This window comes from Pseudopodoces humilis, chromosome 19, assembly GCF_049639895.1.
Source record: "Pseudopodoces humilis isolate 2021_Gansu_Grassland_sample_001 chromosome 19, ASM4963989v1, whole genome shotgun sequence".
Lineage (NCBI taxonomy): Eukaryota > Metazoa > Chordata > Aves > Passeriformes > Paridae > Pseudopodoces > Pseudopodoces humilis.
The window spans coordinates 12,170,057-12,241,612 of record NC_142218.1 but is presented as its reverse complement, the minus strand read 5'-3'; the positions used below and the strand labels follow the sequence as shown (position 1 = coordinate 12,241,612).

Below are 71,556 nucleotides of genomic sequence, written 5' to 3'. Positions count from 1 at the left end.
TGGCTTACAATTAACATCATTGTATGGGTCTTCAGAGCAGGCTGGCAAGAGCAAGAATAGCTGCTTTCACAGAAGATATTGTATATGAATCCACATCTCCAAGCACAGGGCCAGGTCTATAAGCAGTCACCCCGCTGGCTGCCTCCTGAAAGAGCTCTGCACCCCAAGGAGAATGTTCCACTTTGTGTCAGTGATGCATTATAGCCTTGAGTAAGTGGGAGTTTGCACCTGACCTGACATCAGTGGAGGTGAGAAGGACCAAAATGAATGCTTGAAAACTCAGAACATAACCCACGGGGCTGCAGGCAGGGCAACTGTGAAAACATCTGGAGAAATGCACTAATTTGGGCCTAACTTCTAGTAGGTTTTGACATAAAATTAGTAGCAAAACTAAGTGCCAGTTGGTACCTTCTGTCTTTGAAGCCCAAAGTGCTCTTTGTTCTGAAATTGTGGAAGACGTTTTCTCTCAGTGGTGACAAGCAGCTGACACCATGGGAACCTTCAACAGACAGAAAGATTTGTCAAATCTTTCCAAACCCTTCCAGAGGCATCAATCCAACAAAGAACTTGATCAGCAGCAGTCCCACTTGCCCTCTTGGAACCACTGATGTATTTAAAAGGAAGGCTGTGAAACCAAATCCTCCCACTGCTCACAGTTCCTCCAGCCTTGAACCAGCTGAACCTTGGTACCACAGCAAAAAAACCCAAATCAAGCACAGCAGCTTTGCCAGGCTTCAGCTCACCCTGGGACATATTATAATTCTTGAAGGGGACTAAGAATGAATTCTTCTCATCAAGATCCTCTTTTTCACAGTGTCCTTCATCTTACACTGAGATTCCAGCAGTTATCTTCCAGGTAGAAGCAGCTTGCTTGTCCTTACTTTCCAGGTATCTCAGGGGTTACAATCTCTGTCTGCTCCCTGGATTGCTATGTTGCTTGGTCTAATTCCACAGAAAAACTCCAGAGATTCTTCTGGGGGCAGCAGGAGCTGAAGGATCTCCTGAATCTTGCTACCAAGAGGTCCCTTGAGTCATCTTGGTGTGGGAGGTGGAGCTATAATTTAATGTACTGCCCTAAAGGAGGGTGCAACACCTCAATCAGAGCTGCCAGAGGACATTACCACTCATGCTATTGGGACATCACAACTATTTTTTTTTTCTCTTTTAGCTCAGGAGAAGCTTCATGTTTTCTCAGTAACAAAGTGAAATCCCACTTGTTGAAGGTGGAGGTAAAAATATTGATTCCAGAGGAGCTCCTGCTCCTAGTTCAGCTCAAGGACCCAGGAGAAAGATTAAACATCATACAATCAAGCACTGCCAGACTTTACAAGCTCTGGCCATATTGATTTATCTCCTGACATCTTGACATGAAAGCAGAACAGCAGAAGAAAGCATAGCACTATTTTCCATTCTGACTAAAACAAGTAGTCCCAAATATGCATGAATTTAATTTGTCACTCCTCAAATATAATGACTCATTATGATTCATTACTCCCAAGTATTCTAGCTCATTTTCTACAGCTAATTAACCTTGTAAGCAACAATTCACCCAACAGAGGATCACTCTATTGCCATGGGGAAGGCTGCACTGCCTTCTCCTGTAGGAGAACAGAAGTGCTTGTCATGGTCTGGCCAAGGGGCACTGCTGCCCTTTCTCTCCTGAATTTGCTGAACGGGGACAGCCTGAGAAAACTCATTTAGGAGAAAATGGAGAATTCTCCAATACAGTGAGCAACATATGCTCAATCCAAACAGTCTGCTTGGGAGCAGGGAAGGGCTGGTTGGCCATTGCTGCAGGCACTGAAGGGTAACAAATACTTGTCCTTTGCACAGCTGAGCTGAGCTCAACTAGGCAGGAGAGAGGAGGGTGACAAGGAAGGTAAAGATACCAATGCTCATGCTGGAGCAGTGAGAGGAATGGTGATGGGATGATGCCCTGTCCTAGGGAAGGGAGCCAGGGGCTCACACAATTTGGTGGAGTTTGGACAAGAGCTTTCAGTCTTTCTCTTAGTCCCTTTTATACCCTGCTCATCTTTAAACATCCTCTCAAATTTTCATATATATTTAGAGCAAAGAAAAACACCATTAAAATGCCAAGGAAGCTTTCAAGACAATTGTTATATTAAACTAACTTCAGTCCTAAACTCTGCTCCCGTGAAATTACTCACTGGACAGCCCACTTTAATCCTGAATTACTAATTAAGTGCTGCTCTCACTGTCAGATGATTGCTGTTTTCACAGGTCAAACACAGCAGGAAAGGGAATTTTAACAAAACACTGCCTGACCCCAAAGATTTACAGGCAGCAACTTTTGCATTAAGCACCACGGTATAAAGTCACAAAATCTTCACTGCAAAAGTCTCTATAAAGCAGCAGTGCCAAGAGCTGAGCACTGCTGCTGGTTTTGGAGCACCAAATGCAATTCCCTGGCGTGCCCTCGCGCTGCTCCCACCGAGGCTTCACCGGAGACGGGCGGACAGCGGCGGCCCGAGCGTCACCCCGTGAAACCCAAGAGCTGTGTCCATTTTTAGAACCAGCCTGCCTGAAGATCTGCTGCATTATCTGGGCAACACGTAAGGGAACAAGATGAACTGCAGCTCCCCCAGCCACTTATTTACCTTCTGTTTAAACAGAGCCTCTGCAGCTCCCCGCCCGTGCACCCACTTGCTCAGCACCTCGCTCAGGGCTGCTGCTCTATTTTTAAAGGCATGCTGCTGGCTTTCATCTGAAGCTGCCTGTTTGTTTTTTTGCTTTTTTTTTAGCTCCCATACTCTTTAAACTAATTTAAAACTTGCTGGCAGATAAAGGCTATGAGGGGAGATACAGCTAATGCACCATGGTTGGCATTGCAAATTGAGATTATGGCAAGAGGTACAACCCAAACAACATAAAAATGAACATCTAAACTCAATGATTAGGGGCAGACAGCAGGAGTCCTTGATCAGGGGACCATCTCCCATGTTTTTGGAGTGGGATTATTTGAACCAAGACTTTAGTATTTGTTCTGGCAGCAAACACACTGGGGTGCTCCCTGTGGGAGGGACAGCAAGTGGAGCTGCGAGGGGCCCTGCGAGGGAATAATGTGGTCCCTGAAACTGAGTTTGAAGAAGTCTGGGGCTTGCCAGGGAGTTAAAGGCTCTGCCTGTTCCAGTTCTGAGCCCACATGAGCAGCACTGCCTTCAGTGGCCTTGCACAATCACACAGGTGGAGGAAGTACTGCTAAGAGTCTTCAGCACTGCTGGAAGGTGGAAGGGTGCCAGAAACACGTGGCATGAAAACCCAGTGTCCCTACCCATGTCTGTGACCCCAAACCAGGATGCACTAAACACCTTGGCGCAGGGAGGCTGTTCAAGCTTGACCCAAAACCCTCAGCAGCTCTCAGCAGAAATTAGAATAAAAGTGTTGAGACCATGAATACTGACAGGTTGTAAATAGGGAAGATGATTGACTACACTGATACATCAAAAGGAGAAACCATTTCCAAAGCTTCACATTTTGAGAGTCTGGAGATTTCCTAGCCCACTCCATTCTCAGCAATGCTCAGGTGCCAGGCTCTGTCAGCACTGCAGAGCTGCCCTGAGCACCCTGCTGATGGTCCTGGTGTTCCAGACACACACCTGGCTCTGCCACCCTGGGCAGGCTGAGCTGGGCTCCATTTCACATTCAGGACATCTCTGAGAACTGGTTGAAACGAGGACTCGCTAACGCTCCCATCAGATGCTGATGGGCCTTTTTGTGCCAGGAAAACGGATGTGTGCAACAACAGCAAAAGTGCCTGGAAGCGTCCCAAAGCCTGAGTGAAATGGGGGAATGTTGAGTGGCATCAGACAAAAGGAGCAGTGATTTAATCTCCACAGATGGGGAGGAGGGAGCGGTGTCAGGAAAAGCAGGAGGATGAGATTAGTTAGGCAATAAAATGAAAATGAGCAAGAGGTGGAGAGAACTGTGCTGAGATAAGAGGAGGTGGATTACAGGGCTGGCAGATGGAAGGGGAGCAGGCAGCCAAACAGTGAACAAAAAACAGGTAATAAATCTGGAAAAATTGTCATCAACAATGTTAAATACCATTTTCAGCCCATTTTCTCCAAGGAAGTAAGGGATTATGGCAGAGGGATGTGCTGTGCTGTCCCCCCAGGGTGCAGTGATGCTGCCTCCAGCCCCAGCCACACTGCAAGGTGCGTTTGCTTGGACTCTACACTCCTGCAAGACAGCCAGAATCCTTTCTGACACATGGATAAAGCAGCCCTTTACACAAAAGGTGAAAGGAATTGCTTCTTTCTGGAGGGCCTGACCATCCATTTGACTCAGCCTAATTCAGGAAAGCAACACCTCGTCTCCTTTGCTGCTGAAAGGAGCATTTCCTCCAGCCGTGCTGGAGCACATTAGGCCGGGTATCTCAGTTCCGGGTGATAAGGCAGCTTTTATCACGAGGCTTTCATTAATGCAGTTTAACTGGAAATAGACAACTGATAACAAGCAGACATTTGACCACAATTTAAGTCATTAAGCCCTTGACCACCATGTTTTTGGAAGGTAATCTCTAGAATATCTTAATCTGTGTCATTTTAGCAAAACCACTGCTGCAGCTTTCCAAATCTGTGAATCTCCCATCCCTCCATTACCCAAGGCAGGTCAGTGCCTGCTGACAGCACATCTGTCTCAAGAGGTCACTTAAAATCATTTATTTGTCCTTGCACTTTAAATCTGGGAGAGGAAATTAATGGACAAGGAGAAGTACTTACCTTGTGAGCCTGAGAGCTCTTCAGGGCTGCTTTTTGCTCTGCACCAATGCAGCACCTGGCCCAACAGGGTTTGTGCAAAAGAACAGCAGTGCTGGCTCATATGTCATTGCAAACATCTGTGTGGAATAATAAATACCTGCTCTGAGCTGAAAATTTCCCACCCAAATGTGGGGCAAGGTCAGGTTAAACCTGTCCCTGCTAAATTGGGTTACATGCCTGCCCCTTCTTTATTCCCAAATGGAATTACCCTCTGCCCCTTTAGCTCATTTAATGTCTCTCCAACCTCCAGCACAACCAGGAGAGGAGACAAGCACATCACAGGGCACTGTTTGGGGAGTGGGATGAGATCAAGGGGAAAGTAGAGAGAGCCTAGGTCAGTTCTTCATCCTGGAGCCTTCTGGAAAATCCCATTCCTCCCTAGCAGGGATAAGAAACATTTCTACCATGCTGAAATGAGTGCATTTAAGAGTATCTTTTTTTACCTAAGAAAGCACTGTGGCTAGGCAGTTCTTGGATAGACTGTGGGAGTTAAGTGCAGGAAATTCAATACTCTCTGTTATACACCAGAGGTCAGGCTAAGGGTCCCTTCAGATCTAAACCATAAATTTTGCAAACCATTACCAAAAAAGCCCCTCAAAAACCCCCTCCAGTCTCCCACTCAGCTTCTAGAAAACTCTTCAACAACAAGATCTGATTGCCAAATGTTAACAAGGAGGCCAAAACCAACAGGATCCACGTTTGACTCCAGTTTTTATGGCAGCCCCAGACAAACAGCATTCCCTGAAGAAGCCCACAGCTGTAGCCTGAGGGCCTGGAGGTCCCGGCTCCACAGGCACTTGCTCCTCATCTGACCCCAGGAGCTGCTGTATTCCACAGGCTGTTCCAGGCTGGGATGTGGGATAGCTCATCCTGCTGGAAACCATAACTAAAACCATTTGAACACAAACCTCTGGTGTGCCCGGAGGGGAGGGGCAGCCCCCATCCAGCAGAGAGAAAGGGGCCTCAACAAATGGTTGGGCTGAAGGGGACCCAGGAGGGCAGCACAGAAAGGGGGCTCTGGAGGGAGGTTTTACAGGAGGACATCAGCACCAGGCAAAGAAAATGCCCAGCACTGACTTGCCCAGCTGGGATGTGCCCAAATCCAAAATCCAGCCCAGGAGGCTGCAAATGCTGCGGCTGAGATCAGTCGTGTCAGGTCCTGGCAGCAGGTGTTAGGAGGAGCTGATTTCCACCCCAGGATTAGCAGCAGGATATACAGCACATACTCTCTGCAGAATGTGATCATATCAAAGCTCCATCTGTACTCAGGCTGGAGCTCAGAGCTATTAATGACTACTGGGGGTGAACTAACATTTTTATCTTAATACCAGTTAAATAAGCTTCCCACACCTTGAAAACTAATCATTCCTTTTTCTTTAAAGATATGTCCATATATACCTTTTTCTTTCATTACAGATAATCTACACATATCCAGGGAGAGGGACAGTCGCACAGATTTTAAAACCCAGAATATTTAAAATGCTGTGTTTATCTTTTTTTTTTTTTTAGAGGAGCTCAGCTGTTCTCAGCTTGGATGCAAAGACACAAACTTCCAGTCTAGGTATTTTTGTTCAGGAGGAAAAGATAAATAGATAGTGTATTTCAAACGTCACACTTTCAGCTGGCTTTATCTAACTTTGGTCAAGAATTTAAAGCTTTGCACTGAACACCAGCACATTTCAAGCTTGAGCTGTAATTCTCTTCTCCTGACAAGAATTTGCTGCTAACAGAGCCTATCTGTGACATGGGAACCAACAAGCTGAAGCTGAAACCAAGGCTGTCAAACCCACTTCACTTATTAGTTATGAAACGGGAAAAACCAGCGAGCAGTGGTGTCACATGGAAACATGAGCGCAGCGGTGACACCGCCTTTCAAACGGTGTCAGCACTAAAACCCGGCTATAGATTATTTGGAAAGTAATAAACACCCATCTCGTGATTCTATTCTGGGCTGGTCCTGTGACAAAAAGGGGAAAAAAAAAAAACCTAAACCATCAAAACAAAACCAGAAGCTGACAGCCCCGAGCAGTTGGCACCAAGTGTGAGGGCAGTGCCCGGCTGTGAGCGGGGACCCCTGGGCTGGGGACAGGGTGATTTACACGGGGACAGCTGCTGCAGTCACCCCAGCTGCAGGGAGAGGGGCTGCTCCCAGCCCCAGAGCTTCGAGCTGCCTTCTCCCTTCCTTATTTTTATTTCTTTTCAGTTTTAAGGCCAGTGCCAGGCTACCCCGCTGGTTTGCCCTCACAGCTCAGAGATGGTTTCACAAAGAGGTGAGCTGCTGTTGTCCCACCAGCCATCCCAGGAGGGCATCCATCCCCAGGATAACTCCCCTGAGCCTCCTACTCCTGAGGTCAGTTCAGATGCTCGGAATGACTTTTCCTAATCTTCAGCACGTCAAACCTTATTAGTTGATTTTATTAAATCTCTCTCCAAACATCTCTGAAGTAACACTTGGTGTTGCTGTATCCCAAAATAGCCACTCAGTCTGAGCTTTTGGCAGCCAGCACAGAGGCTGGATGAGACCCTGGAGAGTCGGATTAAGAAGGAAACTTGCACCCAACTTACTTGTGCTCTTGACTTGGGTGGCCTCTTCCCAGCCCCACACAACCCCCAAACCCCTTTTACCTTAGGAACTCTGCAAGCATCACTGCTTCTCCAGCTGCCTTGAGCTCCAAACTGGGCCCAGGACAAATCCTGCTTGCAAACAGCTCCAGGTGTAGATCTGCACTGATGGTGCAGCTGCAGGAACCTTCCACCAGCATCCAGATCATTACTCTTGCTGTTACAACAGGCTTTTATTTCTGCTGTCTGAGAGGTGAGATATCCATGAGACACAGCTACAAAGCCCCTGCCACTGTTAATTATTAAAAGCATTTATCACTGAATCTCTAGCGATGGGCAGGTGGCAAATCTTGGGTGAGCCATAAAATTTCCATGAGAGGACTTTAAAGGGGAAGGAGTTGGAGGAAATCATAGTGCATTTAAAGTGTAGTATGAAATCATATCAGTGACTGTTTTGACACAGCTTTAACCTCTGACTACAGGGGTTACAATTTAAAAGACATCTGGTAACGGAAGATTCTGCAAGGTAGACAATTTAAAAGACATCTGGTAACTGATGATTTTTCAAAGCCAGAAGTCCATTACATACATTCAAATGAGCTTGAAAAAAAGCACAGGCACATCTGGTGTCATGAACAAGAGCTCAGAAAAGTCCCCATCCTCTGTTGCAGTGTTGCTGGTTTTGCCAACAGTGAAAAGCAGCACAGACCTGACCCCAGAGGCTGGAGGGACAGGATGGGCAGGTGCCCTCCTGGGCTGAGCAGTCTGAGCTGGACTATTGATCCAGCAGGTCTATGGCTTGGTCCTCAACACATCCTTCCACTTAGAGCCAGGTCTGCAGTCTTGGCCACTTTTCCTCATCCTGAATATCACCTTTCTCCTCCCACCCATGGAATTATTTACATCTTTCCCATAGAAGAAAAATGGTCAGATTCAGCCTGAGTCAAAAGATCCTCGTTTGGCCCTGGATGTGTTGAAAGCGTGGGTCACACCAGAGCTGGAGCACAGAAAACCTGGCTGTGTAAGTACCAGGGAATTCTGCCAAAAAGACCAGGGATTTTGTCTGTAGTCAGCCCTTGGAGAATGCTTTCTTTGACCAAAAAAAATAAAAGCTATATAGAAAAACTCCATCTCTTGCAAGCTTATGAAAGCATGGCCATGTGCCACGGAGGCTAATGGGCTCCCCAGCTATGTCCCCCATCATAATTCAAATGGCAGGAGCAGACTCTAAGAAGTTTCCTCACTCTTCTCTCCCTCTTTTTTTCTTTTTTTTTCTACTTTTTTTCCTTTTATTTGTGTTTTTTTGAGTTTTCCAAACAGCTGCTGAGGTTTGCTGAGCAGCCCCCCATAGAACCAGAAGGGGGGTTTTCCACAGAGAAGTTTTCCATGTTGTCCCCCGCACAGAAGAAAACACTGAGAGAGAAAAATTCTGCCTTTGGAAAGGGAAAAAGTTCTGTTCCAGTCTCAACTGAGAAAGGTGTGAGCTCCATCTTCCTCCCCAAAGGGGATAAACTGAAGATGCCACTTCCCTCACCCCTGACCAGAGGTTTTTCACATCCCACCATGCCCATGCTGGCAGAGATGCCCCAGGACCAGCCTGGACCATTCCAGAGAGCTGCTCTGAGCACACTCAGGACTACAAAAGTAACCTCGGTCTTTCCTCCTTCACAGGGACAAACCTTTCAGGCTGAAAATCCCCTTTCCCTCTCACAGTCCATTCCACCACCTGACCAAAACATCAAGGCACTGTGAGCTGTGTCCTGAGCAGGCTTTGCCAGGAGAAGGACCCAAAGTCCCGTTCACCAGGGTCTATTTTCCTTCTGTTGCATTTAATGGGAATCCTCTGTCTCAAGCAATGGGAGGCCCTGCCCTGAGTTTCTCATCCGTCACTGTTCTCCAGGGTTCATCCCATCTGGGGATTTTCCTGAAACCAGGCTGGCCTAATTCCAAGTGGGAACGAGCTTCCTGCACTTCCACTGCCCCTCTTATCACACCCTGCCTTAAACAAGTTTGACCTTTTGATTGATTTGAACTTTGGGCAGCATTAAAACACTTGTTCTGGCAGATGAGGTCAGTCCCTCAGCTTTCTGCTGTGTGTAATGGGGCAGTTAATGCTACACTGGTTTTAAATCCTGGCATGTTCCCAGCTGTGAGGACAGGGAAAGAAACAAACCTCACCAGAGGTTGTCCTCTGACATCAGGCTGGGCCAGGCTTGTGAGCAAAGTTTCAACTTCCAGCTCCTGCCTCATGGTTACTTCTGCTTGCACACTTTGCAAAGAAAAAGAAACCTTTTAAATAGTATAGGAAAAGGTCCCATGTCTATTTTCCTCTCCTCTCCATCATCCCCTCCTCACTTCCTGAAGCTATCCATGCAAAATCCCTGAAAATGCCTCCTGCAAGGGATTGTTGTGTCACTGCTGAGCTTGGGCAGAGGTTTTTAATAACCAACAATGACAAACAAAACCTCGGGAGTAAAACGTTTCCATGGCATTTAAAATTGACTTGGAAGGGAAGATATTTTGTCCAAACACATAAATATTCCTCAAGCTGTCACAGGCCAGAATTTGTAACATCATGCTATATGTCAGATTGGAAAGGGAAAAAAACCCAACTGGAAATGGATTACAAAGAGCAAGTTGAAAGAAATGCAAAAACCAACCACATGGGGAAAACCACACTGGAGCAAGCCCAAATCTTTTCATCACTGTAGAAGCATTTTATGTTAACGTGAAGAGGAGTTTATTCTTTTATTAATGCAGGATTTTTTTTCTCTTCCATCTCTGCAGGACTTAGCATAGACAAATAAAAGCCCTGCCAGTGACTTCATTGCTCTCAGTTTTATATAAAAGGGTTGGACACACACTAATGGGCACTTCTTTGTGGCAAACAGGACTTAATAATGGGCATTTTTTTCCCTGCTTGCAGAAGAAAGCTGGTGAATTTAACAGATTTTATAATGTTTGCTTATTTACAGTTATGTTTGTAAAAATTACAAGAGGAAATCTTAGTTGTAAGAGGGAAATTTATAGAAAAACCTAAGCATTGAGAAAGTTTTTCTCCAGAGGCCTCCCCTGTGTTGTTCACTGCAGTGAGAGGCCATGGCTGTGATCTCTCAGATTATCAGGGCACACCCAGAGGGAAAGGCCTGTATATGATCACTTCTAAGGATGGTGTGGCCACCACTCAAGTAGATGGGTTGATGCCTGTTCTTAGTCTGTAGATTAATTTTTAGGTGCAATAAATTCCACTCAAAGTGCAGGGAAATCTGGAATATACTCATCATAGCATTCCACTTCGGAAGTACAACCCCAGGGCTAATTTCCTGATTACAAATTTCCCATATTGCCCCAAAACTCTGCATCTGCCATATTCCTTCACTTCCTGCCAGCTCAGGAGAAGAGTCTGGTGTTACTTACCCAAAACTAATTTCTCCAGGGGAATATGTCTGAAGCTCAGCTCTGAGGGGTCTGATGGTCAGGGGTCAGAGCAGCGTGCTGTCTGCTCAGGGCATCCCAAAGCACTTCCAGGAAGGACACAGCCCTGCCACACTGCCTGCATGGGGACACAAAGGGATGGAGGGAGGCTGGAGAGCAAGAACATCACTTTTCAGAGCTCATCATTCAACACTCACACACAGAAAATCCCCTGGAGCCCTGCAAGGGCCTGAACATCTGCCAGCAGGGAGAGGAGAAAATAAACAATACTTTTTAAATTTAATTTAAAAAAAAAAGCACACAAATATGAGTGGCCATAAATTATCCATAGCAACATTCTGTCCTTCCCAACCCACTCAAGTTTGAAAAGTTAAATAAAGCAAGTTATCTTGTAAAATATTAATTAAAGTAAGCTTTATATTGGGGCCCATGAATCACTTTGTTTTCAGTATTTGCAGTGTCACCATGGTGAGGAGCTGCACCTAACAACAGTGCTTTAGTTATAAAGAACAGTGAGCTCAGCCATTGCTACTGGATCCCCAAACCACAAACCTGTCATCTGGACTAGGACAGCTCAGAGAACATAAAATGAGACTTCAAAATCAGCATCACTGAAGTTAATCCATGGCTCATGCCCACTGTAAAAGTTAAGGTTATAAACATTGGAATATCTACAACAGGAAAGTATTGACTGCTAAACACACATGGACCGAGATAAAATCAAAGTGGAGATGGGGCCTTTCACTGAAACCTGAGCCAATGAATTAGTGGGATAGAATATGAAGTGTGAAAGCTTTAATGATCACAAGAACAAGAAAAGAAAGTAATTTGAAAGCTCACTACTGTGCCCTCTCCAGAGACTTTATCCAGCCCAGTTTCACAGCTGCAGGTCACTGGGGAAAGTCTCACACGTTATATTTCTTGGTTGGGGCTCTGCAGAATGTGCTCCTACATCCCCACAGATCCAGTGTCTGCTTACAAATATTCAGTGTCCCATGAACAGCTGTGCCTTGTGCCTAACAAAAATGTAACAATAGTTGTAATTTTAGTAAATTTAGATCCAAATACAAGGTAGGTGTAGCTTTCCAAATGTGAGTCAACATGGGGAGATGACCCATTCACACACAGCCTCTGCCACCTGTAGCCAAAGCATTTTGTACAAAGTGCCTCATTTGCCACTCAGACACTGAGTATTTCTATATTAAATCAGACAAAAAATGAACAATTTAGAATTGTTGAGGGCAACATCTGGATCACACACTGCCAAGGCTGTTGTTTTATTGGGTTGGCTCCCCAGGGCTGCCTTTGGGGGATGTTTTTGGTCCCTTCCCATGCTCTGTGAGGAGACCGAGCCGTTCCCTGGCACTCTGCGTCTGCCCAGACGAACCACACGGCAAAGAAAACCTCATCCCTCCTCCTCCCCTGCTCCCAGCCCGCTGATTATCTCAGATCATCAGTGTTTTGGATGACTGAATAAACAGGATTATGCTGTCCCAGTGCCTGTTAAGTCACAACTGTATGGCGATCCTATTAGTGGATGGCAGTGGTGTGGGTATAGCCAAGCAGGATTAGCTTTTGCTTGCTCTGTGGAGCTGAAAACAGCACCGGGAAATTTTTAATCTCCATGAAGGGGACACTAGAGCTCACAGAAAGAAAATCAAATTCATCTTTATTATTCTTCTCAATCAGCTGCCTTGTTAAAAAAAAAAAAAAAATTTAAAAAAAAAATTTAAAAAATAAAAATTCCCGATTGACGAAGTCATAACCTCCTCTCACTGACATGGCAGCAGATTTGGGATGCCAATGAGAAACATCTTACATGCACAGCCTTTTTTCATCCCAACTGATCCCAGGATGCTTTACAAGTGCTGCATGCAAATGGCACGTGGGATTAGCAGCACTTTGCAGTGGTCTGCCTCTATTCCCACTGAGGTTAGAGGGAAGAGAAGTGGGACTTGCTGCTGAGAAAAATGTGAACCAGGCTGGAAAACAGCCAGGACACTGAGATCAAGACTTGCATTCATTTGGAAGCTGCTGGCACAATGGGCCTATTTATCAGGACTTTGGGTTTAGGTCTTGTCCAAAACAATGTAGCAACCTACAGAGGGGCATGAAATGATGCTATTTTAAACCTGTTGGTAATTCATCGTTATTTGTTTTTCAAGCGCTCAAAGATAAAAATATTGAAAGAGCAAGCAACAGGGGAAATACCCATATCTAAATTAAAATCTTCTTACATAAACTATCCAGATTTTAACACATGCAAGCAAGTAAAGCCAGCCAGCTCCCAACCCTCTCATATACATGCACACAGAAAAATAAATTCCTTCAAAAGAAACTTTGAAGAGCATAATTAAGCATGAAAGGTACCATATATTAAATTATACCTCTAGTAAAAAAGAGTCATTAGCCCAACAAATGGGCTGTTAATGATTTCAGGTTTGCCTAAGGCCACGAGCTAATAAACTGGTGATTAACCAGCATTTCTGGGCTGCTGCTGCTGAAAGCTGCAGCCTGATGTCACAGCACTCAGCCAGGGCTTGGGAACGGCAGAAAAACCAAAACCAAAGGAAAAACCACACTGGATCTGGGCCACAGAACCTGCCAAAGCTTCAGGGCCTGCTCTGAGGCACCACGAGCTCCATCTCACTTCCACCATCCACCGGGATGGCAAAACTTGGGACTTCCCAAGTCCAGGTGGGGTCATCAGGGGAGCCCCTTCCAAGGGGAATTCTCCACGATGTGTCCCAGCACAGACCATGCCAGGAGAGTCTCCCCACCACTGCCAGGGAAACACCCCCCTGCTCTTGCTCACCTTCTGCACCTCTCTCCTCTGAGGCCACACTTGGGTGACCCTGGCAGACATTTATATGGAAAGCAGCCCCACAAGAGTGTGCTTGGCAGCTTCCTGCAGACATTTCTTAGCAACTGGTGATAAAATTTTTTAAAAAAGCGGTCCATTTGGAGAGCCAGCTCTCCCCAAAGCACCAGTACTTACATTCCTCCTCACAGTTCGAAGAGCTGAGGATGTGGGAATCAAAACTTGCACAAAATTGTCCTTCCCAAGGCTGGGAACAGCAGGAGCAGGGAGGATGGTGCCCACTCACTGCTGTCACAAGAGCTTACAGGGGTGTTACTTGCACAGGGCAATTGCTTTGAAATGAAGACCTCCACACAAGCAAGGAGACATTTGTCAACAAAATTTCAGACAAATAAAACACTTTTTCACCAACACACAGTGCTCCAGGAAACATTACAAATCCAAAGAACTAAATAAATGAAACACTTTTCAAGAGATGGAGTTACTCAGCAGTTTGAAGCAGAGAAAGGAAGCACTATCCATAAATTGAAGGAAGTTGTTCACCCCTCAACCATCATCCTCAGCAGGCTCAAAGCCTCTGTTTGGAGTTACTCTGGGTAAGGGAACACCTGCACGAGCTCCCAAAACTTTGCAAGTGGAAATGCCCATCCATGCACATATTACAACTCACAGAAGAATCCAGACCTGGAGATTTGGATCTCCAGGGGCTGAAGCAGCCATGGAGAGGTCAGGGATGCTCCAAGAGCCCAGCACAGCATCCCCAGTCCTGCCCAAGAGCCACCCTGGCAGGCTCAGCTGCTCCTGTCAGTGCCAGGGCATCTCCTCTCTCCTGTCTGGCTGACTGCTCCTCACCCCTCACCTCCTCTGGGGAAATGTGAAATTGTGGAAGCTGCATTTCTCCAGAGCAGCACAGCTCGAGCTGCTAATGGCTTCATTTCACAAAGTTCTCACACTTCAAACAAATGGGATAAACACAGCACCCTCCAGGAAGGTCTAAAAGCAAAATGAGAGATTTGTTTGATTTAAGGAAGCTTTTCCTCAAGAATTTTTTAATGCTTTTAACAAACTTTTATTTTGTTTCTCTTTCTCTTTGTTTATCTCTTTTTATTTTTTTAAATAAAAAGAGAAAATATTTTCCTCCTTAAGTGTTCTTGCAATTAAGGTCCAAGGTTTATACCTCCACATAAGAAATAAAGAAATAAACTGGATCCTGTTTCAATAGAGACCATGGCAAAAACTCCCACTGGCTGCAGTTACCAACAGAACAAGGCCCATGTGCAACCTTTGGATGTAAGTTTTTCTGAACCTATTTACCAAATACTGCAAGGAGTTCACAAACATCTCATTTTCTACTTTCCTTTCAGTGGCATTTGCAGCACAACCTCAGACATGTTCTTGACCTGTTTTTTGGAATCTACATTTGTTGTGTCATGTAAGTCATACACATTTTACCTGATTTTTCATATACATGCATTTTTTTCCTTAGTATTCCTACAAAAAGAATATAGATGGACTTCAGCTGCAGTTGCATTGACTTCAGTTTAAATATAGCAGTTATTGACTTCCCCTGAAATTCAGACACTTCTGAAAATAAGCTTTTTGGCACCCACTGAGGAACACACTGAACATCTCCTTTAGTTACAAGCCCTCAAAAAATACTTCTGAAGTTTTTACATTTATCTCCAAGAATTTGATCTGAGATCTTATTTAACTCTCCTTGTAAATATTCAAGGCTGGTCCAGCTCTTGCTGAAGTCAGATTTTCAGTGCAATCTGCACGAGCATCACAGTGTACAACTGGACAAGGCAGTAATTAAACTTAAGAGATTAATGATTCCTTTTTACAGCCTCACCTTTCCTTGCATGGTCGTACAACTGAGGTCATTTACAGAGCACCTCCACAAGATCTGAGCTCTAAACTCCCCCAGCACACACAGTCCTGCCCTTCAGCCACAGCCCTTAATATTTAAAATGACCTTTCCAAATTTGTTTTTTTTTAAAAATATATTAAAAAGTCTTTCCCACTGAAGTGGGCAGATTTTCCAGTGAACTCCAGCAATTAACCCTGCAGCATTTTGCTATTTCAAGATTAGAGCACGGGTTTCAAAATTTGTCCTGGACAACAAATGTCTGCATGAAGTTATGATGACGTTGTACTGAGACTCAGAGTCATCCTGGAATAGAAAACAACCCAAGCAACAATATTTGGCTCTGGATGGAAATTTTCCCAGAAGTTCAGGAGTAATTGCCTCCTTTCTGTTAAAGTTCCAAGTAATTCTGTGTGGGTTCCTGTGCATGGTTCCTGAGGCCAACATGCTGTATAATGTGTCAAAATTAAATATTCCATCATGAATCATTTATATTATACCTTTCCCAACTATTTTAGTTCTAAAGATGAAGAGGGATAATCCTGAAAGTTATGCCTTCTGTACAAACAGACTCTGTGAGGTCTCCAGCATTTACCTTCACAAGGAACCACAAGAGATTTGCATTATTTCTTATTGAAACCAGTTTGGTTTGCTTTGAAAAAAAGTCCAGCTGGAGTGTTTTATTACCACAGCTGACCACAAGATGGAAATCCTTTTCCATAAGATGTCTCCTGATTAGGAAAAGTGCTAATAAGAAAAAAAAAAAATACATCCTCTTTCCAGGAAAATGTTTTAGAGGAAGCAAAGGAGAATTCTCATCCCATCAGCAACCTGTTTTGGAGGCTTCACTGATTTTAATTTGCTCAAGCCCAAGCCTTTTCCTGGGAAGTTTTCCCTTCCCTAGGAAGAGCAGTTCCACTGAGGAATCATTCTGATGGAAACCCCTCTCTAATCACTGCACCAGGCACAGGACAGCACCATGCAAAGTGCTCACTGTCACGTTGGAAATGCGAAGGATAAAGTAAACTCTTCCCTCATACCATTACAGGTTATTTTTAGAGTTAAAAATGGCTCCAGCCACCTAAAGCCTGGGATGGCAGAACTCAGGGAGCTCAGTGGGGTTTTATCCAACCTGCTGTGCTGCTCCCTGCACCAAAACCACTGGCCTGGCATCTAAACGCTAAATGTCATTTATTTTTGTGATCGCTTATTTACAAAAATGTGTGGAGGCTTGCACTGGGAGGGCACCGGGCATAAACAGAACTAAAAGGCCATTGCTGTCCCCAGGGGCAGGGCCAGGAGAGAGGGCAGAGGGGGGATCACATCCCTTCCCACCTCCAGATGCTGCGGGCATCCAGCTCCCTCCAACTCCTGAACAAACTGAGAGCAGCCAAGAGATGAAAGAGGAGGTCCCATGATTTTCATTATCTGATCGTGTTTTCCACTCTAAATCTAATTGAGGCAGCAAGCAGGGAGCTGCACTTGGAGACAGAAAAGACATTTGCATCTCTTTTGCTGATTACAGGAGTTGCACATTTTACTTTAAACATCAATGGGTTGCAACTGCTATTCAAATGATATGGAAATTGCTACTTTATACTGAAATGTCCCTTAAGCAACAAAGCAAAAGATTAGCACAGAGCTTTGTTTTTTATCTTTTCATTTTAATAAAACACTGTGGTGGCAGTGGAAAACTCTTTGATGGCTCAGGAACAACACCTGTACCTTTGAACATTTTATTCATACCAAGCTGCAGAATATTTGGAGCCTTTTGTGCAACTATTATGACAACAATTTCCAACTAAAACATCATTCTTTATCTGAGACACTGAATTAACTTTATTTTCACAAGACTTCTTCCCCAGAAAAATATACACACCCAGGCTATATGGGTAATAGTTCAAGGTAATACCACCAATTTATGATTATTTTCAGATTCAGATGTAGCTTATCAGCTGGATGTCTTCATGGAGCCTGTCTAGTTCCCACATACCCAAGAAATATTTCCCATATGGTCAGTCTCACTCAAATTGAATCCTATCTGTTTCTAGCAGTATTTAGTAGAATCACTGTGTGTAAGAACCAGACCACAGCAGGGATTTTTCCCACTGAAGCTTCCACAACTAAAATCAGTTGCATTCCAACAGTTTTCAAAATTGGTCTTTTAATCCCTGCCCAGCTCTGCACCTTTTTATGCAATCCTGACACAGCAGCCTTTCAGTGAATTTTAATGGTAAACTTCACTCTGGGCAGAAGAGGAAAGGGATGTACAAAGACACATTATTAGACTCCCCCAAATAAATTTCTTTTACAGAACACTGATTAAACAGATTTTGGAAGTTATTGATGTGGCAGAGAAATATGAGCAAATAGGTATCACTGGCTTCTGATGTGCCTTAGGGGGACCTACCAACACAGGGTTTCAAGAGGAACATCATCCTTGTCCTCTCTCAGCAGGGCTATCCTGAATCTGAAGAAAAAAAGTAAGAGTGCATTACAAACAAAATTATTTTTTAAAAATCCCAATGCAGACACATTGACAGAATTAGTTTGTAAAGCAGTCTGTCTAAAGAGACTGACTCACATTTCTATGCTGATGCCAAAGATTTTAGACTTTGGGGTGCTGAAAGGTGGGAAATTATCAACTCTTGATTAAATCAGATACACTGCTATTCTTGACATTAATTATTTTAGAAAGTAAGACATGGAACTCTGTCTGTGGGATTTGTGTTCCATAAGCACCTAGCACCTAGATCTGGTGAGAAGTTTTTAATTCTTCATAAGCAGGTTCAGAAGAGAGATGCAAACAGAATGAGCAAACACAGCAACTCTGCTTTCAGGAGCAAGTGTCAGTGCATCACCCACAACAGACAGCATTGCCCAATTCCAAAACTGCCTACATCATCCAGGAGCACAAATCCTGCTCTTACCCTGCAATCCCACTACCTTTAGTGACTTTTTTTCCTCACAACTCTAAAAATAACAGCATTATTTCAAAACATCCAGGCTGCATTCATCACTCTAAACCCATCACAACACATCCACGCTGGAGCTCTGATAACCGCACTCGCACTTTTGGTTTTGTTAGTGCCATTATGAATAGTTATGAATATTTATGCCCATTTCCATGATGTGCCCCCCTGTTTGCACAGGGCACAGGTTGTTTCAGCAGCTGAAACATTTCATTAGCATCTGACAGCTGCTGAAACAGCTCGTTGGGAACAAATAGGTGGTGCCAGGCATTGTGGAGCCGGCAGGTGATCACGGCATCTTTAGAGCTGCATGGACAAGGAGGGCTCTTCGTGCACTGCCTGGTGCAGGGGAGATTTAATTATCACCATATTAATTAATTATGGGCAGTTTGTGGAAGGCAAAGACCTGACAGGAACAGAGAGAGGGCAAGCCCAGGGCACGGCTGGCAGGAATCACCCTCCAAATCGGGGCAGGTGCTCCGGCTGGAGCAGCAGGTGCTGCTGCCCATCAGCATCTCCACACACAGAACATGGTCAGGGGAACTGGAAAACGAGGAGGCAGAACACTGTTGGCAGAGGATGCTTGGGATGGGGTGAGGAGGGAGGAAACTGGGATTTTCACAGGGAAAAAGAAGATCCCCAGCACACAGGACATGGACAGATACTGAGAGGGGCCAGGGGGGAAAATATTCCTCGGCCTTCAACCTACCAACATCCTCTGTTCCAAAACCTGCTCTGTGGATTTGATGATGAGCCAACAAATTGTAATTGTGTTCAGAGGAAGATGAACCTCGTGCCCTGGGTGGGAAAGGTCTGTGATTTTCCATGCCAAGTGGGCAGCCTTGGGAAGGTGAGCAAAGTCCTGCTCATGTTTAACCCCTCCAGGTGGAACAAGGTGCACACGCGGCAAGAAAAAGATGCTGTTTGATTTTTGTTTGAGTCATGGCATATTGCTTTGTCAAAAACAAAATAAAAGCATGTGTTGGGATGGTGAGATGCAAGAGACAGAGGTACAGCACAAGGCAGCCCTTCTGAGATGCTGGAAATGCTTGTCTTCATACCTCACTAATGAACACAATGATTCCACTCAAGGCAATTACAGAAGTTATTTAAAAAATAATTATGCAAAAGCAGGAAATGTCAACATGCACATTACTTCCTTTCAAAGCATTTTCTTGGCAACCAACCCATCTGTTCTACCTCAATCTTTCTTCCAAAAGAGAATTAATGTTCATCAGCTTAACATTTGAGGAAGCTCTGAAATTACTTTACCTCCACAGCATCACCTTCCTTGTGCTGCTGTTGCTTTCACCACACTTGCATTCTTTTTGCTTCTAACTCTGTGTGAATAATTACCATTGTAAACACACTTATATAGGAGTTTTCAAAAGAAAAAAAAGGCCATACTCAATAGCAACATAAATTTGGGTTGTAAATTGCCACACAGCACAATCACATTATAAACAATTCTGTCCCTGTACAGCTCCACTGCCTTTGATGCCCAGCCAGAATTAGATCTTTTCAACATTTTCTTATTAAGGATAAATTACAAAACAAACCAACTGTGCTCAAGTGAGAGGGCCTTGATGGGAACAGTGTCCAGGTGCCAGGGTTTGGTTGTTTAATGTTGATAGAGGCTTTCAAAAGCTGCAGCCTTTTCTCTGGATAAAGACTCAGAGTCTGTGGTTTTAGTAAAAAACATCATTCCTGGCTAATGTCCACCTGAGGAGGAGAGAATCACACCTTTTGGTTTTGCCTGGGCTCCCAAGAAGGGATGGCACAAGAGGTGACTGTGTGTGATTTTGTGTCAGGAGCTCCTTTGCAGTGCCACATCACCAGCTGGAAGGAAGAAGATGCCCCTGGGGACAATCCCTGGGTGGATCCTGGGTCAGCCCAGGGAGCAGCTGCCACCACTGCCTTGGAGGAACAGTTCCAGGTGCTGAGGGAGCCAGGAAAGAGTGAGGCATCCCCGGGCCAGGAGCTGTGGGAAGGCAGCTGGACTCTGTAGGAGCAGCAGGACCTCTGCTCCACCTTCTCAGAGCAGCTCAGCTCCTCCTGAGCTCAGAGGGAACCTGGCCTTGCTCTCCCAGCAGAGCTTTTCCCGTGTTCTCTGTACACACTTAATTATAAGCACGATCACCGTGAATTCAATGCAAATAATGCACACAGTTTGTGCTAATCATCAGCTCTGAATCTTGGAATTTTCTACATCTTAGTTATTCTTAATTTCACTTGTGTTTTTGGAAATATACCCCACTTTCCTGCAAGCAGATGCACAATTCACAAACCTGGAAGCCAATAAGAACAGCAAACACTTCTGCCTAAAATCATCAGTGAAGAGCTGACCCCCGTTATCCAGTCCCAGGGCTCACAAAATGCTCATTGCTGCACGTCTGTGCAATGTATTTTTAAAGCAGGCACTGTTTAAAATATGCACAATTAATATTAACAAAGACCTGTCGTTCTCAGTGCGAGTGGCTGGAACAAGTGCTGTGTTCTGTCTGGTGTGCAGTGACCTTTTGATGTATTTTTAGGCACTGTCCTATAAGTAATGTGTCTTGCACAAATTACTTCTGCCCAGATATAAAGCAACATTAACCAGGGGAGGGAGAGGGTAACATGGGAGGGGGGGAATTTGTGTTTTCTAATATTGGGAAAAAGTCAGAAAAATACCAGGTTTTATAAGGGGATTTTTAAACTGAATTTTACAGGATCATGGGCCATGGATAAAGGCATTGACAATGGACTGAAGTGTAGTGTGACTCTCCCATTTTTGAGAAGACTGCAGAAATCAGTTCCTTGCAAGAAAAACAGAACTAATAAAATCAATTATATATTTAATTAGAAGTGCTTGTGTCTCCCAGGGAAGACACAGATTAATTTAGGTAACTACTCAAAATTTTCAATCTTTGTAACTTTAAGCTAAAAACTGAAGTTTTCTAGAAGAAATCTGTGTGGAAAAATACTGTTGGAAGTGATTGCTCTCCTATCCACAGGAAAAATCAAACTGCACTATGCTCTGTAGTATATAAGTGGCTTGCACAGTTATGTAGCAATATATATCAATAAAGGAAAGGTATAGGAAATTACATGAAAAATTAGGACAATATAAGGTTGAAGAAAATAAAATAAGCTGTATTTAACTGCCAACTAAAAAAAAAAATGGGTTTCTGTGTGATCATCCCACAGCAAAAAATTAATGTACCTGTTCCTACCCATTTACAATTAGAAAAATCAAATTCAAAGATTAATCTTCAGCATCTGAAGGATGAAACATGATCTAAGTTGGCTTTTTAATTTATTTAGTCAAGATTGCTGAGAGAATAAAAAAAGGGAGAGAAAATAAAACTCAGTTTGGAACTGCCTGTGATGCACAGAGAAAAAACAGGGTGTGATTGCATAAAAGATCACTTACTTTAGGTGACACTGTCAGACAATTTTCTTCCCTGGTACATCACCATTAGGCTCCTTATGAAGCTCATGTCTTTATAACTCACCCACAAAGACCCCATGGAAACAAAATGACCTGGTTTAACTGACACCAAATTATGAAGAAATTAAAAAAAAAATCCCATTAAATCAGATTGAGAGGTGTACTCTGTAGCAGTTTTTCATTTTAAACTTGAATAAATTCTTCTGGTGTAATGGTGCCACCAGCAGATAATAGTTAGAACTGGGTTTAGTTATAAAACCTACATGGATATAAATTTATCTGTGGAGGTTATTTAAGCTTCCAAGAACATATCCTTCAAATTTTTAAAAACAATATTTTGATAAGAACATGGAGCTAAAACTTGGTTCTAAATGTGATCTATCAGTAGGTAAAACTTTGGATTCATAATCCTCAGTGCAAGTTCCTCTATGATTTATAAAGACAGGGAAATGTTTGGGAGAGCTTGGGGGTTTTTCCCCCAGTAAAAGCTGGTGATTTTTCTTGCCCAAACAACTGACAAACATTGGAACAGTAACAGCAACATTAAATTGTGAGAACTGAATGATTGGAATTCCTCAGTTTTGTCTGTATGAACACTGACCTGGTAAACACTGAATATCTGAGTGGAGCAGCTCCTTTTGTCCACAGAGATCCAGGGTTCATCGCTTCTGTTGCAGAGGGAGAATGGAGAGGACTTTTTCCTCCAGCCACTGCAGAGTTGACATTCCCAACATCACTGCCACCTTTTTATCTACAGCACCTTCATTACATTTAAAATCATCCTTTCTAATTCACATTTATTTAGAGGGTTTAAGGATTTGGAATGTAATTACAATGGGAAGAAAGCCATGCAGGTTTGGATTTCCTTTCAGCCAAGGAACTGGGAGTCAGAGCATGGTGGCAGCAATGTCATCAAACTAAACTCAGCTGCTCTGAGGGTTTCTCCAGACTGAAACATAAACAGGGAACACGAGAAGCAGATCAGTTCTCAGCCAGATCATTTAACACACGTCTTCCATCAGCCGATTTACAGATTTGGAGTACAAGGGTATTTGTAGGAAACACACAAATTCTGCAATCCTTTACAGCCACAGCCTCTCCCTGTGTCGCTCTCAGCTTTAATGGAGCTGATCTGGAGCACTCCTGGCCGCCCTGCAGGGCCCCCAGTGCTCAAAGCCGCAGCTGAAAGTCACTGTCCCCCGTTGTGCACTCACACTATTGCACCTGCATATTTTATTTCTCACACAAAAGGTCAAAAGCTTGCCAGCAGGCTGCCTGCCTCCTCAGACACACAATGCATGCAGAAAAATAACTCCAAGGAGCTGCTTGCTGTAATTTCCTGCAATTTAAGACTATTTATTTTTAAAACTTTTGCTGTCAACCTCCCCATCTGACTGTCACCCTCTCGCTGAATTTCACCATCAGACCACAGTAATTTATTAGAGATCAAATCCAACCGGTTATTTGACTGTCTTGGTTTTAAATACTACTCAGGCTTTTTAGCTCTGAATTCTTTGGGCTCTCTATAATTAATGTTCCTTCAGCAGAGGCAGTGAGGGGCTGGCTGTGCACAGCCCCTGTTAACCCTTTGCTGAGACCACCACAACCCCACATGATCCACTCCATTATTTCCACTTCTGGCATTTGGGGAATTAATCTTTCCTAGAAGTGGGATGGGTACAGCCACCCTCTGCCCACATGATCAGAAATCGGTCTGTGCTTGCAAATGTTAATTAACAGATGGGGGTGGCACCCACACATTCGGCATTTGGGGAGGGACTGCAACTTCCACAAAGCTTTTGTGGCAGCTGAAGGGATTTGAGATGAGAGAAGGGGATAGGCTGGATATCTGCAGTGTCAGGTGCGCCTGCAGTGGTGGTGTAGGTGAAAACCAGGAATAAACCAGGAACTGAGAGCTTTTCCTTCTGTGCAAAGGGACCTGGAGGGGGAAAAGCTCATTATGAGTGACCAGGGAGCTGCTGTGGCAGACAGCCAACAGGATGCTGGGCTGCTCCAACCAGGGCATCACCAGCAGAGATAAAATCATCATCCCACTCAATCCAGCACTTGCCAGGCCTCACATGGAATAACGGGGTCAGTTTTGGTCCCTGCAATGCAAAAAAAGATGTGGAAAGGCTGGAGATAGTCCAGAGAAGGATCACAAAGATGATCAAAGAATTAGGAAGGAACCTGTGAGGAAAGGTTGAGAGAACTGGGGTTGCTCAGCCTTGAGAAAAGAAGGCTTAGGGAGATCTCTTCCCAGGCTACAAAGAAGATGGAAATTCCCTTTTTACAGGGAAAATCTTTTACAGAAAAATCTCCCCAGGGGACTCCCCAGTGCTGGAGACTTTTAAGGCTCAGCTGGACTGGATGCTGGGCCATCCTGTCAAGGCTGTGATTTTGCCTAGAAAGGTTCAGTCATATGATCCCTGAGGTCTTTTCCAACCTGGTATTCTGTGGCTCTATGAAAAATATTTATGAGTAAATATTGAATTTATTCCTACATTGAAAGATAATCTCCTGTGCTCTTTAGGTCAATATTAGCATAGCCCAGAGAGGTCAAATAGCAGATATTTGGCAAGAAGTAAAAACCACTGCATAGTAAAAGGAGGTTGACAATGAACACATTTTCCTTTAAATTTTAGCATCTTGTTTCCATACTTTTTTTCCACCAGCTATGTGACCTATAGCCATGAATGGCAAAAAAATATAGCCAAGAATAGGAAAACAACAATATTAATCAAGGTCTACTCTCAGATTTATATTTTTTCTAGTGAGTATTTCATAGTTAGGAAGTCTGAATTTGACCCCAAAATATTCCAATAATCTCTCGTAAAACAAATTCACAGAAAAATTACTATATTTGATATTTACTTTTTAGAAATTTCAACCACCATTGGAATTCTGGAGGGGCTGCCCTAAGAAAGCCTTGTCCTTTTCTGGGTGAACTATTTAAGGCAGTATCCTTGACTGAACTTCCAGCATTTTAGCTAATTTGACCATGTTTGTCTTCTACCCAAAGCACTCCCAGCAAAAATAGCTGCCAGAGCTCCTGTGCAGCAGTTGACTCAAGAGCTCTGGTTTTTGCAGATACTCTCCTGCTGTATTTTAAGAAGATTTTTTTCCCAAGTCTCTTATCAAATAGCTTTTAGTAGTGACAGATATGTTTGGTGTAAGCCTGTTGGTTTCCCACGAGCAAGAGCTTCAGGGAAACTTTCAAGAGTATATTTGACTTATAGACACTGAATGAATCACAGATAAATACCAAGATCTCTGGCAGGCACAAAATGCTGCTTTCTGTTTAGATGAATAAATGGCAAAATGCATAAACCAAATGACCACAGTATCAGATCATAGTTGTTATTGAACTAATGTAAAAAATGTAAAATTCTATTCTGAACTACACATTTGTTATTGCAAAGGAATTCCACGAAATAAAGCAATTTTACACATTGCATGCATATTCCACTGGGCTAAGTAGAGTCTGAAACCTATAAACAATTTGAACTAATCTAATTATAAATGTACTAATCTGTGTTGGCACAAGACCATGCTACTACCTACTTATTTCATAATAGTAAAGACAAGTTTAAATTACTACTTGCATGAGAGGTATATGATGTAAAACCATTATGTCTTTGACAGCACAGCTTTTATCAGTGTGGAAAACCCCAGCAATTTCCCTGAATAAAAAAGAAACCTGACTGGATAAATTGCAACAGGAGAGGAAAGCTTTGTTGTTATCCCCACGTTGGGGTGTAGTTTAGAGACAGCTCTTCCCTATCTTTTGCTTTTGCACTTGCTTGGAATCAATATAGAAAAATCCAGGAAGAAGGAAATAACAGCAGATTAAAAACCACTAAAGCAGTTTCCCAAAAATGTTCTTCTGCCCCTGCCTCTGTGTCAGTGTGGGTCTAAAGGAACAAGCCTGAACCTGCAAACTGGCCCAGAGAGCATCAGAGAGGAACCAGCCTTTGTTCAGAGCAGCACCAAGTTACCCCTGCACTTCTTCATCCTGTCAGCTTCTGTAACCACAGAAAAGTGATACAGGGCACACACAGCCCGAGAGGGGAATGAAATCCTGCTCAGAACAGGCTCCTGTGTAATGCTGCACGCTCACTCACCTTCCCCACCAGTGCTGGGGTAATCACCATCCTTTGTGGAGCTTTGACAGAAAACAAGCACTGCAACTTCTTGCAAAAACAAACCTTTTGCTTCCCATCCCTTGGGCCTCTCTGGTAAAAGAAAAATACCCCTATGGGCAAAGAAACAGTCTATTAAAATAGGAAGTGCTGTGTGTTACACACAACATTCAAACAGTTTGAGGTTAAAAAAACCACATTCTGATCATTGTATTTCAGTTAGTTCTTGCCTTTTCAATTCCTCCTTACTGAGCATAACCTCGATTGAATATTTCTTATTCTTCATATAATAAAGTCCTAAGTGCTAAGGGCTGACTGATTGATAATGGTGTTATTTCCCTAGTTTCATTCAGCAATGCAACCACAAAGCTTTTGGACTTCTGGGCCTTGCAAAGGGGTGGGAGAAAAGCTAATTTTGTAACACTTAATGTGTCATGTTACTGTTCACTCTCCAACAGAAAAGCTTTTTGTATTAAATTGTGATGAAGTCACTGGACAAACTCAAGAAAAATTAATCAATCACTGTAAGAAAAAGATGCACTTTCAAGTTAAATATTATGAATTATGTATACTCTTTCATGCTGCTTATTGATATTTGTTGTGAAGTAACAACAGCTTGTGTATTCATCAAAGGGTTTAACACTAAATAGTAATTTTATGTTTAAATCACAATTACTTCCCTGTTTCAGAATGCCACTATTTCCTTTTCACCTGCCAACAGGAGAAAACATGGCTGGACTGAGGAGAAAAAAAATCAAAATAAATCTCCATTTATATCTCATGAAGGAACTTTTTTGATTTAAGGCATGGGATGAAGTTCACTGCCAAGTATAGATTTACCAACAGTCACTGCCTGATGCTCTGTGAGAGGAGCTGCATCCTCAGGGTGCAATTACAGCAATTATCTGGATGGATCTTCTCATCAGCGACCTTTGACTCATTCCCTACGAACTGTCAGTCTTCATCACCAGATGGGGAAAGCAGTTTTATTGTTTCCACCCATCAGCTGCTTCTGAGAGGGAGGAAGGCCCCAAGCACAGCAGAGGGGCAGCCCTGGCAGGAACTGCAGCTCCCTCCTGGCTGCAAGAAACAGCAGCACCCTGCACACCCCTGCATCCCTCACAGGCACTGCGAGGAAAACTGGATAATCACACTTTGGATCCAAACTACAGCTGCACTGCCTGATGTTAAAAGGTGGGGTTTCTTGGTTGTGCATCATTCTTTGGAAGTTTGTCCCAAATGAAGATGCAGCTCTCTTTGCGTCTAACTAGAATGAATTCACTGTCTATCTGAATTTACTATAAACTCACACCTCTGCAAGGATGGAGCACAGTCTTACCTCAACATTATTATGACATTTATTATCCCACAAATTTTACTGAAGCGAAACTGCAAAAGTTTTGTCAGAGGGCATGGCCTAGAGGGTACAGCTCATGTAAAATTAAACAATTTCAATTCACAGGCAGTAAAGCTAAAATGATGGAAGAATAAACAACTCCCTTCAAGCAGCAGAACATTTAAAATGGGATTGGCAAATACCAACTATAAACAGATTTACAACAGTGAAACAGCTGATCAGTTCCTATAACAGAACAAAAAATCACCTTTGCCATAAGGGGACTTTAGCTTAGTTCTCTCATCTTACAGCTCTTCCAGAAAAAGGATGTCAGTTCCAGGCTTAATTATAATTACCATTAGCTGCTACCTACCATTTAATTAGTTGGTAATAAAAGCAAGTCTCTTTTTTATCAAAGCAATCAGCAGTGTCACTCCTTTGCATTCCTCCCATTAGCTGCAAATGTTGTTATGTGGACAGAGCAGGGATAGAACCAATAACAGTTAAATCTGGGGGGAAAAAAAAATAACCCCAAAAGCTAAAACTGAAATAATTCAGAGAGGCAACTCAGTCAGCTACCAAAGGAGATAGAAACTAAATTCTTCATTGCCAAGTGCCAATTCAAAGTGAAAACAGATTGAACCAAAAGTGTCCAAAAATGCTTTCCCATTTTGTAATGCTCACACCCCTAACGCCAGACAGAGCCCAGCTGTTTCTGCAACTGACTTCAAACAATAGCTGGGCTGTTAAAAAGCTGTTTAAAACAGGGAATGATGTTTGCCTGAAGACATACTCTATTAATGCAAATTGCTTTCAAATGCACATCCAGTTTCTTAAGCAAAAAAACCCCAAGATATTAAACTGAGTGGAAGTTACTGCTAGAGCCATACATAACCTGTCAGGCATAATTCAGTCACCCATAAGGGGCTGCATGGAGTGAGCTGGCATTCAGGGAGAAACACAGCAAAAGGGGCTTCTGTTTGTATCAAAGGAAAATGCTTTTCATTTCACTTTTCCTACTTTAGAAAGGCCTTAAGACTACAGAGTCTGTGTCTCCTTTTTGGACCTTCCAATTACCACCAGAGGAAACTGTGTTTGCTCCTTCCACGATGCTGCACACCACTGCTGTTAGCCATGCTGCCACAGGGCCTTCCTATCAGCTTAAGCACTGACCTTTAAGTAGTTATAACATGTTACTCCAGCTTTAATATTCTTATTTTAATGTCTCTGGAAGTGATTAACAGCACTAGCTTTATGTCTTTAGGTCCTTGCCTATTTGCTCACCACCTTCTGCTAATGTAACTTAATCATCACATGCTGCAGCACCCCAGGTTTCCATTTCTGGTTCAGTGAGACTGAAGTAGTAATAAGCAGAGCGTGTTGTACCATCAGTGGGTTTCATTGCTCCTGAAAGCAAGAGGATTAAACCACAGATTCATTTTGTTCTGTGTGTCATCTTTCTCATCTGTACAATGGAGACAACACAGCTATGGCTGAGAGACAGAGAGGCTTCCTCACAACAGCAATTACACACCCATCTGTTAATTTTTTGTCAGTTATCTTTGCAGTATAGTTGTGAGATTGTTAAATAACCAAATTCGTGTAACTAGCAAAAAAGTGATCATGGCAAAGATCTCCAGGAATGTGCCGACAGACAGCAGACATGTTTCCCTGATCCAGACTCAGCAGTCAGCAAAAAGATTTGAAAGACAAGGAAGAGACTAGTTTGGATACAAAGGAGAGGATGGCAGGAATGTTAAGATGACAATTCAAGAAAATTTCTTGGAACGGTCACAAAAATGGAAATCAGCTGGAAATCCACCATTTCCTTGTATACTGTACAAGAATAATGCTCAGACAGTGAGTAAAGACCATCTCATTATAAAATGTTACATCACAGCATGAGATGTCCCAGTCCTTGTGATACTGAATGTGCACCATTTCCACATTGTTGTGCCAACACTTAACTTGAAGAATGTATAAAAGAAATCTACTGGATTTGTCAAGCTCCTCCTTTATCAAAGGGCCAGGTCACTCCTCATGGCCTGTGTGCCCACTTCACTTCACATTAAAGAACTTTTTAAAATTTACCTAACAAACCTGTTGCTTGTTAAAAGCCCTAACATCTCTTTAAGTAAAGATTTCTTAGATAAGCTGCTTAAATTATCAACAGTAGCTTTCTTGATATGTTAAAAAAAAAATTATCAGCAAGAGAAAACATATCAATGTGCCCTGCTGCAGGCTCCCTGCACCTGCCTTGCACTGCTGCCACTGACCTGACCTTCCATGCAGCCAACTCAGCCAAAGGGAAAACACCAACACAGCAAAGGCACGATCAGGGCTGCAGATGTCTCACAGTCCATGAAGGTGGAGGGAGCAGCTGAGCCTCTGCCAGCCCCACCGGGAGAAAATCCCCATTCCAGGCACAACAAGGCGGCCCCATCCCATCCGGGCTTCAGCAGAAGACGAGGCAGCAGCGCGCTCCCCATCCTCCCTCCTGGCTGGGGTGACAACACTCTGTGGTGACATTAGCACATAGGAACCTGCTAAGGGAACGAAAGAACTCTTTGTATATCGCCTGGACATGGCCAAAGCCATGGAGCGACGGGAAGGAAACTGAGGCAGCAATTTCAGCACCTCGGAGCGGCTCCCACTGAGCTCCCACGGCCGCGGCCCCGCGCTGCCACCTGCGGGAAGCGCCGGGAATGAGCGCTCCGGGAACCGGGAATGAGCGCTCCCAGCACCGGGAATGAGCGCTCCCAGCACCGGGAATGAGCGCTCCCCACACCGGGAATGAGCGCTCCGGCACCGGGAATGAGCGCTCCCAGCACCGGGAATGAGCGCTCCCAGCACCGGGAATGAGCGCTCCCAGCACCGGGAATGAGCGCTCCGCACACCGGGAATGAGCGCTCCCAGCACCGGGAATGAGCGCTCCCCACACCGGGAATGAGCGCTCCCAGCACCGGGAATGAGCGCTCCGGCACCGGGAATGAGCGCTCCTGAAACCACACCGGGAATGAGCGCTCCCAGCACCGGGAATGAGCGCTCCCCACACCGGGAATGAGCGCTCCGGGAACCGGGAATGAGCGCTCCGCACACCGGGAATGAGCGCTCCGGCACCGGGAATGAGCGCTCCTGAAACCACACCGTGAATGAGCGCTCCCAGCACCGGGAATGAGCGCTCCCCACACCGGGAATGAGCGCTCCCCACACCGGGAATGAGCGCTCCGGGAACCGGGAATGAGCGCTCCGGGAACCGGGAATGAGCGCTCCCAGAACCGGGAATGAGCGCTCCCCACACCGGGAATGAGCGCTCCTGAAACCACACCGGGAATGAGCGCTCCCAGCACCGGGAATGAGCGCTCCCAGCACCGGGAATGAGCGCTCCCCACACCGGGAATGAGCGCTCCCAGAACCGGGAATGAGCGCTCCCAGCACCGGGAATGAGCGCTCCGGGAACCGGGAATGAGCGCTCCGGCACCGGGAATGATCGCTCCCGGCCCAGCAGTGCCCCTGAACTCCCGCAGGAGCTCTGCAGGAACACCAGAGCCAACTTCCAGTCTCGGCTCTCCTCATGCCCTTGGCAGAGCCCAGGATCCTTTTGAGGTCAATTCTTCCAAATTTTAGAATGCAATTCATTCCAATTGACACATCACATCACTGCACAATGTCACAACGCGTTTTTGCATCACTGAAGCTACTCCAGTGTCAAGTCTGTTTTATTACAGAGCCTAAATAATAAAAAAACATATCCAAAGGCCTGGTTCTACTCTTTCTTTGCTTTTTATCTGCTGGGTCTGTGCAAAACTTTATTTCTTCACACATTAACTATTTAAAGCATAGACAATTTCAAGCTTGCAGAGGAAACTCGGAATGCAAGTTTCCTCTTCTTTCCCAAATAACTGGATTACCTCAGAACACTGTTACATAATGCAACAGAACACTCCAGTATTATCTGTTTCAGACATGAATAATTCCTGTGTATTTAACAACTCCTCCACAATTAGTAAATTAAAGTATTTTACATTTGGCATCTGTTCAGAATAGCTATTGCTTTAAAAGATATTAATACATATCTACTGGTCTAAAATAGGTAATGTAATGAAATTAAGTTATCTTCGTAAAATAGAAATCAGAATAGTGATGCAAATATTTGCATAGTTATGCAAATTCTCAATCATGAAGAACAATCACTGCTGTTAAAAAGCATAAGGCCATTAGGAATGGTTCCTGAGGAGGTCAAAGCATTCTTTCTTGATTTCCAAAATGACACATTTATAGCTTCTAGCTACAGAAATAATAATTTGAAAGTTCAGAGATAAAAATATCTTTTATTACTACATTCACATTCCACTCTCTGTAGTCTGATTTTTAGATGTCAGCACAGAATGAATCAGCTTTGTTATTAACAATTCAAATGAACAATATATATTCAGCAAATTGATCAAAGAATTTAAACAACTTCTAAAATTAATTTTCACAAAGCAATCTGCTGCTTAGAGTTTATAACACAAATGGAAACAGCACAACAAGAATAAAGTTAACAATATTATTTAAGCAATTATCATGAACAAAAAGTATTCTTAAGTCCTGTCACTGGTAAGAACAAATGAACTTACTGAAATTTCACCAGCATGAAAAAAAGGCACAGAGCAATCAATATGAAACTGTGTAAACAGTGAAGTAACAGCTCTGTAATGGAGGGATAAAACCAACGAAGAATTTCAATGAATCCAAGCCCTCTGATTCCTCAGGGTTTGCTACAAAACTGAAGGAGGTTTTTGTTACCAAAGTGGTAATTCCCGTGTTTGACAGAGATGATTGAGGAAGGTCTAGGTGAGGCTTTTGGTGAGGTCTCTCTAAATGGGTTTATTTACTGTAAAACTGCAATTATCTCCTGCTAATGCCAACATCCTCCCTTATCTGCTCACTCCGAGCACAGAGATCCTGGGGACACTGTGGCTCTTAAAGCTCCTGGCACTGCTTTGGGTCACAGAACAGCTGCTGAATTAAAGAAGTTATCCTAGAACAGGTATTTAGACACTTAACCATGTACAGGATAAAGACGTTCATAAACTAACTGGCAAAAACTTAAAGTTTAATTTTTAACAGGCCGTTCAAAGTAAAAGAAGTTAGAAGTTGCAGTTGCTGTGAGCCTGCAGCTCAGCACAGCACAGGAATTCTCTGTCCCTGACCACAGCAGCAGAACCAGCAACCACAGCCTGCCCAACATGCAAACCCAAACCATTTAATACTGGTCAAATTCCACACCATAATGAACTTAAACATAGATGTTAATCTTGAAATTGGGATGAAGGTTTGGCATTTCAATTAAATTTAGTTGTTTCATGACCTAATAATATTTAGTTATGCTGGTGCTTATTTATAATGGAATGTAACATAAGAATAACAGCATTAAAGATGAATATTTAAAAAGTATTTAAGATTTTATGAGGAGGCTTCCAAGTATTAATTATAAATGACAAAAAAAAAGTGTGAACAGTGCATAAATGGCAATTGTGATCATTGTAATGGATCATGAAAATTAATAGTACTTACTGTAATGACTCTACTAATTATTAAGAGTTAAACCCAGTAGGTCTTATAACCTAAGGAAAGTTAGAGAATTGTATTTGACAGTTACATTTTTTTCTGATTTTTAAGTATACTATAAACATGAACTTTCCTAAATAACACAATTGTGCTTCATTGAAGAGCTAATTAGAATCAAAGTCGTGGGTGTGGCTTGGATCTGGTGCTAAATGGAGGATCGCAAACTTACATGGGAACACTTGCAAGGCTGGTTAGAGGGACAAAGAAAACAGATCCCAGCGTCAGCTTAAGGACACAGAAGGTTTCACATTTCCAGAATGTGGGGGTCCTCCACACTTCTCTGCCACCCGTTCCTGCTTCATTTTTGCCATGCAGTTCTGTCTGCCCAGCTAAATGAGCTGAGAAAAACTCAGACAAAAGATGAGTTTCTAATTATCAGCAGTATGAGACATAAAAAATGGTGCTTTTCAACAAAATTGCATCATGCATTCTATTGCATCATGAATTCCACTAGAAACTAAAGTGTTTCCAGAAAGGAGATTTAGTAAATGTACCAAAAAAATCATTGCCTTTCATGTGCTCACCTCAGCAAAGTATAAACACTGAAATTCAGGCAGCTCTCAGTGATACTGAGAGAGAAATTTGCCTCAGATCAGTCTGCAATTCTGTGAATAAACCTGGAAAAAAACGAATGCAAGGTGAAACAACACATCCATTCTTCAATAAATGATTTTGAAATCAGCTGGTTTTTCCCATTCTGTTATTACAGGTATGTAATAAACCAGGTGAAAATTGCCTCTAATTTCCACACTTTGCAATGGCATTTAGGCCACACAAAAGAAACTGCAGCAAGAAGAAACATGAGCACAGAAGGGCTTCAACAGCTTCCAACTTCATCTTTTCTACCTTTCCAACTGGAGGTAGTTCCACACTTTGAACTGCTCAGTTACAGCTACTGAGAACAAGGAAGACCAGTGTCTTTATGCAGTAATTGTTCATCACTTTGAGGATCCATTTAATAAGTTGCTTCTGTTCTGTGCTCCCCAGGAGTTGCTGTTTCTGCCCCATCTAAAACAGGAACAATCTCACCGGCACAATGTTCATTTTCCACAGTAGAGTCATCCTGGAATGATTTCAGGGCAACTTTGAAAAAAAAAAAATTAAATATTTGGATAATTAACCAGACAAGTAAATATTTTAATAAATTTAACAAGTATGCAGTTTAATTTAGTAGAGAAAATGCTGCCAATATGTAACTACAGCACATCTTTTCTCTTACACTTTACTGGGGGAATGAATACATCTTCTGTTGAATATTACATTACAAGCCATGTTACTGAGTTTGGTATTCTCATCAGAGGAAAACTAAGCATTTTTTAACTGGAAATTTAATTATCATACGCATCCATTTTCTTTTTTAATTATTAGTAACAGCAAATCACTGACAGCCCCAGCCTCACAAGTCATCATCTGCAAAGCCACACTGAGGGTCCCACAGGCCCCTTCAAGTTGTGCAAGAAGTGGACAGTGATATATATAAATACTATAAATACTTGCAAATGTCAATTATGGGGAAAAAAACCTTCTGGAACAGCACAGAAGTTTCTAGGCTTTGTGTAAGTCAATTAATGAATTGAATATTTGCATGAACAACATCTGAAGATACATTACCACAGCTCCAGAAAATCAAGCTTTCAGATGAAGGTATTTACAAGATACCAAAAAGAAATTGTTTGCATATAGGAAAATATTAATAAACAGCAAAATCTAATTACTGCAAAAACATAAACACTGCAGCTGTAACACTTCTCTCTAACCATACCATTACAGCCTCACCAGTGAAAACAGAAGTGTCAATGCTAATGTAAACTCAGCTGCTGATATATATTCATTAGATTCAGAAAAGCTCCAACAGTTCTTCTTCTCACTACATCTAGTTTTCTCAGTTCAGCTATAATCTGATGTATCAAAAGGTGAGGTTTAGGGACATCTAGGCTTAAGGTGTATCTCCCCATTCTTTTACTCCACAAAAATCATCTGAAAGCATTGCTAAAAAGGGAGTTTAGGAACTCAACTGCAGGAGCAGGGAACAGCTCAGGATGGTACCTGTGCACTGACCCAGCTCACATGACAAGAATCTCTGACACACTGTAAAGCCTATTCTGAAGTATTCTTCCATTATTAGCTTCACTGTGAAACAGTAATTAAGCAGCAGGGAAGATTCACTGCCTTAGCCTTTTAGTCTTGATTCTAATTTACATGATTAAATTCTAACTTAGTCACTGATTACCTTCTGGGTTAGCACGCTTCGGGTGCTCATGGATTTTATTTTTGCCTTTGCTTCCTTTTCTGGATGTAGCAGTTTTTGCCCTCACCAATCCACAATTTTCAGCATGCTTACACATATTACTCTGTTAGCATAATGAAGAACAAATATATCAATCAAATATTAATCTATGTAAGCAATTTAACACACACAAAGCAAATATGGTTCTGACAGACAAATTTTGGAACACTGAGCAGAAGACTGACTTAGTTAACAACCTCCATAAAACTCCTGAAGATTTTCCAGAATATATATTAAAATTCTGCTTTAAAAGAACATTGCCATTTGGTGGGCATAAAATAAAATTTATCATTTTCTGGTTCCTGGATAAGCAATAAAGTTTTACATGTAAAATCTGTATGTGGAAAAAGGGTCACATTTACTTTAAAGTGTGCACAGTTAACCCAAAATGAGCACATGTTCTCACTGCATATGATTACAAGTGAGTAATAATTTCTTACTTTCCTTGCTGAACTGGTCCTAGCTATCCTAAAAGTACTCTTTAATATAAATTTTTCAGTTCACACTGAATTTATTCTGCATCACCACTGAAAATCACATTTCAGGCTCAAATTTGTTCTACATTTTGTTCTTTATCACAACATCCCTGAAAGTGATTGCTCTTACTTCATACTTCTAAGCTGTCATGTACAAAAGATTTACCAAGAAGATAGACTCATCTTTCCAGCATTTCAATTTCACTGCTCATATGTGAAGGATTTACCCTGGAAATAAGCAGCACTACACTATTTTAGTTGGACTGCAGTCACAAAAGTTTTTGTTTTCTTAAGGGAAATACAACCCCAAAGCCAAGCATGCCTTACACCACCACCAGCAGAGCAAGCAGTGTTTTCCCAGGGAACTGAAATACCTGGTTACATGTGCAGCTGCACTGAGCACATCTGAATCTTTTCTCATTCCTGTGAGTCTTCCTGTGCTGAAGGAAAGCGTAGCGCTCGTGGAAAGCTGCCTCACAGTCCCTGCACTTCACTGCCTCTTCCATGTAGGAATGCAGATTCCTCAGGTGGACACCTGGACAGTTATTGAAAACAATTCATTTTAATGGCAAGGTTTTTATTTTCACAGTTTTGAACAAGAGTTGGGCTGTGTATAGCCCTGAGTAATGCAAATCTCGTAGAGGAAAACACAGAAGAACCTTCCGTGCTCTCTGCAGTAGGGGTATAATAGACAAACAAGTTTAAGGTTAAACAAAAGCTGCAGCAAGATGTTGTAACTTCCCAAAGAAATCAAGCAGTTCTAAGTCAATGTTACTGATTTCAGTAGAAATCGTTTAACAAATCAAATCCTTCCAAAAAAATCCAGTTTTAATACAGCATTTTCAGGTATTTCTGAAAATTTAAAATTCTGTATCAGTTTTGTTGTTGCTGGTCAGCTCTACTGCTGCCAACACTCCTGAAAGAACAGAAGGTCACAGTACCACAGGTATCTAGCAAATAAAAAAAAGAAAAAGCTAAGTATTTGCTACTTTGCATTTTAAACAAATTAAAACATCAACCACAAGATGTCACCACATCTCTTTGAAGGAGGAACTTACCTGGAAAACTACAAATACATTTTACTTAAAATATTCTGTGATAATATGAAGTCAGCTATAACGTATTTGGTGAAATTTTGTGAAAATTAGAGATTTTACCTCTACTTAGCTTTACATTTCATTTCCAGTGTTTTCCTCTAAACTCACCCAAATCACTTTTTCGGGAAAGGAAAGTACTACAGTGTGGACATTGGTGTTTTGGCACATTTTCTCCATGCTTCTGTAACATATGGATTTTCATGGTACCACTTTGAGTGAATCTGGTTTGGCAAACATAACATTCATAGCGTTTTTCACCTATTGAAAAGAAATTAAAATAACATATGGTTAGAAACTCTACTTATTTGATATAAATTCCAATTTCCACAGAATTCAACATCCATGTTCTAACAGCAACAGTTTCCAGATCAACCAAAAGTTAATATTAGTTGACAGTGCACAAAAGGCCAAACAAGTCTCCAGAAGTTTACATAACTGATTGCAACACAAAATCTTGGCTTTCCTGAGTCCACAAGTCAAACTGCTGAAGCATAAATCCATGAACATAATCCTAAACTAGGAATCATGAATTATTTTAATTATCATCTATTCTTCCTTGAATACTTCATGTACAAAAATGCAGAATTATCTTCAAATATGCAAGGAGAGAAAGTCAACAGCAGCAAAACATCGTGGTAAGAGTGACACACCACCAGACATTGATAATGGTGGGAAGGGAAATTAGGAAATTGTTTTCTTGCTTTTCTTCCCCAAAAAGCCACATCAGGTGTGACTATCATTAAAAATTACATCAACACTGGCAACTGGCACAGCTTTGAACCAACTCCAGACTGTGGAAGAAGTGGAAGAAGTCCCTGCCAGTAGTGGGTAACACTCTTGAACTCTTCCAGAAAAAAATAATTCAGTTTAATCGCACCAAACTGTCTCAAGATATGAACCAATGTGTGACAAGTGGGGATATTTGGAAAATTTGATTCAAACCACGCTGTCACACTCTGATTCAACCTAAAACATTAATCAGAGCACAAATTACATATCATAATTGAGCCAAGTTAAACCCTGAAGTATAGGATTGATACCCACTGCCCCTGAGATGACGTGCATGTTACAGAGCTATGACAAGAACACACTGCTTTCAAAATTAAACCAATTTAATTTTGACCAAATTAGTTGCTGGAAATCTGGGGTCATAACAATATCCATGTTCTGAACAGATATTTAAAAATCTCTGACAGATACCTCTCCATGTAAAATCAACCAATTGAGAAATAAAAGTGACAACTTGACCCACAGAAAAGGAAATATTTTTCTAATAGAAAAGAAGTTTAGGAGGAAGAGCAAGACTAACTTCTAGCACTGCTGGGCTTCCAACTGCCAAATCCAGAACACTGAAAGAGAACATGTTTTTACTGCAAATCATAAATAAAAAAAGGGCTGACCTTGAGTTTGAAATGAGATCGCTCTAACCCTATGAATATTGAGGAGCTGAGGCCCTGGAGTTGATCATTGCCCCAGAATTCTACCTGTGTGAGTTAACATGTGCCTTTTCAGTTTGTAGGTATCTTTGCTTGCATAGCTGCACAGGTGACAGGGGTAGGGCCGCTCTCCCGTGTGCGAGCGAACGTGACGTCTCATCTTGCTGGCCTCAGATAAAAGTGAGAGATTTTCAGAAGTAACATCTACATTAGAGATATATTTAATTAAAATATAAACAATTTTACACAATACACCTACTGCTATTTAAAACATTGCATTAACCCCAGAATTAGCACTCTCACATCCATGTTTTTCCCTGCATAATCAGCCTGTTGTGGTTTTAGGACACTTCTGCACTATTTCCCCATATTATCTTACTTCCATATTTAGTGTCCACATTAGCAAAATGGGAAATTTTATAATAAGAACAAGAAAGATAAAATTTTAAAAAGAGGATACCTACTACTGTCATGCTATTTGGATGTACCAAACAAAAAATTGTTTGAAAACACTCAAGAAAATAAATGAAAGACCAAACCCATTATCCAGGGACTATCCACCTTCAAGTCCCAATGAAGCACCTTAGTTACAAAGTTTAATTCAATTATATTTTTTTTTTAATGCTGTTATTCTGATATGCTCTACATAAATATTGTAGGTACGTGAGTAGGAGTTATCATATGTTCAGTTCCTCCATTTATAAACACAATCCATCAGTGTCCATCCGAGGCCATCAGCAGAACCTGGACTTCTCATGGTTAAAAATCTGGGCAAAAATTGTATGTACACTAAAGTCTTGGCAGGTGAAAAACTTCACACCTTCCCAAAAGATTCAGTAAGGCTGTACTTACTTCTACACTGGAGTATTCACATACTGTGCACTTGAAAGGCTTCTCCAAAGTGTGTTTGTACCTCCTGTGTCGTGAAAGCTCCCCTCGGGTCACAAATGCTGTGTCACACTCACTGCATTTATGGGGTTTGTTCCCTACAACAATACACCACGAGACTTTGATTCAACACCACAGCAATGTGATTTGTCTGCCTTAAATCAACATGCAGAATTTTTTAATAGAACTTTTTCTGATATTCTGATTTTTTACATACAATAAATCATAGAGTGATTTGGGTTGGAAGGGACCTTAAAGCTTATTTTGTTCCACCCCCTGCCATGGGCAGAGACACCTTCCACTATCCCACGTTGCTCCAAGCCCTGGTCAGCCTGGCCTTGGACAGTTCCAGGGATGGGGCAGCCACAGCTTCTCTGGGCAACCTGTGCCAGTGCCTCAGCGCCCTCCCAGTAAAGAATTTCTTCCATATATATGCACACAATAAGTTTATTATAAACACAATTTATTGCTTCGCTTCGTATGTTTATATAGCAAAATGAAAACATCACAGAAAATTCTATTCTTCATGCAGGAATGAAGCACAGCTGAAGTCTCTGTTGAGCTGACAAGAATGGTACTTAACAAAATAAACAAATACACACACACAGAGTCTCCTAACTACAGACCACGTCTTTTCAGTGTGGAACAGCACAGAAAATCAGAGGAATTTCTGAGCATAAAATGATCACAGAACACAGCTCTAAGGCAAAGGCACTTGCCTGTTAATTCAGTTTTGAAGACAGTATGTACCATGAAGGATTTTCAAGCATTAGGTACCTGTATGTGTGTTCACATGGTTATGCAGCAGAGTTGCTGTACGGAAAGCCTTCGGGCAGAGGTGACACACGTGACGTTTCTCATCTGAATGGGTTTCCAAATGACGCCTAAGACTTGATAACTTGACTGAGGTGAACGTGCAGAAAAAACAGTTGAAACATTCTTTTTCTCCTGTTGGAACAAAGACACATTTACACTGTATATAACACAAAATAATGACTACTTTTGTTAAAAATGGTACCAATTTCTAAAGAGTCCCTCTAGTCTGGGTAAAACTACTTCAAACTTTTACATCAAAGGATTCATTAAGACTTAAGTGATTTGCCCCCAGAATTGTGTTATTTGTTAGTGGTACAGTTTAGAATCTAACCCCAGGAAACCTAACTCCTACTCTTGCTCTTACCTCCAAGACAGGATGAGACTTCCTCTGTCAATACCATCATTAAGACTTACAACCTGTGCAACAAATTTCTTGACAACAACTGTGTAATTAGCATTAAGTAAGTTTATGCAAAGATTTGGAAATGGCAGGTTAAGCTATTCCCAGCTTTCTGGTGCTCCTGAATCTGTAAAGTGCATATAAAAAAATCATGATGTAAAAGCCTCTTTAAAATTACTGGTTGAATTTGAGAGGAAAAAAAAATGTTCTTTGGAGAAGTCATAGAATAAAATTCAGGGCACAAGAGTAATGAATTTCTTTTGAGAGTAACAAGATTAAATGTGCAACACTTTCAGTTATGAAGAAGATTTGAAACTGTGAAATGGCAAATACGTCACATTTGAAGAGTCTTTCCAGAACAGTTGCCTCAGCTCCCAAGTGTGCTCTCTGTAATGATTTTCATGCTGAGACCAAAATGCATTTTATACAATGCTTTATAACACACAGTGATGTGCAGATAACACTTCAGTTCAGTAACAGCAAACAAAACCACTTTATTGTCATTTATTCATTGTGGATTCATGCCCACACAAAGGAACATTGTTAGCTTTGTTAAAACTGCTCAAATGTGCTTCCTATAAAGGCTGTAACTGAAACAGGGGACATTAACAATTTGTATCATAGAGAACCTCAGCCAAGATACCTTAACTTCCAGATACAACACACACATTTACAGACTCAACATCACTGATGTCATCCAATTTTTACAGTACACACACAGTTTCTAGGGAAACAGATGCTTATCTGTTCTCTTCTGAGTCAGTCAACTTCTGTAACATACTTTTATGTTTCTAACATTTTAAATCAGCCATTTTCTGTTACTCTTATTTAGGTTCTGGGAAAGGCTTTGCTGATAGGTATTGGTTGATAATTGCCCACCACTCTCTGCTAGCAATGTGGAACCACTCTAAACTCAACCATAAACCCTCAAACAAACACATTTTGAAGCTGAACGAGTGAATTGAGACACTAAATAAATTACTAGGTGTATTCAAAGGCACTTATACAATATTAACTTTGAAATCTCCCGGGAGGATTCAAATACCACACACAGTTCAAAAGACCATTAATTTCTAAATGCCATCCAAAATGTCTCTCTCGAAAACATGGCAGATGACATCAGCCTGAAGATCTTTGAGCACTTAAGGCTGAAGGTATTATTTCTTCTTCCAAATTTCCACAGAATGTTAAGACTTAACCTAATCTAAACTTAGTAATTACCACTGTAAATATTTAATGTAAAACTTCAACCAACCTCAGTTCAAAATGTTACTTAACATGCCTTATCTAAAAATTAGCTACAAAGATTATTAACTTTTTACCTTTTTCCTGATGTGGAGCATGGGCCTCAAATTTTAGATTCTTGATATTTCTTACAACTGTTTGTTCTGATGCAGTTGGATATTCCTGTTCTTTACTTTCACTGAGTAAGTCTGACAAATCATCACCCCCTTTGCAGCTCTGACTCTTTGTTTGCCCAACAGTGGAAAAAACTTTCTCTCCTTCCCCCTCTTCAGATGGGCTCAGTTGCTGGATGTTATTTTCAAATGTAATGGCATCATTATCTCTGTCAATCTATTTTAAAAAAGAATATATTTTACAACTTTCTCAATTAAAGGCAGTCGCTACTGGCAAATCAACTAAGCAGTCAACAAAATGCAAGCCACCAATTCATTCTGATTTTCAGTCTTTAAGTCATCATCATGTGATGCACAAAACTGCAACAAAAATTTGCATTTTGCATACAGCAGCCTAACTGGTAAGTTACAATTCAGTAAGAATTATTACACCCTCCCTCTTCAAAATTTTATATAAAATTTCAGAACATCATTTTAAATTGCAGCACTGAGAACACAGAAAGTCGTATCTTTATTTTTTTAAAAGAAAATTTCAGTATGTTTACCTTTTAAAAGAAAGTGAGAAGTATGCTCTGTTTTTCAACAAAATAGGACTTCTGCAGGTTAATTGTAATGTCTTCTTCGTCATATAGCAATTAACCAGGCTGTGATACTTCTTGTATTAGCTAGACACAAATATGGCAATAGGACCTACCTCAGAAATTATCTAGTGCTGCATGAATTTTTTAAGAAAAAGGATTTTATTGTAAAACAAATATAATAGCTAGCACAGAACAAAACTGGAGTGTTTGCATGTTCTTATTAATAAAATTAATTTCAAATGGGACTGTATTAAATACCCAGCTTTAACAATGACTCCAAGATTGAACTAATTGAATTAAGGAGAAAAAGGGAAATCCTGTAATGCCACATAAGAGATAGGGGCTATCAAACCAAATAGAACCAAACTGGTGAACTAAATTAAAAACTTGTCTGAATTTCAACAGTTAAATATCATCTCGATATCATCTTGACAATCTGGGTCTCTTCCAACTGAGAATATTCTCTGAATCTTGAAAGACTAAACTTCTAGTTTGTCTTTTAAAAATGGATGAAATTATAAAAAGATGTACAGGGGACTGGATATTTAAGTCCAACAAATTTGAATAAATAATATTAACGCTTAAATCAGAACCAAATCGGTGCGATAGTAGAAGCTAACAGGGAACAACGTATCTGTAATTTCACCTTATCCAGAACTTGTACCTCCATCAGGAGCGTGTCTGGTGGTTTCTCTGTCTCTTTGCTTTCTGCGCTCTTTTCTTGCCCTTGTTCTTGCCGAATGTGGATCTGCTCCAGCTCCAAGTCATACAACACGCAGATGCCGTCCCGCAGGCTCAGGGCCATGCCCGGGGCACGCAGCGCTCCACGGCCCGGCCCAGCGCCACAGCCGGGCCCTGCGGGCTCCCTGCCCGTCCTGCTCCCCGTCACACACAGCGAGCGATCACCCGCTGAGCCAGCCCGGTCCGGGATACACACCAGCGCAAACCACGGGCGTTCAGGACCGGCCCCGAGCCCCCTCAGCGCTCCTGGCTCGGGGCTCCGGCGGCCCAAGGGCCCTCCCGCTGCGGGCGGTGCCCCCGCGGGGAGCCGGGTCCCCCGGGCTGTTGGGCCATTGTGCCCGGGCTGCCCCTCGAGGGGAGGCGGCGGGGAAGGGGCTCAGCGCCTGCCGTGCAGCTCGGCACGGCCGCCCTGGGCCGCTCCCTCAGCAGCGGCTGAAGTGGGAGCCCACTCGTGGGGTGCAGCTTTTGGGGAACAGCTGCTTCTCACGTGTTAATTCCCTACAAAACACAAAAGCCCCGAACCTGCGGAGCTTTCCCTCACAATGCACCGGGTGCCCGCTGCTCCTTGGCCCCCATGCACGGCAAGTCCTGTCAGGGCAGCTGCCGTTTCCTCACCCTCTGAGCAAAGATGAAGACATCTAGCCCTTAATTGTAGGCCCTTAACCTTCTGCTCCCACTTGGCTGGAGACCACGGGGCTGAGCTCAATTGGTTTCTCCACTTGGGAAATATCTGAAGCACTTGCCGTGTTTCTGTGGCGGAAAGGCTCCAGCCGGGAGCCCTGTGCTGGAGTGCCACTGAAGGGCCGCCTGATGCTGCCGCCACAGAAGTGTTGTACAAAATTGGCTCAAGTGGCTTTGCAGAGGCAGTGGAGCGATGTAGAAGCATCTTTACGCTGTACCTTAGGCCTGGATTGGTTATTCAGTGAGAACAAGTTGAAAGACTCCTCCAAAGGCATTGTGAAAATGTCTTTGAGGTAAACTTGCACAGTTTGAGTGACTTAACATTTAATCTTGTGTACCCTTCTAGACTAGTAATTTCCAGCCATCAAACATTTTAAAAAACCCACTTACTCTGAATACTCTATTATACGCCAGTGCAGAGGATAGATTTAGAGCTTTACTTCTAAATATTAGCTTGGTGCATTGCAGAGTACAGCACATTGCACGGGGACTGCAGCCCAGTGTGTTCCAGATCCTGCTAAACTGATTTACCCTGAACTAAGTGGTGGTTTTCCTTCCCTGGGGATGTAACCCAGGCATTTGTGAAATATCTGTAGCACAACCAGCAGCCCACCCCACTGGCCTTTGAGCGGTACCCTAAGATGAGGTGGGGTTATTTGACCTCATCCTCAGAGACAGCAACTGAAAATCCCATAAACACCCTTGACAACAACCACTCCTATCTGCAATTCTCTAAAATCTTAAATGCAAAAATAATACAGCATGTTTACATTTAACAACTGCAAGTTAGTCATAACTATTCTGCTGCTTGGAATCAACACAAACCCGAAGCAATTATTTAAGGCTGAATATCTATTCCAGCAATTTAGTGCTGATATTTTGGTTAGACACCACATTATTCATCATCCATGAATCCACGGGCTCTCAAAACTAAAGAACAGGATGCAGAGTATACAATATATTCACATAATTAGGCTGCCAGTAACTGTGGCCAGAGATTTTACTTCTTACACATTTCTAAATCTTTTCAAGTTGCTCTGTATACTGTGCAATTATGATTGTTGAAGGGCACTGTAGGAAAAAAAAGTTGTTACAGTAATACACCATCCTTTAGGTTATTTTAATGAGGTTTTCTGCACTTCAGCAGTCATCAACTTCTAATAGCTGTCCTGCCTTGCACTTCTGCATTATTAATACCAGCACCAACCATGCAGGTACGGTAAAGGTCTGTCATTATTTCCATTAATAACCAATATTTCCAAGGATATATAGCTGAAATGCAGAATGCCCCTTCAGTTAATTTTTTGCTGAATTTAAAGGAACCACTTGGATCAGCAATCTAAGAATTCAACCAATTTCTGAGTAGGTTTGACACACTAGAGGTTAACAGCTCCATAATGGCTGTGTTGTGTGTAGAGTCTCCAGTTACTGCTGCTGCATTGTCCATCTCTAGCTGCAATCTAGCTTCTACCCACTCTTCTGGGAGTCTGGTTCTTTCTAACACATCTAACAACCTGCATGAAAAGTCTATCACAAAAAGAATAGAGAGGTGTTTTATATTTTAAGTCATAATTACACTTCGGGGGGTAAATGTTCAAAATTAATTATTGTTTGTCAGGAATATTTCATAAGGAGCATAAGGAATTTAATGTAGGCACATTTTCCTGTGCTAAAGTAACGTTACATAAAGAAACAAAACTCAGCCACAAGGTACAGATAAATTGTTGATAAGAATCTACCACTGCATTAAAGTGAATACATGGACAAGTAAAATCCTTAATCACCAGAGTAAATTTCCTTGGCTACACTAAGGAAACACAGCAAACTTTGTTCTGATTTGTGGTTTTCCACCCAAGTATAAACAGTGCAGCTAATATTTTTCAAGAAGTAAAATACTGGGTTATCTGTTCAGATTGTCAGTCTTAAATCTGAATAAGGTCGTTTATAATATTTAAGATGTTTAATGCATTTAGGTGGAGCTGACATTTTTAAAAGCTCCATTACCATATATATAAAGCATATTTGACCTTGAATGTAGTTCAAGGTTTACTTCCCTTTCTGTGTTTCAGAGACTCATTTTGGATGACTGCAGAGGCTGTTTATCCATCCTCTCTGGTGATATTTTGCATCACAGGTTCTAAACTGCAGTCCTCCCATGCCAATGGAAGGATTGCCATCAATTTAACAGGGCTTGGAATTAGGCCCAGAATAGATAACTATGTGAAGCAATGACAGTGGGATTTATTTACACATTTTTGACCTGTCCACCAACTGTAGAGTAAATCAGGAACTCTGCAGTGCACTTCAAAGAGAAAAAGAAAAAATAAAGAGACCAAAACACAAAACCCCAAAACAAATAGGTTCAAACTTAACCTCCAATGCTCACAATTGTTTCATTTATGACACTCTGCCTTGTAGTTGAAACCTCCATTCTTCTCCAGAACATGACTCCTGTTAGTCTAAGAGAAAACCCAGTCTTTGTTGTGACTTATTTTGACAGCTTTAATATCATTTTCCACCTGGCATCTGGAAAGTTTTCCATTTTCACTTTCCACCAATGTCTCACTTTTGTTTCCAAGTATGTGTCGCGTTCACACCGCACCTGTCAGCGGTGTGTGTGCCTTAGCACCAGGCTGCAAACACCAACGCCTTCCCTTTGCTTCTACCCCAGGGACAAACACTACCTTCAGCACCTCTTTTGCAGTGAGATATTGCCCCTCTCAATAATGACAGCACCAGATAACCTCCTTCACACTATCACCTGCTTCCGAGAAAGAGGAGATACTTTTACAGTCTTCTAATTCATCTGGCTCCTTTAAACCTTGCTCAGGTCTTGAAGCTGTCACTAAATAGTTGAAGTCTTTTTGCTGTGTTTTCTGGTGCTTCTTGTTCCTTTGGTGTCCCACTTTCACAAATACGAAGCATCTCTTCAGAGACCACCGAAAATCTTAATTAAATTAAAAAAAAAAAAAAGGAAAGCACATCAGCTAATGAGTGAGATAAAAAAGTTATGTTCTTTTTGATGCTGTTCTAAGCAACTGAATCTTGCAGATTCAGAATTAAGTCAGTGCTTCAGTGCTGGCCTGGAATATTCTCAGGAGAAAATATACAGTTTGATCACTTGGAAAGAAGGATATTATTAATTTTTTATTTTTTCCCCCAGACCTTTGGTTTGGAGATGGAAGCTACAGTTTATTTTAGCAGACATCACTAAGGATTCAGATCTGACTTGGATTTCTTGCCTGCCCCAAAGAACACAATTCTCTGCTTCCTATTGCTACAGTCATATAAAAACTAGTCAGACCTCGGACCCAGGAACATCAGAACATACAGTCCTACTTGTTTCCTTGCTGAATCCCTGAAGCAGAGAGAAGATGGGAGCACAGCAAAGCAAAGCCAGATGGAAATCATGCTGGAGGGTATTGATTGACTAGTGTCTAGGCAGGCTATAAATTACCACTTCTCATGCAAAGAGGGTGAACAGAGCTGCAGAGCTGTCTCAGGGCACAGTGCTTGGACTGTGCTGCTCATGCAGGATCAGCTAAATTCGGGTTGTGCCTAGGGCACAGGGAAAGCCAGGCTTTGCTCTCTCTCCAATGCTCATCTGGACTTTGAGGAGACAAATCATCCCTTTAAATATGAGTGATTCTTGCAACAGAACAAAAGTAACTCCTATTAAGTTAAAAGACTTAATGCTTTCAAGTATTGTCTATGCTCTTAAAATCCTCCTCTATACTGCAAATGATTATAATTATATAACATGACTAGAAACCAAGACATAATAGAGTACAGATGTGGGATATATAAAAAGGGAAGTATTTAACGTAAGTTTATTGGAGCTGAAAGTACCAGGGATGATTGATTGCTTAGACACAAGTCAGGGAAGTGGCCTAAAAATTATTAACCATAATTGCAATTTGTCTATTAACTGTTTCACCTAACATTGTGATATATTTAGAAACAATCCTGCCATCCACTAATATAGAATTTGCTGCTTGTGGCAAATAGCAGAGCTGCGTGCCTGGATCTGTTTGGAGGAAGGATGTTTATTGGGAAGCATATCACTTCTTCCATTTCAAAAGACATTAGTGTGGTTATACAGTGAACTACACCTCAGTGACTTCCACTGTTTTTCCAGAATACTCTTTAATCCAACAGATAGCAAAGAAAGTTTTTGATACAACTCCCCTTGGTTAGTTATTACAGGTTTCTGTTGCTGTTTGTGCAAGGGTTGAAGAGTTAAAAGTTTAAAAGGCAGAAAGTTTTCCTCTTGTTTTGACTAAACCAGGGGAAACGTGCTGGAGCTGTGCAGAATTTGATTGCCAAACACAGAGAGAAGATACACAGTGAGAAAAGATAGTAAAGGTTTAACCCAGCTGATGTAAGAAACAAACTCCAAGGATGCCCATGTTTCCTCCTTTTATCGCATTGTTAATCTTTAATCAGGAAAACAGTTCTGAGAACAGCTCTTCATGCACAGCTGAACAGACACCAAAACTTGGAAGTTAATAGGATCACCAAAGAATGAGACTATTAAATCATTGTCCTAATAAATCTGTGAGTGAGATGTACAAACCCAGAGGAGTTCAAATTCTGCTTCCACGTGGATGTGCAGCAAGTACACGTTAATCCTTGCAAAATCAGCAGTAAGGAGGTGGTTGGTGGGTTCAGAAGAGCAGTGGGTTCCTGTGCACTTTTTTTCCAGCTCAGATAACAAATTCTCTTGGGGTTAAACTTTCTGAGGAGTCCAAATCATCTTCTTAATTCAAAAATCTAAAGAAATCAAGAAAATTTAGGGGAATATTTAACAACTTATATATTAATGTCACTTCACTGAAAAGCAGGTGCTGTAGTCCATTATATTTATCAGCAGAAATACCTTAAATCTTAGTTTTCTGCACTGCTGCAATGTTGAACCATCACTTAAAGTCCACAACCAGATAGCCCCAGGCCTCTCCATCAGGAGCTGGTAATGGAAATATGGTATAGCAGGCTCAGTTGCACATGTCTTCTGTGCCTGTAAGAAGAAACAAAGTCAATCTTATAGCCCTTGTAATCTTAAACATCAAGATGAGGCGGTGTCTAGAAAGCAGATGAGAATACCAGGGTGACAAGTTTTGTGAATCACGGTTATTACTCCATTCAGAGCTGCCTCTACAAACTGAAAGTCTCTTGATCTGTCATTCATACCCATCTTTTGTTTAAGATCTTCTGGGCAGAGCACATTTATGCTCCACCCAAAATAAAAAAAGTACTTAGTGCTATTTAGAGCAAATACCTGAACTCTACAAGGTTAGCAAGTGCGTGGGGTTTTTTATTTTATTTGCAGAATGCAAGTTGCTGTTCATTTGTACATAGTGGTTTAAGCACACAGGTAAGAAGCTTCTCTTTACATAAACAGTATTCATTTGCATATATATCATCCTGAATCAGAAAATTTGGAGACAGTTACAGATGGTCAGTCAAAGATGCACCTATAGCAATCAGAATTCTATCTTCCTAAAAGCATAAGGAAAAAAGCATCATTTCCAGGGTCCAGTTGAACTCCTCATCTCTTTACTGAGTGTTGTTTGTAGAAATAATCATACCTGTGGCATTTGTCTGGTAGGAACCATTTACACTGACCAAACAAAAGTGCTTCACATTGAAGAAAATCCCATTGTGGTCCACTGATGTTGCTTTATTCCTGTTAGAATGGTGCTAAGCAGAAGTGTACAGTATGTAGGATTTCACCTGACCTGTTAACACTTACATAAGAATTTTCCAGTAAACAGAGGATTCATTACAGGGATTATTGGTTTTTGTGCAATGTTGATTTTCCTCCAGCTGCCAGGTTCAAGAACCAAAAGGTATGTAGTGCTTGACATAGGCACATTTGCCTTCTGACCTTTAGATTGTAGTTGGCTTTCATTTCTGCATAATCAGCTTTTCTATCCTGTTGTTTGGCTTTTAGTGTTATAAAATGCTTGAAATATTAATCAAAGCTGTTTTCCTGGGGAAAAAGTATAGAACAAGTCTCACTTGAAGCAGAAAACAGTTCAGCCCAAGTTGCTGCTTTTGTGTTGCTATTGAAGGAGAAAACAGTTTATAGTAAATGCTTTTAATTTCAAGTAAGAACTTACTTTTGCATTACAGTAACCTAGAGAGAACCCAGCAGGGACTTTCTGTGGCACAGACAAAAATGAGAAGAGATAATGATCATATCTAATTAGGTTTTAAGCTCCTCTAGCTGGGAACTATCAACCAAACTAGGAGAATTCATAAGAACAGGGAGAAATTGGCATTATGACCTCCCAAACCCCTTCCTAGGAGATGATAAAGGCTTGGGGATGTAGCTACATGTCCAAAGTCAAATGGGAAATCCATAGCAGAGGAAGGAACAGAACCTAAACCTCCAGAATCTGCCCCCAATCTTACTGGTTAAAGCCATCCTTCTTCAAAGGTGTTGGCTCAAGAAGGATGTACAGAACTGTGACCAGTGGGTCAGACTGCATGTAACAAGGGACTGAAATCTTGGGGGAGAACAAAGGCACATGGGGGGATTTAAAGGAAAGAGAAACAGGTAGAGCTGGGTAATCCTGAAAGGACAACTGCTGCTCGCAGGCAAAGTGTCACAGAGAAATAAAGAACAGCGTGCAAGAGGAAGGAGCAAGTGGAGCCAGGGTTGTCTCATCCTAGAAAAACTTAAATTTAGAATACAAAAAGGTGCTTTCATGTCATTTCTTCGGGCCTGAGGATGTGAGGTCTCTGTAAAAAGTCACAGTTAGCAGAACACCAGTCATCCAGAGGAAGCCGGAGACTCTTGAACAAGAGGTGCTTGAACTCATGTACAAGGATTTGTCTGCTTCCTACCCAGGTAGGAAGCACTAAGTCCTTGACAGCTGCAAACACACTCCTCTGTGGTAAAGAGACTTCACTCCAGCAAGGACAACCATTTTTATTTGCAAACTGGATTTGGAGCCATCTGGGCTTTGTGTGACTGAGCAGAGCAGGTGCTGAAAGGTAAAGGGAAACACAAACCTTTTGCTGACTGTTTTTCACTCTGGTTGGTATGGTTTGTCCCCTTCTCTCCTGGCTGTAGTTCTGCTGTTCATCCAGCAAAAAACAACCTGCAGTAACCATGCAAAAATCATCATTCTGTTGTGGCTAGGGTAAAGTCAGTCAAAATCTTGGTGGGCCCAAACTTTCCACATGACTGAGACCTTCTGCAGTAGATGAGAGGAGCTCCCAAGTCAACAGAATTACACATACCTGGCCACTGGTCAGGTACCATTTGCTACAGAGCCCATTACTCACATATTCACACTGATCCTTGACAGTATTCCTTTAGGGAGGACTCCCCAGATTAGAGTCACAGCTCAAGAAATGGCTCCAGAGGAGTGGCTGCTTATCAGAGTTAAAATCACATGTCTCAATCCCATCTCCAGAGCTGAGCTGTAAAAGTGAGCTTAAAAATAAAGTAATAATAACAACAATAATAACTGTTTTATCTGCCAAAGCAGAACAAGCAAGAAAACAGTGTGCCCATGGTGTAATGTCAGCCTTGCCATGTACTGTGGCACAACCAGGACTTTCCCTAAAATATAGCTTAGGACTGAACACTTGAGCTGATGCTTAAGTAAGCATCAAAGATTGGTGACTTTGTTTAGAGACTTTAAATATGCACCAGTGCATCTTCCTGGCTGCTGAAATTTGCTTCCATTTGTTTTGAGAAATGTCTGTTGTCAAGCTGAAAACGCTGGACAGGCTAATGGAAGTACAGTCTAATAGTGATAAATCTGGGTATTTTTTTTCCACTCCTCTGCCACCAGAAGAAGCCACTTCATTTTGAACACAAGCCAAAAAAATTTAGGCCTTTTGTAGGGATCCACAAACATCATTTCTCACGATCTCTCCAAGCCTGTCTCGATTGGAAAGGGGGTGAGGAGGGGGTAAAGCACTGTGCCCCCGTTTGCTGCTACCTGTTGTGGCCGGTCGCAGAGGCTCGGTGTCCGGTCGCAAAGACTCGGTGTGTCTCACTGTTCATGCAGCACACGTGGAGAGGAGCATGCAGCATGTGTGCCAGGTCCCCAGACCTCCTGCAGATGGGTCAGTGCTGAAGAGCTGCCTGAAGAAGAGGGGCTGTGAGGCGGAAATGTCGCATGGGGCTGCGCGGGGTCTGGAATCAGCACTTGGCTCACCCACAGACTCTTTTGCAACTGCAGGCAATTTGCACGGTTCATATTTTCTTTTGGAAATTGAGAGAACAATCCCTGCCCTGCTCTTTGTGAGCTTGCAAGGGCTGCCCTTGGATCTGGGCTCTGTGGCACCCAGTCCAGCAGCTGTTGGAGTGTGCTCAGTGTCAGCTGAGCACAACTTCACTACAGAAATAACAATCCAGAGGCTGTGCTCTTCTGTCAGTAAAACAGCTCAGAGAATATTTAAAAAACCTACAATTTTATAGCAAAATACCCAAGTGACAAACTCTTTGGAGGTGACAATATGTGAGAGAATTAGCAATGGGAGGGAAGTAGAATTTCTGAGTATTATTATATGCCATTAACAACTTTCAAATCTCACTGTGAGTACTTTGTTGCACCTTAGTTTGTATGATGAGTTAAGCTTTCTAATGATACTTTTTCTGAGCATCTAAAAACCTTTACATTTATTCAGTTCTAGTTAGTCTGAAAAACCTTAAGTGCGCAAAAACTTCTGTTTTGAACAGCCTGAATAGTGTCCATCAAAGCAAACATCCTAAAACCCCTCCTTTCAAGGCACTTGTTGAACGCTATCATCTTGAAATGTCAGATTCACACACATTTAAATGATTTGACAGCTTCCAAGAAGGCACCTGATAAGCATCACATTCAAGTGTCAAGAAGCACAGAGAAAAAGTGCCAAAAAAAGTTCAATCAGAAGAAATCGTATCAGCTATTAGATGAGCATTATAATGCAGTTACTACTAAAAAAGTCTTCTCATTTAAATGGAAAATAAACTTTACATTCAAGACAACGCTTTTTTTGAAGGCCTTACATTTCCCCATACCACCTCCCATGTTTGCCATTCGTGGAATCTTCCAGAAACCAAATCCAGACAGCAGCACCTGCTGGTACTGGGTGAAGACCTCAGGACCACTGTAACTGAGCCATTGGAAGTGTTACATCTGGGTTTTTGAGTGGGAGACAGTGGGTGTTATGAGAATTCACTATCTTCACATAAAACCTTTAATGCCTTCTGTTGGCTGTCTAAAAGCTGAATCTCTAAATGAGAAGATTCTTGAAAAAAATCCTGGCCTTGATTTGCATATGCTCCAGTTATTTCATTGCACCAAATACTATGTGTGTTTTATATAGGGGCTCGAGGCTTACTGTGTGTTTGTGATATGCTTTGAGATCCTCTGATGGGAGGTGTTACCTAAATACAAGTAATTTGATGCTGAAGTGTCTAGAATTCCCAGTGGACATCTGTACTCGAGCCTTGCTGCCATCACAAATGAAAAACATTTGGAATCCTTAATGTGATTTTTAATGGACATATGTTCATAACACAGTGCCACCAATTTGGCATATTTAGTGTCTTCTCAAGAGAAGCCCACAGTTTGTATAGCAAGATTGTGGGAGGTTAGGATTGCAGTGTTAGAAAATTTGCACAACACCTGCCTGACTGTAATTTAATTGGCAGAAATTAATGCTCTGGGTTTGGGATTTTTTTTTTCCTCCTCTCAAAACCTAGAAACACTAGGAATGATTCTGCTGTATTACACTGTTGTAGGTAAACTTTTATTCTGATTTTACTTGTGCTGAAATATGATCATTTCCTGGTCTGTTGTCTTCTGACAACTGAGCATTGCTGGCTTACTCTCAGTTATTTCTGTGTACACTGACTTACCTTGCCAGCAAAAAGCACTCAGTATTTTTGTACTTCACTAAAAAAAGGCTCTGCTTGGTATTACTAAAAATTATGCTCCATTTTATTTTTAATGAAGGTACTTTATGGTGTGTTTTAAAAGGAAAATATTTCTGATCAACTCCACCAGCAGCACAGTATGTGGACTCTGAAGACAAATACCAGCTTTGTTATTATTAAATTGGTTTTGGATTTTATCTTTGCTTACATCACAGCCCTATCTGGAGCAGTCTTTAGCACCTCTTATCCCACCAGATTTTTGTTTTCCTTTTCAGGAATGTTTGGCCTTGCCATGCATCAAGGACAGCCCCTCTTACCTCACTGTTTTCTTCCCTTATTTACAAAACATAATAAAAGGCTTTGCAGGGGAGATAGAGGGTACAGTCCCACAGGGTGTTCCTGCAGTGGGAGAGTCAGCTCTGCAGTATTTTAGACTTGCAGGGTGAGGAGTGAGCTGCAGTCCTGATCCCTGCTGCTCTGCCAGCCTGGCTTTTTGGGGTTTGCAAGTCACTGCTGGCTGCCCCAGCAGGAACCTTGCTGGGAACATCCAACTGCCTCACAAACCTGAGCAACAGCTGGGTTGTGAACACCCTTTATACAAGATAAGTCCATTTTGTTACTTTATAGAACTCCCTGAAACTCAGCTGGAAATCCCAAATTTCCTTTTCTGCGAGCTACCAATGACAACCATGGGAAAAGCCACACCAAGACAAAAAAGTCACAAGTTGGCACAAAAGCATCACCTCATCCAGGCTTCGGATGCTTTGCTAAGACTGGGTATAAACAGAGTGAGAGGAAATGGCAACAGGGTTATTTCTACAGTTCTATTTGTCTGAATACTTCAGTCTTCACACACCCAGACTGCATGAACAAATAGACAAGAAGACCACCTTTCTTTATGGTCACAGTGGTCTAAAATGGAATAGGGGAAGCTAAAGACAGGCCTGCAGAAACAGAGACAAGAGCTCAAAGTGTCTGAGATCACACTCAAGTGTCTGTTATCACACGGAGATAACCCTCAGAATTATGAGTAATTGTGGCTGTTGATATCAGATACTGCCACAACTGACACAGATACAGACTCAAATCTATGTTTGTGCACATGCACACGGTGCATTTCACCCACAGAACAAACGTGTGCAGCCCCAGTCCTGAGCTGCTCTGTGCTTTTGCTGCGAGTACTAATTTAGGGATGGGTTAATATTTTATGATACCTCCCCCACATAGAACTCCCGCTAAAATAAAACATAATATTTGAAAGAGGAGGTTAATTATTGAGAAGTTGCCACTCTACTTCTTCTGAGGCTGTAGCAATAGAAAATAATAATGTTTAGTTTGCAAGAGCCTAAAACAAGCCATAAGCAAAAGCTTCCTTGCCTACACTGAAGGAGCCCCAACACTTAGATTTATATCTCTTGGGATTTTATTCAAATTGCATCGACAAAAATAAGAGCCGTGGGCCTTGTGTATGTAGCGGTTATTCAGGCCTGTCAGTGCTCACTGTTGAACTTTATACCCAGATCAGGCAATGTTCCCAAGGTGAGTAAACACTCCTTGGACGAGCCTCCACTTCACAGCCAACTAGTGACCATCTGCCTACAAAATGTGCCAACTGCACTTTGCCTCCGTGCACGACCTCCGCGTTCCTGGTTCCAGAGACTCTTTGTACTCAACCTTTCCCACACGCCGAGGAGTTATGACGTTTTTGATTTCAAAGCCAAATTGGATCAAAGTTTGGTTAAACTGCTAAATTTTGTAACTGCTTCAAACCAGCAAACCCGTGGGCTAAGAACCTCCGCTTTCAGCATTCATTAATCAAGGCTGTTAAATGATTAGCCCGCCAGGGCTGCTTTGTTGACAACTTTGCACGATGACAATGTCAGTGGCACTGTCCCAAGACACATCCAGTGGTGATGTAAAGGACAAGCCTCTCTCACCTCAACTGGTGGGATGGACACTACCACAAAGAATATTTAAGGAAGGAGGTGCATCCTTGGAAAGCAGCAATTGCAAGAGAGCTCCAAGGCAAGTGAAACGGGCTCAACTGAAAGGCACAGCAAAATCCTCTCTGGCATCCAGCTCCACCTTGCATAGACAGTAAGTAGAATTGCCTCTATTTTTTCCACCTTAAATTAGTAGAATTAATTCTGTTTTTTCCACCTTGAAATTAGCAGTGGTCCAAATTCCCTACCTTGATTTTAAAGCAGTCCATAATCAAGTCCATTGCAAATTCTTTCTGCTATATGTTGTTAGGCTTTGTGACACCGGTTAGAACTTAAAGTATGCTAACTCACCTAATCTATTTGATTTTAGATTGTGATCAGTATTTTACAGCCATCAACAAGATCCACAACAGCTTCAATAATGCCTCCACAGTTGAAAGCCGAGATGAACGTCATGCCCAAGGTTGTCCAGGGGGATTTGGAGAGTCTGTCTCCGGAAGCAAGGGATTTCATCGAAACCAATGCCAAGCTGTGCCAGCCTGAGTGCATCCACATCTGCGATGGCTCGGAAGAAGAGAACAAAAAAATCCTGGACATCATGGTAGAACAAGGCATGATCAAGAAGCTGAACAAGTATGAGAACTGGTGAGTAGCCTAAATGAAGTCAAGTATCATCTCAGAACTGGAAAATTCATTTTCTATCCTGCTTACTTTAAAAACTTCTTATAATTCTCCAGTATTTGCTTCCCATGAACATTTTGGAACTTTAGCTTACATAGGTGAAATACTCAGGAAAAGCAAACTTTTTCCTCTAAAAATTAGCATAAAGCATATTATTCAATTGGACTATCAACTGTACACTTTCTCTATTGATTAGTTTCATCAGGGGACTGAAAAAATGTCATGAGACTTATGCAACTTATCATTAGCAATGGCTAAATATTATTGAGCAAATCTTCTTCTGAAGAATTCTACTATTTTAGCCAATTAGTTTATTCATCACACACTTTTTTGTGGCATTCAAATAGGTCTGTGGGTGTTCAAATATTATTCAGTACAGGCATTATTCATATCGTGCCGATGAGCTTTGACTCTAATGTATTCTGCAAATACTTTTTTCAAATATTTCATCATTTCTCCCAACTAACTGAACATGAAAGGAGAATATTAACAACAAGTGCATACTCGAGAATTATGTGCCAACCACGAGATCTTCATGGGAGAAATCTGCAAAGACTTCTGAATAACTAAGTGCAGGAATTTGGCAATCTGTTTGCAGACTATTTGGGAGAGAAAAGGGCAAGATTCACCAGATAAATTATTCATTGTTAATTATATGCTTAGCTGTAGTGATGATGGTTATGACAGCCCAACTAGAACATTTTTATACTCGTGGAAAATTTCAATTCACAGAGGTGAAAATGTAAAACAATCGCCTCTATTGTAAATAGATGGCAAAAATTCCTTAGAGGGGAAAAAGAATCCCCTTTAATAAACTCCTTCACTTTTAATGATCGTGCTTATACTCAGTATTTCCTTTGTGATGCCTCTAATTTAAGGGACTATGCCAATCCACTAAGCTGGGTTCTGATCCCTCTGGCACTTATACCAACACTTAAACTACTTTCCTTGGCATCCACTTAGCTTGAGGCATCATTTTGTGGTCCCCATACAAAGCAACTTCACACTGATGAGAATAAGAATTAAACAAGATTAACTTCTTCCTGAAAGTTAGCAACAGAGAATAAGGCTGAGATAAGAAGCAAAGGAGTATTAACATGTAACAAGAATTTCCTAGGCCATATAATTTGTTGTTATTACTGGAAAGTCTTAAAACAATTTGTATGAGAGAATGTATCTGACTGATTTTTGAGATTATCTGTTATACTGCTTTGTCACTAATTTCTGCCTTACAAAGCACTGTTTTAGCAGCCTATCGTGCTAAAGTGGTCCCACAGAAGGGTAAAAATGCTATATTGTTAATTAAAGTCCAATTTCTTGATTTTGGTGAAATGCAGCTGGTTGGCTCTCACTGATCCAAGAGATGTGGCAAGAATTGAGAGCAAAACTGTTATCATCACTCAAGAGCAGAGAGATACCACTCCCATGCCTAAAACTGGAACAAGCCAGCTGGGGCGCTGGATGTCTGAGGAAGATTTTGAGAAAGCCTTCAACACCAGGTTCCCAGGTTGCATGCAAGGTAGGCAAGAAAAAGATGATTGACCCTGAACTTTTAGCATTGCTGAGACACTTGCTACTGCTGCAAGTTACTGTAATCTTTAAAGAACAAATTGAGCTGAAGATTTAGCTTTATACCCCCGACAGTAACTTCAGTGGTTTAATGCAGGTCTTTAGCATGGACCTGAATACCTGGGCAAGGACAGTCCTCAGTCTCTTTCCAGAACTCTTGTTTTCCTAAAGTGTGGCAAAGTACAAAAATCTGTGGGACTTGGTTCAGTCACACAGTAACTGTGGAGCAGATAGGAAGTGAGATGAGAATGAAGGACCCCCCAGTCACAGGAATAATTTCAGATTTAGGGATTTACACTAACACAGAACTCAGCCTTCACCCCCGTTATTCCTGGCTGGACAATCTGTCTGAACTGCTGCTTTCAGCATTTAAGATAAAACTTCTTGCTACACAATTAGACAAACAGAAAGCTACAGCTCTTTAAACATCACCAGAAGCTCCCACAAGACAGCTTTTAAAGGACTGAGAAACAACCTCCTTGTTAATAAAGGTTACTTCAAAATGTTCCTTGTTTTGCTCTTGGCCACATCTTGCTACTCCCTGTTCTCCAGGACGTACAATGTATGTCATCCCCTTCAGCATGGGGCCTATTGGGTCACCTTTGTCCAAGATTGGGATCGAACTGACGGATTCGCCCTATGTGGTGGCCAGCATGAGGATCATGACACGGATGGGAACAGATGTTTTGAAAGCCCTGGGCAATGGGGAGTTTGTAAAATGCCTTCACTCAGTTGGATGCCCTCTGCCACTAAAAGGTAAGAGCCATAAAAAAACCCAGGAGCCATTAAAAACCCCAGGAGCCTTTAAAAACCCCTGGAAATTCCCAGGGCTGTGTTTTGGAGCTGACTGCATGACTCAGCACATGGGACACCCTCACCACGGAAGACCAGGGTGGTTCTGTAACAACACTAGGTTCAAAACTCAGCCAAAGGAATCAAAGCTCAACGAGAGTTTGATGGAAGGGAGATTATTATCCCTAGTACTTACCAGGGATTTCCTTGAAGCATCTGGTGTGGGTTGCTGTCAGAGGCTCGATGCTGATGAAACAACAGCGTGATCAAGCATGGAAATTGCTGCATTCATGTACAACATTCTGTTCTGCAGAGCCATTAATCAACAACTGGCCGTGCAACCCGGAGCTGACGCTGATTGCTCATCTCCCGGATCGCAGGGAGATCATTTCGTTTGGCAGCGGCTACGGAGGAAACTCCTTGCTGGGGAAGAAATGCTTTGCTCTCAGAATTGCCAGCAGACTGGCCAAAGAGGAGGGCTGGCTCGCAGAGCACATGCTGGTAAGAGCTATTAAATCTTGTGTGCTTGAACAGCCGTTAAACCCCAAATTAAGGCCACATAAATCTATCACCCGTCTCGCCATCAATTAAACTAGTCTCATATGGATAGTCCTGTAACTTTAGATAGGAAATCTGTCACATGCCAGGCTCATGAGAGCCTTGCAAGGCCAAGTACTAAACATTTAAAATATGACCTGTAATGGCATAAAAGATTTGAATTTCTGAGAGGGACTTCTTGTAGGCAGATCCATGTACATAAGCAGAGCCTGAACATCACAGAATCAGTGATGACTGAGCCAAATTATAAAGAGGTCTGTGCACTCAAAAACCTGCAAATATCATATTTTCTAAGGGAGTTCCGCTGTGTAACTTTCTGGCTTTAATTTCTGCTGTCATTTAAACATTCTACCACCATAAAATACCACTGAAAAGTATTTCAAAGCGCATAAGATAATAGCCTTAGAAAAAATTTTGTTTGAGAAGAGCAGAAGTATCCATGCACAAAGTGCTTTCCCTTCACTCCACTTGTGCAGCCAAAAGAATATTGCCTGGTTTTATTCTGTCTCAACATAGAAACACAGATGTATATGGTCTTTAATCAACAAAATTAAAAAAAAAAATAATTTATTACATACAGACCTAACATTTAAAAAAAATATAAGAATTTCCTACAGATATTCTAATGGCAAGAAGAGTTGACTCTCTGATTTAAAAAATACAGCTTGAATTATTTGTCAAAAATATTATGTGGTGCTTCTTCTGAAGGAACAAATGTGCATAATTAAATATTTTATCATTTCTACTTGCTGGGAAACAATCTCCAAAATGAAAATTGCAAGAAAAAAGACTGTGTTTAATAGCTGCATTAATTTTTCAATAGATCCTGGGAATTACCAATCCAGAAGGTAAAAAGAAGTACTTTGCTGCAGCATTCCCAAGTGCATGTGGAAAAACCAACTTGGCCATGATGAACCCAAGCCTGCCAGGATGGAAAATTGAGTGTGTGGGTGATGATATTGCCTGGATGAAATTTGATGAACAAGGTATGGAAATTAAATTGAAATGTTTTACAGGTTGCTGTAGGTGCAGTAAGACATGCTATAAACTTCTGGATAGAATTAAATCAGTATGATTTACTTATATTTTGTCATTTAACTTCCAGGCAACTTAAGGGCAATCAATCCCGAAAATGGCTTTTTTGGTGTTGCGCCTGGAACCTCAGTCAAAACAAACCCCAATGCTATTAAAACCATATTCAAGAACACCATCTTTACCAACGTGGCAGAAACCAGTGATGGAGGTGTTTACTGGGAAGGCATTGATGAGCCCCTGCCCGCTGGAGTGACAGTGACCTCATGGAAGAACAAGGATTGGACCCCAGACAACGGTACCTGGCCCACACCATGGCCCTCTCTTGGCTTTCTTTTAAATTAATGAATAGATTGAAGTTAATTCTGCCATCATGACCTTTTTATTCTCTGCAGGAGAACCTTGTGCTCACCCCAACTCCAGGTTCTGCTCCCCAGCCAGGCAGTGCCCCATCATGGATCCTGCGTGGGAGTCCCCCGAAGGCGTTCCCATCGAAGGGATCATTTTTGGAGGCCGCAGACCAGCTGGTAAGAGATGCAGCAGCCACCTTTCCAGGCTGAAGTGCTGCCCACAGAAGGGTTGACACACAGCTGGGCGTAGACACAGGTTTTGCTTTCACAGCTGCAAAAGCAAGGAAATAACCATGTTAGTCCAATTTCTCCGTGTTAGCCTTTGGCACACACGCTTCCAGCCACTGGTGCTTGAGTGTCTGAGTTGTTTGATGTTAACACAAAGCAGATAATAATAATAATGGGCTGGGGGGAGATCAGGACCCACTAACATGGGTAGTAGACACATAGAAAATTGCTGTATTGGTCTCAGTTTGCCTGTAGTTTAAGTAGTTCAGTTAGCAAATGGTTAGAGAAATGAATCGATTTTAGATAGTTTAAAGGAAAGGAAGTAAAATAAATTGTTCTGCTAAAGGTCACCTAAAGTTGAAAAATAGAAGTAATGCTAGGTCTGAGTCTAGTATGACCACAGGACCAGATTCTATTTCCACTAAAATCTGCTGAAGATTCTGATGTCCCAGCTATATCCCACTGGATGTGTTCAGTAATCAGTAGCCAGTTTTGAAAACATTCATTTAAACTTCTTTGCTGTAAGAGAGCAGGAAGTAAGCTGATTTTAAAAAAACCAGGAAAAATTAGAATACATTATCCAGTAACATGCATTTAGCACTCTCTCAGACAACAAAACCTGTCATAAAAATATTTCTGGACCTCTAATTACTGAAGTGATTTTGTTCTTTTTAGGTGTCCCTCTTGTATATGAGGCCTTTAACTGGAAGCATGGAGTATTTGTAGGAGCAGCCATGAGATCTGAAGCAACAGCAGCTGCTGAGCACAAAGGTAAATCAAAATTTAATCTGCCTACCTGTATTAAAGGAAGGCCCCTCTGGACTGCCTGCCCTCTCCTTCCCCCTGCTCTTTCACATTTCAGTCTTGGCAGCTAATTTTGCAACCTGTGCATTTTCACAATAGAAAATATTTGTACTGGAATTAACAGCCAAATTCTCTGTAAAAGTCAAATTAAGCAAAATAATCCCTTAGGTGGCCAGCATACAGAACAGGATGCAGGCACAGGGTTGCCAGAAGCCTTGACAGGGAGTTCTTGTTACAGTCTGGGATAGACAAATTTAATTTTTCTCTTCTGCTAGAGCTCAACATAAATGCATGAATGATAGCCATCTCTTGAGGATCTTCATTTAAGCTGCTTGACCTGAGATTTAAGAAATTTAATAACAAAAATTAATTTAATTTGTACCTTTTGTGCATCAAGGATAATGCTTGTGTTGTTTCTTAAAGCTCTTTGGTTCGGGAGGGGGGTGAAGGGATCATGAGTACTAAACCCTGGGAGGATCTGAATCGTTGTGCTTTAGAATAAATGTGCTATTTATTCCCTTACCTTCTCCATCTGTGCTTCAAACAGGCAAAATCATTATGCACGATCCATTTGCCATGAGGCCTTTCTTTGGCTACAACTTTGGCAAGTACTTGGCCCACTGGCTGAGCATGGCCCATCGTCCAGCTGCAAAACTACCCAGGATCTTTCACGTTAACTGGTTCCGGAAAGACAGCCAAGGGAAATTCCTGTGGCCTGGCTTCGGAGAGAATTCCCGTGTGCTGGAGTGGATGTTCAACAGAATTGAAGGGAAAGCCTCTGCCAAACCAACTGCCATAGGTTACATCCCTACTGATGCTGCTTTGAACTTGAAGGGTTTAGAAGATGTCAACCTGACCGAACTGTTTGATATCTCAAAAGAGTTCTGGGAAAAGGAGGTGGAAGAAATCAAGCAGTATTTTGAAGTGCAAGTTAATGCTGACCTTCCCTATGAAATAGAAAGGGAATTGCTTGCCTTAGAGACGAGGATAAAACAGCTGTAAGCTGATCAAATCCATAATTATTTATCAATTCACACGTACTTAGACAGGGCAAACACATTTTACCAAATCACCACTGGAAGCATAACAGCACACTGATGGGCAGGGGGTTATAATGAAAGTAGGTCATAGCTTAGTTAGGATATAGATACAGAGACATTCTAGAAATAACTCCAGACCTAATGATTCATAACTACATCGGTTGTTGTGAATAGGTGAGCAGCTGTGGGAGTGCACGTGCACAGGGTCTGAAAACCGTGCTCTGTCACTTACATGCACACAGAACCAAGATGGGTGTAAATTATTTGCCTAGTTCTGCATATACAATCCAAACCAATCCAGCCTTCAAGTTGTAGCACATTGTTTCCATCACAGAAACCTCTGGAGTCTCAGACTCCACTCGAAAGAAGAGAGAAAATTAGATGCTGTATATATGTATTACCTAAGCATATTTCATGTCTTAAATACTTTTTAGAAAAATGAAGTTGTAACTTCTATCAGAGTGAAAGATGACTTTATATTACTAATGCATATTTAAGATATTGCTATTATATATTACTCATGTTCCTGTGATTTCCAGATGTTTTGAATGGCTTGTTCTTAAACTGTAAAATAAATGTTTATACAAAATATTACCTCATTTCCAGTATTCTTGCTGTTTATAAACTGCATGCATATAAACTGAGGCTCCTGTCAATACCTCAGCACAGGGAGAGATGCACATGTGGAAGTTAGATGTTTGCTAGTGTTGAGCTGCTACTCTTGAGCCAACTAGTTTAAGCCACATACTGTCTTTGCAACTTCAATGCAAGCCAAAGGAATGATCCAAAAATTATGATACCAGCTGTGAGCAGTCATCCAGATGGTGACACACTCCCCATAACTGGGCACTGTTAGTTACTGCAGACATTTATAAAATAAACTACTCTCTAGGAAAGCCCCATATTAGGACCTTGCTCATTTATTAAAGTCATGGGATTTGTCCCTGTTCCACAGTACCTTGGCTTTTGCAAGAGTAACGAGTGCAGCTGTTGAAGTAAAGACAATTTGGGAAAAAGTTTTCCAGATTTGTCGGGATGCCTAAAGCCTTAGAGCTCAATGAAAATCAGGGTAGGAACCTGTGTTGGCTTCCTTGTAGAGCCAAGACACTAAAACCAGCCCATGTTCTCCCCATTAGAGGTGTCATTTATGTGCTTCCCACATCCCTGGCGGGTATCCTGCTTTTTCACTTTGAGTGCTTGATCTCCCAAAACATATTGCAAATATTTGCTTAGCAAAAAGAAAATCACTTACATTGTGTAATAAGCCTTTTTACAGACCCCGCTTCCTTGCAGAACAAACAGTGCCAGGGCTGGTCAACAACTGCCCTTCAGAGTTTGCTAGGAGAGGTCACATAATCTGAAAAGTCTCTAACTACCCCTTGACCCCATGTTTAAGGCTTAACACAAACATTATCAGTTCTGGAGTGAATAATAGAGCCCAAGTCAATGCATAGGTCACACAAAGAGCAGGCAATGGAAAGCTGTGGTGGAAGTGGAGAAGAGTGGTGCAGCCTCTCTGGAGGTGATCAAAATCACATCTGCATCTCCTATAGGGTGGCCTGTATGTGTCCTCTTGAGTGGGCTCCAAATTTACAGAAAAATCAAGGTGGAAGTCAGTAAATAAGTCAGAGGAAGTGAGCAAAGGAAAACTGGAATATGCACTCCTCAGATTCATTACTATCAAGTGTAAAAAATAAAGCTGTTAATAAAGTAATTCTATAAAAAGCTGATGAAAAGCCTGGGCCATTCAAAACTGGTGTGACAGCACTGGACTGGTATTTGGATACGTCTAAGGAGGAACAAGGAGAGCTGAAGACATCTGTCATGGTGATATCAGACTTATGGCCAGTTACAGCCTGAGGGTTTCCTATGGGCCTCGGGAGAGGATCCCAGCCCTGAGCGGTGCAAAAGTGTTCCAGGCACAGCTTGAAATGCTGCCCAGGAGATGTACAGAAGCTCGGGGCTTTCCAGAGCTCTCTGAGCACTCCAGTGTGCTGCTCTGCCTTCCCAAACACAACCAGGCTCAAAGGAGTGTTCCAAAGAAACGAATCCAACTTCCTTCCACAGGAATCTGTGCCAGGGGCCCAAGCCCAGCAGGCATATGGACATGGGAAAACCAAGTGACACTTCCATAAAATGCTATATTTTATGAGATATAGATACCATCACTGAGGTCTTACAGCACACGCCCAGCTCTAGCAACACTGGTGTTATAAAGTGCAAACTGCCTTGAGAACATCTTACCCAGCCCAAAACACTGCCTTTCCTGTTCTGACTAAACCCCTGCTCTCTCCTCCTCGCTCCAAGAAATCAGGGAATTTTCCTTCCTTTGACCACTGCTGCCCTCAGGTTCTGCTCTGGGTGTTTTTTCCACGTAACACAACACAACTCATGGGCAGTGCCTATCACAAGCTCCTCTGGCAAAAAAATATTTAAACCATTTCTGGTCCTCCCACTGCACACATTTTAACCACATGCACCTTTTCAAAAACTGCTCAGAGACACAGATCATTCCGGAAACCAGAAAATGGGGGGAAAACCTGCTGTACTGTTAAGAATGGGAACAAGAAAATGAGTTTTTGCGTGAGTCATTCGACAGCTCCTTTGTATGTAAATATATCCTCAACCCATCAGCATCTATGGGGAGTACAATTTACATTTTGAATGATCAAAATGTTTAGTATTGGCAGAGAAAATGTTTAAAAAAGGAGAAGGCGGTGGTTTAAAATTTAGAAACTAAGTCAACTGTGCCAGATTATGATCTCAACTCTTCTCCCTCCAACAAATATTATGCTCCATAAAAACAAAATGCTTTTAAAATGAAATTTGGAAGATCCCCTGATTTTCAAAAGAAAGAGGGGTAGGCAACAAATGCAATAAATTTCAACAAATTAGTCAAGAAATATAAAACTTGGCCTATTAAATGTGATTCAGAGAAGGGAAGCACAGGCAAGACTAACACATGAAGTGTACAGAGCCATAACATTTGCAACAGCTGTGTTATGAAATGCACTTGGTATTCTGGGAAGTGAGAAACAAAATACTTTGTTAAAACACTTGTGGATGTACCGGTGGCTTAGGAGAAGAGAGACAAAATTAAAATCACAATTTAACCATTAATGCTCTTGAGGGTACGATCTCTGGTACCTTGTTTGCACCATGATTCCCTGGACAAGAACAGTGTGAAGGATGCACCACATCCAGGGAAGGCTGTGCTCAACTACCTTAAGTTTAGCACAATCCCTTGGGCAAGAAGTCTGGCCTCAGTGCCAAGTGCTCCTGTTAGCACAGATAAATCCAGAGCTCAGACCTAGACCTTGGCCCAATCCTTGCATGGGTTGAGAAGCCTCCAAGCTTGATGCCATCCTTGGGACTCGTTTCTCATGTTTCAAGGTCAAGTTTTGACTGTGTTTTGTCTTTGTTCCTTCAAATCCCCTTCTCAGATGTCAGTCTCAGCAGTAATTAGCTTGAGTATATAAGATATCCACGTACCTGGATACTGTCAACATCGTGAAGGCTAAGCCAAAGAAATAAATAAACCAGAAAAGCAGAGTCCAGCTTGCTGCAGAACTCGTGTTGGAAAATAGTGAAACCCAACTTCAAACCTCTCACAATTCTGGGATGCTATTTTCAGGAAAAGAAGCAAAATTCAGAGAAATGGCATTTGTGCTCTGGGAAATGCTGTTTTCCAAAAACCTTGGCTACCATAGTAACATGATTTATTCCATACTTGCGGCAGTATAGTCAGTCAGCTCCCCAACTGAAAGACAATTATTGTAACTAGAGATGTACCTGGCTGGAAAGCTGTGGGAATGCTGCTATGGATGGCAAAGCAGAGCACTCTAAACTCCAAATTAGTAATTGTTAGTGTTGATCATGGAGAACATTTCTGGCAGAGGTTTAACCTCAGCAGTACAAAAGGGCACATTGGTCAAATGAGTGTTGGCAAATCCCCCTCACCGAGATTCCAAACCACGTCCTGCCCCATCTGTGTGTCCTTATGCAAAACAGCTAGGTGGGGAAAATGAGAAAGAAAAAATCCCTAATTGCTATTGTATTCCTTTACTGTGTTCTTCAGCCACCATGGATATGTTGGCTGCAAAACTTTACCAGAGAAGGATTTTGTGAGCAAATTGCAGATATCCACATTTACTAATATGCAAAACTCGGGCTGTGTCTGATCCTTGCAAACAAAAACCTGGTTATGGTGCCTTTGCTGTAAGAGGCCATACAAAAGATCTCTGAGTTATCCCTGCCCAGTGTTGAGGGCTTTCTTCTGCCTTTGATGCCATCAGTGACAATCACCTTGAAATTTGTGTTTCTCCTCCTCACACTGTCCCAAAAAATGGTCCAAATAAAAGGCCATGCCTTTTCTCCAGTGTAAATATGACCAGACAGAGGTTCTGAGATGATTCTGCCTTCAGCTTTCCTTCAAGCTGATCAGCTGTGAGCAGAACTTTTTCTAATACACGTCCCAGAAATGTTCTTTGTGTCTTCTTTGGAAATGTCAGATGCTGGCCATTGGAAAAGGGAAAACATCTGGTTTAATCCTCCCGAAGGAGCATATCAAAGTTTTTGTGCTGTTTTTTATGCAGCCTCAAGGCCTTTTATTCAACTAAAAAATCCCTTTGTAAACTGCTGCGTTCCATTTTTGTTGGTTTTGTTCTTATTTTGAACCAAGAATGTAGTTTTTGTTCCTTTTCTTGTAAGGCATCTCAAGGCCATTTCCCAGGTTGAGATGGCCAAGGAACAGTCCCTCCCAGAAACTTGATCCTGATAAACAGCTGTTCTCCAGCACAAAGTAAGCTCCACAGAAAATAGCTCCTAGGCTCACAAGAAATCTTACCCCAGCTGGGTATAGATTTGTGGGCTTTAAACTAAACTGGTAGTCTGAACTTGCCATCCTTCCCATCTCATCAGAAATCCTAGAAAGGGCCTGTCACCATGGTGGAGGCTGGCACAGCAACAGCACAAATGCCAGCTCTGAACGTGAATAGAACAACAAAACCTCGTTTTACACACTGGAAACCATCACTATATTTATCTGTGTCTTCCTGAACAGATGAGAAACTTCCCATGGTGTTCTGGAGCTCCAGATCCCGAGAGCAGCTATGAATAGCGGCTTTAAATTTATCCAAGGTTGGAAAGAGACTGAAACCTAAAGCTGCAAGATGAAGGCAGTTCAGCTGGCTGGGAAACCAGCAGAGCCTTGCAAGGGGCATGGAGATAAATTCCCACCCACAGGGTGAACAGCATCACCATCCATGGCCAGTAATGCTGCAGAAGTGGGGTGACTTTGAATGAGGTGGAATCACGAGGGGTACAACTCTCCGAGGAGTTATTCCTGCTGGCAGGAGCCAGAAAGGTGCTGAGACCCACGGGAAGCTTCTGCCTTGACCCTCACTGAGCACCCTGACCCCTGTTCCTTTTCCTGCAGCTCAATCAGGTCTGCCCAGGCTAATTAAGTGTGCCTGGACTTTTGTCCCACCTCAGTCCCTGGATTGCCTTAAATAACAACTTCATGGAGAGCCACACGGCCAGGACAGTGGAGCTGAACAGCAGAGCTCCTGCTGGCTTTGGTGCTGACCAAAAGAATCTGCACAAAAACAAACCCCAGCAAAAACCCCCATATTCAGCCTGGTTTTGCCTATCAAAGTGATACTACCAACAGTTATGTCAACAGAGGTAACAGTTATGGTCCAGAGGTAACCAATAGGGGAAAAAAGGCTATAAATTAGCTATAAATTCAAACTAGGACAAGAGTTGGGAAAGGGAGGGGGAGGCTCTTTGAGAGCTGTGGGTTGACTGGTGGTCTTAGAGTACAAAAACAATAGCCTTCTGACACTAATAAGTAGAAGCAAGCCTTGGATTCCGTGGAGTTTTCTTGGTCTTTATTCTATAAAGACAGAAATCTGGCTCTATTTCATCATAGTTATCTACACTCAGGCACCCCTCCACCCTTGAAGGAGATTAGTAGTGATAATGCATCTGGTACCTGCCCCAGCAATAACAGATCTGTGTGGAGAAGATTACAAGAAATTGTTTGGACTCCTGCCCAGTCCTAGAAGTCCCACCAACCATTTCCAAAAGTCCCATCAGTTTTTACGGCTTGTCTCTCAAGAAGGCTGCAGAAACCTACACGAGGGAGAGACTTTAAAAAGATTTTTGCAGACATTTATTTCTGGCCAAATTATGATTGCTTGGAGGAAAAAGAAGCCACCATACAAATCTTGTTAGAGACTTCAGCAGGAACTCACAAACCCATGCAGAACCAAGATAAGCTAAAAAAAGCAACTGCATCCAGGAAGGAAAGACAGACCAGCCAGCCAAATGCAACTCTTAATTCCAACCCGTGACAGACCCCTGGGGCAGCTCCAAAGCCACTTAGCACAGACGTGGAGCTGGGCCAGGAGCAGTTGCTGGCACCAGAAGAGCAGCTCTGGCAAGTCCCCGCTGCAATTTGGTGATTTGCTGAGGGGGACAGACTCAGACAGGCTCAGTACCCTCAGGACCACTCTCCACCCCCAAAACCCCCCGAGCTGACAGCTCCAGGGATCCCTGAGCTCCCCACACATGTAGGAAGGCAGAGGAGCAGCACAGCTGTCAACAACAGGAGAACGCGCCGGCAGCGCTCGCTGCGGCTTGGCAGGAGCCTGGATCAGCCGTCTGCAGTCCAAGGTCTAAAGGGCAATCTGCCTTCCAAGACTCCTGAAGCTCCAAGGAGCTGTGTCCTGGAGCAAATATCTGTGCCTGGGCAGCCCAAAGGCCCCCTGCACATGCCCTGCCAGCACCGTGCCCGCTTCGTGCTACACGGGAGGTGAATTTCCCAGGGAACCCAGGGGATAAAACAACACACAGAGCATCTTGAGAGGCTAAAGGTTAATCCCTGTGCCCCTCAGATCCCTCCAATGGACCTCACCAGATGGGCTGCTCTGCCAGCATGACACATGGCACACCAGCACAGAATTGCTAGGCACTGGGAATATTCACTACAGCAAGGACTGGAAAGAGCTTTCTCTTCAGGGCCACAGTGCATAGAGCTGCCAGGAAGGTGACTGGACTGATTAGTCCAGTGCAGGGCTGTGGGACTGCTGACAACTGCCTGGCCTGGGGGTCCCTGAGCAGCGCTGCTCAGTGCTGTAGGAGGAAGGTAAAGGAGGGGGAGCAGATGGTTTCTAGCAATGACAGCTACAAAACTCCCTGCAGGCTGTGTCACACTGCTGCTCTATCTCCAAACAAGCAGCTCTCACGTACAGCTACACCCTTAGACAGTGGAAGCTGGGAGCTTCTTCTGTTCCAGTTGCTGGAGAGTATCTCCCAGTCTCCTGCTCCAGGTGAGGGTGTTTGCTGGCTGCTGTCCCTGCTGCAGGCACAGCAGGAGAGCCCTGCTCCCAAGACATTTATGAAGGCGCCAGCTTTTTTAAACTGTGAATTTGAACAGAAATCATGTTGCACCCTAAATGTCACTGCCAGGCAGAAGGGAAGTAACAAATCTCCAGCAATATTCCCAACATCATGATTTTAAAGCATAAAATGAATATGCACTTGAAGAACCACTACAGCTGTGGCTGCCTTGGTGAAGCCATTAACAAATGCACTTTAACACATCCAAGTGCAGCCAGCCCTGAGTGGGGGCTGCCAGGTCTTTCTCCCGTCCTTCTCCCCACATTGCTTTGCTTATTGTTTGTTTCATTGTTAATCCCACCTAATTTAAAAATAGGAAATTGATTTCTTATGTATCCATTACAAACCAAATCATTTCTTTATTACAGAGAGGATCATATTTCATAAGCAAGTCATGGAAAATTAAAACCATGCCTGTTGCTTTGATGAAATAATGGAGAAAAGTGCTGGAGGGGAAGGCACAGACAGCTGGGGGCTGTCATGCAACCAGTGGTACAAGTTAACTCTTTGCTCTCATCCAGGGCTCCCAGCACTGCCTATTCTCCTCCCCCAAGCTTCTGGTTATAATGCTGAGTACTCCCTTATCCCTGAACCTCCAAAGCACCTCAGAGGAGGAATGCAACCCCTCTGAACAAAGTGGGCCAGTGATTGTGGAGGTTTTGTTGTTAACAGAAGGTTTGCAGCCTGCCTGTGTGCAGAGCCAGATTCCTCCTAGTACTGACACTCCTGAAATTCAGGATTTGTTGCTGTTGCACGGTGTGCAAAACACAGGGACAAACACCAGCCACACTCAGCCCAGGAATCCTTGTAGCATAAATATTTCCAGGCCTTGGGCATATTAGAGCATCGTGCTGTGCTGCTGGAAGGGGGGCTTAGTCTGCAGGGGAGCCACAATTGCCTGGAGAGATCTCAGTGTCCATCACACTCAGGTTATGTCAGTACAGCAGGCACCACATCAACAACACGTGAGTGCTGTACTGTGGCTTGGGGTGGATTATAAATTAAAGCAAAATCCATTGTGTGCATTGCTGAGGATTTATGGACTGTTCTGTGAACCTCCCTGTGGAGCAGACAGGACATGGGTTCTCTGAAGAGTAATCCAGATAAGTGCTACAGCCCGAGGACATTGCAACATCCAACCCAAAGTTCATTGGCTACTTCATTAACGTGTTGATCTCCAGGAATTACAGCCAAAAACACCCTCTGCATTTTCCCCATCAGAAGCAGAAAGAACACTGAGCTATCACTACAGAATTCTTTTCATAATGTATCATCTGTAGATGTATCCATATAAAAATGCCATTTCTGAGGACAAAGAATAAGCAAAACTGTCACAACAGACCACAGTCAGGCTCCATGAGAGTGAAGGGTAGCAGAAGAGAGTTTTAGAGCAGTAATTCATGTCTAGCCTGTTCAATTCTGAGCATACCCTTTTGAGCAAGTAACTATTTGGTTTCGCTACTTTGGGGTAAGAGTCTCCCACTCTGAAAAAAAAAGACCCCATTTTACAGTATCTTGCAAATCTGTGTTGCTCTCAAAGCCTGCC

The 71,556-nt window shown here is 42.3% G+C and overlaps 2 protein-coding genes and 1 long non-coding RNA gene across 7 annotated transcripts; 1 reads left to right on the top strand and 2 right to left on the bottom strand.

Moving 5' to 3' along the window:
• Window positions 1-31,131: 31,131 nt before the first annotated feature.
• On the bottom strand, window positions 31,132-43,176 carry CTCFL (CCCTC-binding factor like). Of its 2 annotated transcripts, XM_014254020.2 has the most exons (9): window positions 42,966-43,176; window positions 41,685-41,937; window positions 39,924-40,094; window positions 39,111-39,244; window positions 38,307-38,427; window positions 36,931-37,080; window positions 36,100-36,260; window positions 35,193-35,313; window positions 31,132-34,045 (listed from the first exon to the last, which is right to left on the bottom strand). In XM_014254020.2, the coding sequence occupies exons 1-9, from the start codon at window positions 43,104-43,106 to the stop codon at window positions 33,918-33,920; spliced, it is 1,380 nt and encodes a 459-aa protein (XP_014109495.1). In that variant the 5' UTR covers window positions 43,107-43,176; the 3' UTR covers window positions 31,132-33,917. The 2 variants fall into 2 exon arrangements, with proteins under 2 accessions (XP_014109495.1, XP_014109496.1); XM_014254021.2 differs by lacking the exon at window positions 35,193-35,313 and having other exon boundaries at window positions 33,923-34,045.
• Window positions 43,177-45,434: 2,258 nt separating this feature from the next.
• LOC106628261 (uncharacterized) lies at window positions 45,435-51,853 on the bottom strand. 4 transcript variants are annotated; one of them, XR_001331567.2, is made up of 6 exons: window positions 51,685-51,853; window positions 50,744-50,832; window positions 49,476-49,715; window positions 48,603-48,740; window positions 48,300-48,496; window positions 45,435-46,670 (listed from the first exon to the last, which is right to left on the bottom strand). It is a non-coding gene; the product is annotated as an uncharacterized LOC106628261 (long non-coding RNA). The 4 variants fall into 4 exon arrangements; XR_001331566.2 differs by lacking the exon at window positions 49,476-49,715; XR_001331569.2 differs by lacking the exons at window positions 49,476-49,715; window positions 50,744-50,832; window positions 51,685-51,853 and adding an exon at window positions 49,312-49,442.
• Window positions 51,854-55,546: 3,693 nt separating this feature from the next.
• PCK1 (phosphoenolpyruvate carboxykinase 1) lies at window positions 55,547-63,200 on the top strand. The gene is made up of 10 exons (XM_014254194.2): window positions 55,547-55,706; window positions 55,923-56,197; window positions 57,571-57,752; window positions 58,355-58,558; window positions 58,908-59,095; window positions 59,976-60,138; window positions 60,258-60,482; window positions 60,580-60,711; window positions 61,438-61,533; window positions 62,114-63,200. Exons 2-10 carry the CDS (start codon window positions 55,974-55,976, stop codon window positions 62,566-62,568), a joined length of 1,869 nt encoding a protein of 622 aa, XP_014109669.1. The 5' UTR covers window positions 55,547-55,706; window positions 55,923-55,973; the 3' UTR covers window positions 62,569-63,200.
• Window positions 63,201-71,556: the final 8,356 nt, after the last annotated feature.

Coding starts and splice junctions, on each gene's coding strand:
- CTCFL (XM_014254020.2), bottom strand. CDS start 43,106: ATGGCCCTGAGCCTGCGGGACGGCATCTGCGTGTTGTATGACTTGGAG. Junction 35,314..36,099: donor GCAGCTGCACATGTAACCAG/GTATTTCAGTTC, acceptor TTATGCTAACAG/AGTAATATGTGTAAGCATGC. Junction 34,046..35,192: donor GAAGCGTGCTAACCCAGAAG/GTAATCAGTGAC, acceptor TTTTTTTCAAAG/TTGCCCTGAAATCATTCCAG.
- PCK1 (XM_014254194.2), top strand. CDS start 55,974: ATGCCTCCACAGTTGAAAGCCGAGATGAACGTCATGCCCAAGGTTGTC. Junction 57,753..58,354: donor GTTCCCAGGTTGCATGCAAG/GTAGGCAAGAAA, acceptor CCTGTTCTCCAG/GACGTACAATGTATGTCATC. Junction 60,139..60,257: donor GATGAAATTTGATGAACAAG/GTATGGAAATTA, acceptor TTTAACTTCCAG/GCAACTTAAGGGCAATCAAT.